The sequence below is a fragment of the Chlamydomonas reinhardtii genome, chromosome 14, assembly GCF_000002595.2.
Source record: "Chlamydomonas reinhardtii strain CC-503 cw92 mt+ chromosome 14, whole genome shotgun sequence".
NCBI lineage: Eukaryota > Viridiplantae > Chlorophyta > Chlorophyceae > Chlamydomonadales > Chlamydomonadaceae > Chlamydomonas > Chlamydomonas reinhardtii.
Window position 1 is genome coordinate 2,073,338 of NC_057017.1, and position 65,592 is coordinate 2,138,929.

At 64.9% G+C, this 65,592-nt stretch overlaps 5 protein-coding genes across 9 annotated transcripts in view; 3 read left to right on the top strand and 2 right to left on the bottom strand.

Annotated features, from left to right (window-relative positions):
• CHLRE_14g622075v5 (uncharacterized protein) overlaps nt 1-4,750 on the top strand; it is a 6,872-nt gene extending 2,122 nt beyond the window's left edge. Inside the window, exons 2-10 of the mRNA XM_043070203.1 lie at nt 1-130; nt 274-1,181; nt 1,355-1,826; nt 2,017-2,354; nt 2,667-3,144; nt 3,324-3,471; nt 3,599-3,670; nt 3,820-3,984; nt 4,091-4,750. The exon at nt 1-130 is cut by the window's left edge and continues 971 nt beyond it. Coding sequence (XP_042916876.1) covers nt 1-130; nt 274-1,181; nt 1,355-1,826; nt 2,017-2,354; nt 2,667-3,144; nt 3,324-3,471; nt 3,599-3,623 — 2,499 coding nt within the window. The 3' untranslated portion in view covers nt 3,624-3,670; nt 3,820-3,984; nt 4,091-4,750. The remainder of the gene's footprint in view (nt 131-273; nt 1,182-1,354; nt 1,827-2,016; nt 2,355-2,666; nt 3,145-3,323; nt 3,472-3,598; nt 3,671-3,819; nt 3,985-4,090) is intronic.
• An 11,588-nt stretch (nt 4,751-16,338) lies between these two features.
• CHLRE_14g622100v5 (uncharacterized protein) lies at nt 16,339-21,716 on the top strand. Of its 3 annotated transcripts, none has more exons than XM_043070204.1 (8): nt 16,339-17,138; nt 17,272-17,634; nt 17,819-18,112; nt 18,390-18,724; nt 18,878-19,125; nt 19,294-19,514; nt 19,837-19,893; nt 20,016-21,716. In XM_043070204.1, the coding sequence occupies exons 2-8, from the start codon at nt 17,346-17,348 to the stop codon at nt 20,039-20,041; spliced, it is 1,470 nt and encodes a 489-aa protein (XP_042916878.1). In that variant the 5' UTR covers nt 16,339-17,138; nt 17,272-17,345; the 3' UTR covers nt 20,042-21,716. The 3 variants fall into 3 exon arrangements, with proteins under 3 accessions (XP_042916878.1, XP_042916877.1, XP_042916879.1); XM_043070206.1 differs by having other exon boundaries at nt 16,514-17,220; XM_043070205.1 differs by lacking the exon at nt 19,837-19,893 and having other exon boundaries at nt 20,016-21,714.
• A 26-nt stretch (nt 21,717-21,742) lies between these two features.
• CHLRE_14g622150v5 (uncharacterized protein) lies at nt 21,743-26,228 on the bottom strand. 2 transcript variants are annotated; one of them, XM_043070207.1, is made up of 6 exons: nt 25,991-26,228; nt 25,249-25,459; nt 24,895-25,113; nt 24,253-24,752; nt 23,822-24,092; nt 21,743-23,602 (listed from the first exon to the last, which is right to left on the bottom strand). In XM_043070207.1, exons 1-6 carry the CDS (start codon nt 26,116-26,118, stop codon nt 23,120-23,122), a joined length of 1,812 nt encoding a protein of 603 aa, XP_042916880.1. In that variant the 5' UTR covers nt 26,119-26,228; the 3' UTR covers nt 21,743-23,119. The 2 variants fall into 2 exon arrangements, with proteins under 2 accessions (XP_042916880.1, XP_042916881.1); XM_043070208.1 differs by having other exon boundaries at nt 23,006-23,602.
• A 160-nt stretch (nt 26,229-26,388) lies between these two features.
• CHLRE_14g622200v5 (uncharacterized protein) lies at nt 26,389-29,383 on the top strand. 2 transcript variants are annotated; one of them, XM_043070209.1, is made up of 6 exons: nt 26,389-27,210; nt 27,397-27,470; nt 27,611-27,849; nt 27,983-28,165; nt 28,346-28,417; nt 28,614-29,383. In XM_043070209.1, exons 1-6 carry the CDS (start codon nt 26,603-26,605, stop codon nt 28,752-28,754), a joined length of 1,317 nt encoding a protein of 438 aa, XP_042916882.1. In that variant the 5' UTR covers nt 26,389-26,602; the 3' UTR covers nt 28,755-29,383. The 2 variants fall into 2 exon arrangements, with proteins under 2 accessions (XP_042916882.1, XP_042916883.1); XM_043070210.1 differs by lacking the exon at nt 26,389-27,210 and having other exon boundaries at nt 27,360-27,470.
• Nucleotides 29,384-36,791: 7,408 nt separating this feature from the next.
• Nucleotides 36,792-39,728, bottom strand: CHLRE_14g622270v5 (uncharacterized protein). The gene is made up of 4 exons (XM_043070211.1): nt 38,307-39,728; nt 37,829-38,196; nt 37,470-37,563; nt 36,792-37,328 (listed from the first exon to the last, which is right to left on the bottom strand). Exons 1-4 carry the CDS (start codon nt 39,661-39,663, stop codon nt 37,249-37,251), a joined length of 1,899 nt encoding a protein of 632 aa, XP_042916884.1. The 5' UTR covers nt 39,664-39,728; the 3' UTR covers nt 36,792-37,248.
• Between the last annotated feature and the right edge of the window lie 25,864 nt (nt 39,729-65,592).

Here is a 65,592-nt window from a genome sequence, read left to right on the forward strand (position 1 = left end):
GGATCCCCCGTGCTCGTGGGTTGCAGCAGCGGACGGCTTCAGCTGCTGCTGCCGACGGTGTGGCGGTCCGTGGGCGACATGCGGGCTGCTGCCTGTGGTGCGGAGGAGTGCTGCTCAGCTTCGCTGCCAGGTGCGCGGTAGATCAATAGGGTGTGATGTACGGTATGCGGGTACACTCCGCGGCCCCAGGACATACAAGACAATTAGCCTTTGTCCCGGGTCAAAGCCTGCTGAACAACATGGTGCTCATGTGCTATTTGCTGGTGCGGGCAGGAGCCGTGGAGTCTCTCACGCCGCTGCCTTCCGTGGCGGCCTCCAGCGGCCTCAGCGCCGCCACCTGTGAGCGCTGCCACTCGCCAGCAGCCACAGCAGCCGCAACAGCCGGCGGTGCGCCAGTGGCGGTGTTGGTGGGCGCCATGGTCCACCAACACCAGCCGCAGCAGCAGCAGCAGGGCCATGCTGGCAAGGGCGGCGACGGCCCTGGCTGCCCTGGCGGGCGGACGCTGGAACTCCTGCTGCTGCGCGAGACGCAGCATGAGCGCAGCCAGCGGCTGCATGGCCGGGACGGCGGCAACAGCAAAAGCTGGGAGCTGCAGCGGCTGTGGGCGATTTCAGACACCCTCCTGCTACTGCCCGTGCATCATCCCTACGCCTTCTGTGCAGCCCTGGTGCCCTCGTCAACACCAGCAGCTGCGGGCACTGTGTCCACTGCACCCGTAGGTTCAGCCCAGGGGTGCACCAGCGACTGCAGCCAGGAGGCGGCGCCGCCGCCGCAGCCGCAGCAGCAGCAGCGCCACCAGACGGCGCTGCTGGCAACTGTGGGCGCAGTGGTGGTGCTCGGCCCCAGCAGTGTGTGCAGGAGCACCCACGGCACGCGGGCCCAGCAGCAGCGGCCGACCAGCGGCGCTTACTCGGTGGGCGGCGGGGGCATGGACTGGCACCGGCCACAGCAAGACGTTGATGACCCGTGCCAGGCGCCATATGGGTATGGCGTAGGGGAGGGTGAGGATGAGGACGCGGTAGCGTATGGCCGTAGCGGCGGTCAGCCGAGCTTGCCGGCACCACCTGATGGCTGCATGCCGGTGACAGCGGCGGCGGCGCCTGAGGTGGAGGCGTTGGGTCCGGTGCAGCTGCCCTGGGGGCCCTGGGGCGTGCGGCCAGCAGTCCTGCTACCATCATCGGTGAGCGATAGAACAGGTCTGGGCACACGTCAACATCATGGCGGCCGGGGATGCCGGCTGACAGATATGCTTGGTGGGGAAGTCACGCTGCTGGTAATTGCATGGTGCCCATCCCCTCACCGCCAGGGGCCTTCCCACGGTGCCGTCCCTTCCCTGTCCCTGCCTTGCAGCAGGTGGGTCCACTGCCGCCTCACCTCCTGCTGCACCTGGAGGCCCCGGGGCCACTTACGGCCACAGCGGCGCCAGGGGCACCAGGGGCCGGCGGGCTGCGCAGCGACAGCGAGCTGCCGCATGCGCGTGGCGGCGACCCAGGAGGACTGCATGCCTGCTGGGCGCTGCCGGCGGCGGCGGATTGCCGCGGAGCTCTCAGTGGCGTCTGGCGTGTGGCCGCTGGCGACTGCCGATGGCGACTGCATCCGCAGCATGGTGGGTCCGAGGCCATTGAGGTTGATGAGGAGTTGGAGGAGGAGGTGCAGGACACGCCACACCAGCAGGCGGCGCGGCGGCAGGCCAGCAGGCACCCGGCGCAGGGGGCAGCAGCAGGAGGGGCAGCGGGAGAGGAGGGCCACGGTAAGGAGCAGGAGCGGGAGCACGCCCGGGGGCTGGAGAAAGTGCTGGCGCACATGGCCCGGCGCTGGGACACAGGTGGGTAGGAGGTGGCGTGCTGGCTGCATGGGGTGTACGTGTGGGTGTAGTGTTGGGCGAGCGGGCGGGGCTCACGTGCAAAGACATCAGCTCGCAAACGTGCGCACAGGTGCCTGTTGGTGTCCGTGCTTCACTCCCTACTCCTACGCCACTGCACTCCATTGCTACGGTTACATGTCTGCGCCTGCAGGCGTGTGGCATGCGATGGAGCGGCGTGCGGCGCTCCAGCGCATGATGGCGCTGACGCGGCAAGCGGAGCGCCAGCTCAGCGACCTGGCTGCTCTTGGTGGGGCAGGGAGTGGGGGCGGGGCAGGCAGCTGGCTGGGAGCGACCACGCCAGCGATGGCCCTACCGTCGCCAGGTGCGCTGTGCCCGCCGCTGGGACCCCTCCCCGTGTCAGCCTTGCCAGCAACCGCTGTGCCGCCAGGCATCCATGGCTGTTCAGGGCAGCTGCCGCAGCCACAGTCGCTAGATGTGGATGTGAAGTCCGCCGCTCAGTGGGTGGAGGGCGAACACTGGCACGCCAAGGTTGGTCATCATGTGCGTGGTGTTGCTATGATAGGCATAGAGAGTGGGACCAGGCCCAGCGCGCCTAGGCACGCTGCCAGCCTCCCCACTCTCCTTGGGGGACAGGGGCCCAGTGGCGGAGACCACTAATGTGGTGGTCTCTCATGCCCTCATGCCCCTACCTCCTCAGAGTACCATTATTTTTACTACTATGATAGGCATGGACAGCTGGCGAGCCTAGCCTACACTTGATGCCGCACATGTCCTCTTGGCCAGGCATGCGCTTGTGATCCCGCGCTGGCCCCAATACCTACCTTCCTGCACATGCATCAGGTCGTGGCTCAGCTGCGACGGCGGAGCCGCACTTGCACACAGGGCGTGCCTGCGAACACTGGCGGATTTCAATCTACGCACCCGCCTGTAGACAGCAGCAGCAGCAGTAGCAGCGCCCACCTCGGGGTACAGATGCAGGATGTGGTGCTGCTGCTGTTCCAGGACAGCAAGGACATGAGCGATGGGACTGGCATCAAGGCTGTAGCAGCAGCCGTTGGTATGCCAGGGGCGCGGGTGGTCGTGCCGGGCGTGCACAGCAGCTGGTCATGTGGACCGGCACCTGCACCAGCATCTGCACCCGCGCCGCATTTTTACAGAAAGCCGCAGCTGGGACCACTGGCGAGCGACATGGCAGGCGGGGAGGCCGGGGCTCGCGGTGGCTTGAGCACTAGCCCTAGCAGTAGCAGCAGCAGTAGCCTCACGGTCATGGTCAAGGCCACCGTGCCCCTTACTGTCCTGACTGGCAGGACGGCTCCAGGTACACGACACAGCGCATTGGCTTACAGAGTGTGAAATCCTGCCACTTGCTGCGGGCTGTTCTTTGTATGCACCGGTATGGATGGGTAGCGTTACGCCATGCATGAGGTGTGCTCGTCTTGACACCCTTGCTGTAATGCCCAAGTCAAGAACAAATATGGAACCGCACCTCCCACACAGGGCTTTTGAAGGATGCTGCCTCCTGCACCTCCACGGTTGCACCGGGTGGCGACATTTGCCGCGCCCTGGGGCTGCTGCCGGACCTCCTGGTTCCCAACATGCACCGCCATAATAGCCACGACGAACAGCAGGAGGAGCAGGAGCACTGGCGGGGCCCGCAATCCAGCAGCCATCCCGCAATGCTGCACTCGGCACCAGGGCCTCCACATGGCAGCGATGCACCCGCACAACCGCACTGCAGGGGCCTGCATGCCCTCTTGCGGCTCCATGGCCAGGACACATGGAGCGGCCTGCCCCTGAGTGCGCTGGTGCCTGTCGAGGCCTTTGACATGGTGTGCGTCCCCGAGGTACGTTTTCATTTGTTTAATGGCAAAGGGCTTACACTTTTGCGATAGACAGTCGGCCACGGGGTATTCTTTCTGGTAGGCCTCCCCAATGTGCATGCCCTTACAGGCTGCCCCCAAGTGTGTGGACCCCATCTTAATTGGGCTGACAGGATGTGGATGTGGGAGCTGTGACTAGCCAGCATCAGGCTACAGATCTGACTGCAGTGGATGTTGCCACCAGCGCTCTGGAGCACTCCATTAAGGCAACACTGGAGTCCTTTGAGGCTGCCCTTCTGCACCAGCATTCCGGGACGCTGAAAACGCCAACTAGCCTGGTACGATGTGTGGCCATGTTTGCTTGTATGGCTAGCATGCAGAACTCTTTGTGCTCCTGTCTCTGTCACTTCACTGCGCTTGGAACCCCTGCCTTCATCTTTACAGGTTAATGCCCTTCAGCACGCCACAAGCATTCACCATGTGATGGCCATCCTTTGATGGAATTCTGTCTTCTCAATGCTTATCCAGTGTGGCAAGATTTGTGTCTTGGGTCTGTCAAGTTGGTCAACGTACTCTTGCATGACGCTTTCTGCTGGTTTCCACACGAATGAGCGATGTCTCCCCTTGCATGGGGACGTTGTGTAGCGTGCGCTTGTGCAGGGTTATCTGTGCGGTGCGGCTGCTTGACAGGCAGCCAAACAGAAGTCTGTTTGGAGTACCGTATGCCAGCTGGGAGTAGGGCGGGGGCAGTCATGTGGGTGGCTGAACCGGGGCTCAGCCACACTGCACCAGCCGACATCTGTACTGTAATCATACGGTATCATGCAACCAGTAATAAAGCGCAAGCAGCCATAAATGTCTAGGTAGCGGTCCGCGGTGGGGTTGGCAGGGCATGCGTAGCGGCAAGTAGTGCGGCTGTTGACAACTGCGCTGTGTCTGGCTGTGGTCGGCCCTGCTGAGGCATCGCAATTGCTAGGCACCGGGTTTGGCTATGTGCCTGAGGAAACTGACTCCGGCTACGTCCGGGCAATGAGGTTGTGCGGCCTCAGACTGTGGAGGGGCTCAGCCCCTTTTCCCGTGATCGGGGTACACTTGTCTCCTGTCACTCCCCGCTCCAGAACTGTCCCCTTGCCACCCCTGCCCCTTGCCCACTCCCTCTCCCCCAAAATCTCCCCCAACTGTCCTGCCCCGCCCCCACTTTCAAAGTCGAAAGGTACACACCGCATGCCCCTCGTTAGGCGGGGGGCACTGTTGGCCTCCCGGGCACTGATGGCCTCCCGTATGAGCTGTACAAGGTGTTCTGGCGACAGTTGGGCGGCCCTCTCCTTGAGGCGTTTTTTTAAAAAGTCATCCTTAACAAGGTTGCGGTGGTAGACGCACTACCACCGTACTGCCAAGGCAGCCTGGATCATATCACAGAACCTGGATAGGGCCAGAGGTCAGAGAAGAGAAGTTTGAACCACCACACACCTACTGGAGACCTCAACAGCTAGGTGACACCACACACCTACTGGATTTCTCAACAGGTAGATGACAACTACATCCACTGCCTTGACCACACAGATCATCTAGAGCTTTTTTTCCGGAATCATCCTTACAGGATTGAACGGAAGCAGACGCGCTGCCCCCCAACTGCTGGGCATGAGGACCCGACGCAGCCTGGCCCCAGAGACCAGAACCCCGACAGGGCAAGAAGAAAAGAGAAGAGAAGAAAGCTGAAAAGAAACACCTCGAAAACCGCCACCAACTACCCCCATCCATCCCACCCCAGTCCACCCCGACCCGGCAGACAGAGCAGGAGGCTGGCCCCCCCGCCCCCCGGGAGGGGTTTCCTAAAAAGACCGTAATACCTAACCCGAGCACCAACCTACACCACAACCTAACCGCAAGAACCACCACCACCGCGCGCCAGAAATAATAATAATAATAATAATAGCTACGCACGGGCCAACGGCCCCGCGTGTCTTAAGGAAGAGTCCTTCTTAGAACCCTACCGTACCCTGTGGGACCCTGACTAGAGGCACCCCACGCATCACCCTCTACTCAGCTCATAGGATCCGAAGATCTGAGCTTATCGGCCTACCAACCCTCCGAATTCGGCCAGCGTAGAGTTTCCTCGTTGCACCAATGGGATCGATACAACGATTCTTCGGTGCCACGGACTCCATACCGGAACACCTACGGTGAGGGGGGTGGGATCCGAACCCACGACCTCAACCTTATCCGCCGGGAAACGGGCCGAATATGAGATTCGAACCCGGGTCCGCAGGGTGATAAGGAAGTGCTCTTACCTACTGAGCTACCCCCCCGCGCCAGAAAAGAAAACACCAGTACTACGCACTCGCCCCGCCCAAACCCACCCCACCCCCACAAGTCGGTTGCTTAAGCAACACCCCAGGAGAACCTGCTAAGGAAACACTAAACGGGCCAGATGTGGCGCTGACATAGCGGGGTCCAGCCCGCTGCAAGACAAAGAAGAAAGCTGCAAACAACGCGCTGTGCAGGAAGGCCCACAGCCGCCCAGGCGCTGCGACGCCAGCCAGAGCTAAAACACATGGGCACCAGATAAGCTGATGACGATAATACGCCACGCCAGCGCCTGGAAATAAACGCCGCCCAAGAGGAAATCTAGGGGGCCTGCACAGGTGATGCAGGCGTCAGCCGCAAGTTCAACTTTGGTGACCCACCCTGAACCTCCTCCACCTCACAAAATGCGCCACCCGCCGCCCAGATGGCCACAAAGTGCTCCAGCTTAGCCGCCTTGAGCTGTGCGGTGAGAAGCTGTGTGGGCAAGGCTGACAGGGTTTCAGGGGTTAGCGTGGCGGCAGTGAAACGCAGCGACATCACCCTACCTGCGCAGCTCGCTGACCACCTCCCGAACCACATGCTCCGACGTCTGCTTAGCAGGCTCGCGGGACCAGTACGCACACCAGACGGCGTACAAGAAGGTGGCCCGCAAAGTGCTCCACAGCAGCGCGCCCGCCCCCCGCGGGCCTGAGGCCCACATACCCATGCGGTCCCCCAGCATGAAGCCCGCGTCCGTCACTGGCGGCGCCGCTGCCTGGGGCGCAACGCTACGGGGGCTGTGTCCTACGTCCACTTCACGGGGCGGCTCTTGGAGCCTGGGCCTGGCGTGCTGCCCCCGGCGTTGGATGGGGCGTGGCAGCCTGCCTGTGTGCTGCAGCATCGCAAGCCGCGGCACCTGTGGACCTTTGAAGAGCGGGCGGCGTACGATGCAGCATCACCAGGGGAACGGGCGGGGGCGTGGCCTCGGGCGCCGTACTTCCTGGCGCCGGAGGCTGGGGTGGTGGTGCACCCGGAGCACTGCCGGATTGCGGGTGTAGCTGCTGCAGCCACGTCCTCGCCTGCGCATAAGCTGGACACTCCAGGAAGATGTGCGTCAGGCTGGCCCACGCCCGCGGGCCAGGTGGCCCGCAGGCGGGGTGAGGACAGTGCGCCCCCAACCCCCCGCACCCCGTGGTCACCCGTGGACGAATTCCCTTGCCCGCCCTGTACAGCCCGCAAGGCAGGTAAGCATGTTGCAGCCGGTACACCAGCACCTTTGCCCCCCGACTGGCGTGGCTGTCCCACAGCCTCCGCCACGTACCCCGCAGAAGGGACGCATCCGGGGGCGGCATGCGAGGGTCGCCCTCCACCGCCGCCGCTGCTGCCACCGCCGCCGTGGCAGGCCCCGTGCTAGGTCCCGCCCCGCCCGCCGCCTGCTCCTGCAGCCGCGCGGACCGCCGCGGCCCCTCACCCGACTGCTGGGACGGGGACGCATACGACTGCAGTTCTCTCGCCGGCGTGTTCTGCAGCCCGGCTTTTTTTGACCGGCTGCCGCAAAGGTGCGGTGGAGCCAGGGGTCCAGAGCCACCGGGTTATTGTGGAAATGCTGCGCCGCCGTGGTGGTCAGCTGCGCCGCTGCACGCTGCCACTCCGCCTCCCGCTCCGCCAGCCGCGACTGTGCCGCCGGCTGGGTCCCCGAACCCCCCGCCTGCTGTGCTGGCGCCGGGCACGGCATGGCTGCGGGGCGGGCCGGAGCCGGAGGTGCGGCCGGGTTAGCCGCGGTGATGGCCCGCCACACGTCCCGCACCGTGTAGTCCGCCAAGCTGACACCCGCAATCCGGCAGTGCTCCGGGTGCACCACCACCCCAGCCTCCGGCGCCAGGAAGTACAGCTTTTTTTTGAGGAATCATCCTTACAAGGTTGAACAGGGGCAGACGCGCTGCCCCCCTGCTGCCTTTGTTTTTTTTGAGGAATCATCCTTACAAGGTTGAACAGGGGCAGACGCGCTGCCCCCCTGCTGCCTTTGTTTTTTTTGAGGAATCATCCTTACAAGGTTGAACAGGGGCAGACGCGCTGCCCCCCTGCTGCCTGAAAGCAGCCTGGTCCCCGAGACCAGAACCAACAGGGCAAGAAGAGAAGAAAAGAGAAGAAAAACAGAAAGCAAACACCTCGAAAACTGCCACCAAACACCCCCATCCAACCCACCCCACCCAACCCCGACCCGGCAGACAGAGCAGGAGGCTGGCCCCCCCGCCCCCCGGGAGGGGTTGCACAAAAACACCGCCAGACCTAACCCAAGCACCAACCTATACCACAGCCTAACCACAAGAACCACCACCACCGCGCGCCAGAAAAGAAAACACCAGTGCTACGCACTCGCCCCGCCCAAACCCACCCACCCCCACAAGTCGGTGGCTTAAGCAAAACCCCAGGAGAACCGGCAGAGGAGACACAAGCAGAAAACTAAACGGGCCAGATGACGGGCTCCTGAACCACATGCTCCGACGTCTGCTTAGCAGGCTCGCGGGACCAGTACGCACACCAGACGGCGTACAAGAAGGTGGCCCGCAAAGTGCTCCACAGCAGCGCGCCCGCCCCCCGCGGGCCTGAGGCCCACATACCCATGCGGTCCCCCAGCATGAAGCCCGCGTCCGTCACTGGCGGCGCCGCTGCCTGGGGCGCAACGCAGGCCCACAGCTGCTGCAGCCACGTCCTCGCCTGCGCATAAGCTGGACACTCCAGGAAGATGTGCGTTAGGCTGGCCCACGCCGGCGGGCCAGGTGGCCCGCAGGCGGGGTGAGGACAGTGCGCCCCCAACCCCCCGCACCCCGTGGTCACCCGTGGACGAATTCCCTTGCCCGCCCTGTACAGCCCGCAAGGCAGGTAAGCATGTTGCAGCCGGTACACCAGCGAGTGTACCGGTGCGGGAGGCGGAGTGGCAGCGTGCAGCGGCGCAGCTGACCACCACGGCGGCGCAGCATTTCCACAAAAACCCGGTGGCTCTGGACCCCTGGCTCCACCGCACCTCTGCGGCTGCCGGGCAGCAGAACACGCCACAGGTGCCGGGGCAACCGGCGCCTGTGGCGCTCACGGGGCCGGGCACGCGCAACACTGTCTCCGCAGCCGCCGCAGCCATGTACAGCCGCCGCAGCCATGTACAGCAGGCCTGATCGAATGGATGCGCCTGGACGTGGGCGCGGACGGCACGCCACGGCAGGGTGGTGCGCTGTACTTCTTGGACATAGAAAAGGCGTATGACCGGGTGCACCGGCAGTGGCTGTATGCGTCCGCGGAGGGACTTGGGTTTGGGCCGCGCATGCTGCGCTGGATCCGCCTTTTTTTTTCCTGCTCACTGCCAACGGCTCTGCCCGCATGTGTGTGAACGGGATGCTCTCTGACGCCTGCCCAGTGCTGAACGGCTTGCCGCAGGGCAGCATCGCCTCACCACCCCTGTGGGTCATCCAGATGCAGCCACTGACGTCCTTTCTGCGGCGGCAGGTGGAGCAAGGGGCACTGCGCACGCCCCTGTTACCCAGCGGCGAGCAGGCGCCGCCTGCTTTTTTTTTTTTAGGAATCATCCTTACAAGGTTGACCAGGGGCAGACGCGCTGCCCCCCTGCTGCCTGAAAGCAGCCTGGTCCCCGAGACCAGAACCCTGACAGGGCAAGAAGAGAAGAAGAAAAGAGAAGAAAACAGAAAGCAAACACCTCGAAAACCGCCACCAACCACCCCCATCGATCCCACCCCACCCCACCGCGACCCGGCAGACAGAGCAGGAGGCTGGCCCCCCCGCCCCCCGGGAGGGGTTGCACAAAAACACCGCCAGACCTAACCCAAGCACCAACCTACACCACAGCCTAACCGCAAGAACCACCACCACCGCGCGCCAGCAAAGAAAACACCAGCGCTACGCACTCGCCCCGCCCAAACCCACCCCACCCCCACAAGTCGGTTGCTTAAGCAACACCCCAGTAGAACCGGCAGAGGAGACACAAGCAGAAAACTAAACGGGCCAGATGTGGCGCTGACTAAGCGGGCTCCAGTCCGCTGCAAGACGCGCTGTGCAGGAAGTCCCACAGCCGCCCAGGCGCTGCCACTCCAGCCAGAGCTAGTACTCATGGGCGCCAGACAAGCTGATGACGATAATACGCCACGCCAGCGCCTGGAAAGAAACGCCGCCCAGAAGGAAATCTAGGGGGCCTGCACAGGTGATGCAAGCGTCAGCCGCAAGTTCAACTTCGGTGACCCACCCTGAACCTCCTCCACTTCACAAAGCGCGCCACCCGCCGTCCAGATGGCAACAAAATGCTCCAGCTTAGCCGCCTTGAGCTGTGCGGTGAGAAGCTGAGTGGGCAGAGCCGACAGGGTTTCAGGTTTTTTTTTTTGAGGAAAATCATCCTTACAAGGTTGAACAGGGGCAGACGCGCTGCCCCCCTGCTGCCTGAAAGCAGCCTGGTCCCCGAGACCAGAACCCTGACAGGGCAAGAAGAGAAGAAAAGAGAAGAAAACAGGAAGCAAACACCTCGAAAACCGCCACCAAACACCCCCATCCATCCCACCACACCCAACCCCGACCCGGCAGACAGAGCAGGAGGCTGGCCCCCCCGCCCCCCGGGAGGGGTTGCACAAAAACACCGCCAGACCTAACCCAAGCACCAACCTACACCAAAGCCTAACCGCAAGAACCACCACCACCGCGCGCCAGAAAGGAAAACACCAGCGCTACGCACTCGCCCCGCCCAAACCCACCCCACCCCCACAAGTCGGTTGCTTAAGCAACACCCCAGGAGAACCGGCAGAGGAGACACAAGCAGAAAACTAAACGGGCCAGATGTGGCGCTGACTAAGCGGGCTCCAGCCCGCTGCAAGACGCGCTGCGCAGGAAGGCCCACAGCCGCCCAGGCGCTGCGACGCCAGCCAGAGCTAAAACACATGGGCGCCAGATAAGCTGATGATGATAATACGCCACACCAGCGCCTGGAAAGAACCGCCGCCCAAAAGGAAATCTAGGGGGCCTGCACAGGTGATGCAAGCGTCAGCCGCAAGTTCAACTTCGGTGACCCACCCTGAACCTCCTCCACTTCACAGAACGTGCCACCCGTCGTCCAGATGGCAACAAAGTGCTCCAGCTTAGCCGCCTTGAGCTGTGCGGTGAGAAGCTGTGTGGGCAGAGCCGACAGGGTTTCAGGGGTTAGCGTGGCGGCAGTGAAACGCAGCCGCATCACCCTGCGCAGCTCGCTGACCACCTCCCGAACCACATGCTCCGACGTCTGCTTAGCAGGCTCGCGGGACCAGTACGCACACCAGACGGCGTACAAGAAGGTGGCCCGCAAAGTGCTCCACAGCAGCGCGCCCGCCCCCCGCGGGCCTGAGGCCCACATACCCATGCGGTCCCCCAGCATGAAGCCCGCGTCCGTCACTGGCGGCGCCGCTGCCTGGGGCGCAACGCAGGCCCACAGCTGCTGCAGCCACGTCCTCGCCTGCGCATAAGCTGGACACTCCAGGAAGATGTGCGTCAGGCTGGCCCACGCCCGCGGGCCAGGTGGCCCGCAGGCGGGGTGAGGACAGTGCGCCCCCAACCCCCCGCACCCCGTGGTCACCCGTGGACGAATTCCCTTGCCCGCCCTGTACAGCCCGCAAGGCAGGTAAGCATGTTGCAGCCGGTACACAAGCACCTTTGCCCCCCGACTGGCGTGGCTGTCCCACAGCCTCCGCCACGTACCCCGCAGAAGGGACGCATCCGGGGGCGGCCTGCGAGGGTCGCCCTCCACTGCTGCTTTTTTTTTGAGGAATCATCCTTACAAGGTTGAACAGGGGCAGACGCGCTGCCCCCCTACTGCCCGAAAGCAGCCTGGTCCCCGAGACCAGAACCCTGACAGGGCAAGAAGAGAAGAAAAGAGAAGAAAAACAGAAAGCAAACACCTCGAAAACCGCCACCAACTACCCCCATCCATCCCACCACACCCCACCCCGACCCGGCAGACAGAGCAGAAGGCTGGCCCCCCCGCCCCCCGGGAGGGGTTGCACAAAAACACCGCCAGACCTAACCCAAGCACCAGCCTACACCACAGCCTAACCGCAAGAACCACCACCACCGCGCGCCAGAAGAGGAAACACCAGCGCTACGCACTCGCCCCGCCCAAACCCACCCCACCCCCACAAGTCGGTTGCTTAAGCAACACCCCAGGAGAACCGGCAGAGGAGACACAAGCAGAAAACTAAACGGGCCAGATGTGGCGCTGACTAGGCGGGCTCCAGCCCGCTGCAAGACGCGCTGCGCAGGAAGTCCCACAGCCGCCCAGGCGCTGCGACGCCAGCAAGAGCTAAAACACATGGGCGCCAGATAAGCTGATGACGATAAACGCCACGCCAGCGCCTGGAACGAAACGCCGCCCAAAAGGAAACCTAGGGGGCCTGCACAGGTGATGCAAGCGTCAGCCGCAAGTTCAACTTCGGTGACCCACCCTGAACCTCCTCCACTTCACAAAGCGCGCCACCCGCCGACCAGATGGCAACAAAGTGCTCCAGCTTAGCCGCCTTGAGCTGTGCGGTGAGAAGCTGAGTGGGCAGAGCCGACAGGGTTTCAGGGGTTAGCGTGGCGGCAGTGAAACGCAGCTGCATCACCCTGCGCAGCTCGCTGACCACCTCCCGAACCACATGCTCCGACGTCTGCTTAGCAGGCTCGCGGGACCAGTACGCACACCAGACGGCGTACAAGAAGGTGGCCCGCAAAGTGCTCCACAGCAGCGCGCCCGCCCCCCGCGGGCCTGAGGCCCACATACCCATGCGGTCCCCCAGCATGAAGCCCGCGTCCGTCACTGGCGGCGCCGCTGCCTGGGGCGCAACGCAGGCCCACAGCTGCTGCAGCCACGTCCTCGCCTGCGCATAAGCTGGACACTCCAGGAAGATGTGCGTCAGGCTGGCCCACGCCCGCGGGCCAGGTGGCCCGCAGGCGGGGTGAGGACAGTGCTGCTGCAGCCGCCGCGGCCGTGGCAGGCCCCGTGCTAGGCCCCGCCCCGCCCGCCGCCTGCTCCTGCAGCCGCGCGGAACGCCGCGGCCCCTCACCCGAGTGCTGGGACGGGGACGCATATGACTGCAGTTCTCTCGCCGGCGTGTTCTGCTGCCCGGCTGCCGCAGAGGTGCGGTGGAGCCAGGGGTCCAGAGCCACCGGGTTATTGTGGAAATGCTGCGCCGCCGTGGTGGTCAGCTGCGCCGCTGCACGCTGCCACTCCGCCTCCCGCTCCACCAGCCGCGACTGTGCCGCCGGCTGGGTCCCCGAACCCCCCGCCTGCTGTGCTGGCGCTGGGCACGGCATAGCTGCAGGGCGGGCCGGAGCCGGAGGTGCGGCCGGGTTAGCCGCGGTGATGGCCCGCCGCACGTCCCGCACCGTGTAGTCCGCCAAGCTGACACCCGCGATCCGGCAGTGCTCCGGGTTAGCGTGGCGGCAGTGAAACGCAGCCGCATACATCACCCTGCGCAGCTCGCTGACCACCTCCCGAACCACATGCTCCGACGTCTGCTTAGCAGGCTCGCGGGACCAGTACGCACACCAGACGGCGTACAAGAAGGTGGCCCGCAAAGTGCTCCACAGCAGCGCGCCCGCCCCCCGCGGGCCTGAGGCCCACATACCCATGCGGTCCCCCAGCATGAAGCCCGCGTCCGTCACTGGCGGCGCCGCTGCCTGGGGCGCAACACAGGCCCACAGCTGCTGCAGCCACGTCCTCGCCTGCGCATAAGCTGGACACTCCAGGAAGATGTGCGTCAGGCTGGCCCACGCCGGCGGGCCAGGTGGCCCGCAGGCGGGGTGAGGACAGTGCGCCCCCAACCCCCCGCACCCCGTGGTCACCCGTGGACGAATTCCCTTGCCCGCCCTGTACAGCCCGCAAGGCAGGTAAGCATGTTGCAGCCGGTACACAAGCACCTTTGCCCCCCGACTGGCGTGGCTGTCCCACAGCCTCCGCCACGTACCCCGCAGAAGGGACGCATCCGGGGGCGGCCTGCGAGGGTCGCCCTCCACTGCTGCTGCTGCAGCCGCCGCGGCCGTGGCAGGCCCCGTGCTAGGCCCCGCCCCGCCCGCCGCCTGCTCCTGCAGCCGCGCGGAACGCCGCGGCCCCTCACCCGAGTGCTGGGACGGGGACGCATATGACTGCAGTTCTCTCGCCGGCGTGTTCTGCTGCCCGGCTGCCGCAGAGGTGCGGTGGAGCCAGGGGTCCAGAGCCACCGGGTTATTGTGGAAATGCTGCGCCGCCGTGGTGGTCAGCTGCGCCGCTGCACGCTGCCACTCCGCCTCCCGCTCCACCAGCCGCGACTGTGCCGCCGGCTGGGTCCCCGACCCCCCCGCCTGCTGTGCTGGCGCTGGGCACGGCATAGCTGCAGGGCGGGCCGGAGCCGGAGGTGCGGCCGGGTTTTTTTTTTTTTGAGGAATCATCCTTACAAGGTTGAACAGGGGCAGACGCGCTGCCCCCCTACTGCCCGAAAGCAGCCTGGTCCCCGAGACCAGAACCCTGACAGGGCAAGAAGAGAAGAAAAGAGAAGAAAAACAGAAAGCAAACACCTCGAAAACCGCCACCAACTACCCCCATCCATCCCACCACACCCCACCCCGACCCGGCAGACAGAGCAGAAGGCTGGCCCCCCCGCCCCCCGGGAGGGGTTGCACAAAAACACCGCCAGACCTTACCCAAGCACCAACCTACACCACAGCCTAACCGCAAGAACCACCACCACCGCGCGCCAGAAAGGAAAACACCAGTGCTACCAACACTCGACCCGCCGTAACCCACCCCACCCCCACAAGTCGGTTGCTTGAGCAACACCCCAGGAGAACTGGCAGAGGAGACACAAGCAGAAAACTAAACGGGCCAGATGTGGCGCTGACTAAGCGGGCTCCAGCCCGCTGCAAGACGCGCTGTGCAGGAAGGCCCACAGCCGCCCAGGCGCTGCGACGCCAGCCAGAGCTAAAACACATGGGCGCCAGATAAGCTGATGATGATAATACGCCACACCAGCGCCTGGAAAGAACCGCCGCCCAAAAGGAAACCTAGGGGGCCTGCACAGGTGATGCAAGCGTCAGCCGCAAGTTCAACTTCGGTGACCCACCCTGAACCTCCTCCACTTCACAGAACGTGCCACCCGCCGACCAGATGGCAACAAAGTGCTCCAGCTTAGCCGCCTTGAGCTGTGCGGTGAGAAGCTGAGTGGGCAGAGCCGACAGGGTTTCAGGGGTTAGCGTGGCGGCAGTGAAACGCAGCCGCATCACCCTGCGCAGCTCGCTGACCACCTCCCGAACCACATGCTCCGACGTCTGCTTAGCAGGCTCGCGGGACCAGTACGCACACCAGACGGCGTACAAGAAGGTGGCCCGCAAAGTGCTCCACAGCAGCGCGCCCGCCCCCCGCGGGCCTGAGGCCCACATACCCATGCGGTCCCCCAGCATGAAGCCCGCGTCCGTCACTGGCGGCGCCGCTGCCTGGGGCGCAACGCAGGCCCACAGCTGCTGCAGCCACGTCCTCGCCTGCGCATAAGCTGGACACTCCAGGAAGATGTGCGTCAGGCTGGCCCACGCCCGCGGGCCAGGTGGCCCGCAGGCGGGGTGAGGACAGTGCGCCCCCAACCCCCCGCACCCCGTGGTCACCCGTGGACGAATTCCCTTGCCCGCCCTGTACAGCCCGCAAGGCAGGTAAGCATGTTGCAGCCGGTACACAAGCACCTTTGCCCCCCGACTGGCGTGGCTGTCCCACAGCCTCCGCCACGTACCCCGCAGAAGGGACGCATCCGGGGGCGGCCTGCGAGGGTCGCCCTCCACTGCTGCTTATTTTTGAGGAATCATCCTTACAAGGTTGAACAGGGGCAGACGCGCTGCCCCCCTACTGCCCGAAAGCAGCCTGGTCCCCGAGACCAGAACCCTGACAGGGCAAGAAGAGAAGAAAAGAGAAGAAAAACAGAAAGCAAACACCTCGAAAACCGCCACCAACTACCCCCATCCATCCCACCACACCCCACCCCGACCCGGCAGACAGAGCAGACACTGTAACGACGGGAAACTCGCGTCTCGGCGCGTCTCAGCGCGTCCGAGCGCGTCAGGATGCGTCAGGGGGCGTCTGGCCGCGTATCGTGACGCGAGTGCTGAGACGCGAACAGTGACGCGAACTACTTTGAAGGGGACCCATACCGTGGTGCGCACGGTGTTTTACACTAGCCTATACTGCTATTGCGACAAATGTAGCCTTGCCCGGCAGTATGTGGGCTGTCATGGGCAGATTGGCCCCTGCACCTGCGCCTGCTGCCGCAAGCCCCTGCACCCCTGGCCCTGCACCCGGGCGGGCTGGCCAGCCCCGCCTCTGCCCCGTCGCCCCAACCAACCTTTAGGCGCAGTTCAGCCAGCCTGCGCCAGCCAGCCGATATGTGCCGATACTGCTTGCAACAAGCCTATAAGCCTAGATACAGTAAGCAAAGGCATTGGCACAGGCGAGCATCGGTGACACCGGTGCAATCGGTCGCCCACCACCAAGTATTTGCCCCTTGCCTCGTTTGACCGCTATTCTCTTGAAAACATAAACATGACTGACGAACTCATGAATCACTCATGATACGTCTGCCAACGGGCCTTGTTCCGTTGGTGGCGGCCTGGGGCCTTCAGAGCGCGCTTCACAGCGGGCTTGTATGGCTCCAGGCCGACCAACCCACCTCAGCGCTTACTGCGCACGTAGTGCTGTCAATGTTAACATTAGTGTTAGTGCTGGCGGCTCTGGCAACGGTTCACCTGAGCTTTGCTCCTCGCGCTATCAGCCAAAGTTCACAAACGGAAGAGCTACAAATCTTCATTAGGCTTCCTTCAGGGCAACTCGTCACGTTCGTGGGACCTGTCGATGCCACTGTGGGCTCTGTCTTCGACTTTATCGCTTCCACGACCCTCTTCCATCTAGATAACAGCCGGATATGGCGCTTGGTCGCGCGCGGCAGCGACACGCTGCTGGAGCGTTCGACCGTGCTGGCACGTCGTGGCCTGGCGTCCGGTTCCGAGCTGCAAGTGCTCGCACGGCTAATGGGTGGCACTCCAAAGAGAAGGCCATCAGCACCCTCAGGTATAGTTGTTGGGAGTCAAGAGGCTTGGCACGGCAAAGGACTTACAACCACACCGTGTGCACGCAGACAACTGGCTCAGCCTCCACCGCTTCACCCGCTTCCGAAACCACTTCGGAGACCCCGTCTACACGTGCACCAACCCTGGATGCCGTTCGCCAACACAGTTCAAGGATAGAGCGGCTTGCTCTCGCCACGAAAAATGCTGTGAGGGTGCACCTCGGGACCTCCCTCTCCCTGCCGGTACCGGTGGCGAAGGCGGCCTAGGAGACGCTGACTTTCCTGAGGGAGGGAGGGATTCGCCTGCGGGTTCTGTTAGTGAGAGCGACAGCATGGACACTAACGGTAGCGGCACCGGCAGCGGTAGCGGCACCGGCAGAGGTAGCGGCACCGGCAGCGGTAGCGGCACCGGCAGCGGTAGCGGCACCGGCAGCGGTAGCGGCACCGGCAGCGGTAGTGGCACCGGCAGCGGTAGCGGCACTGACGGCGGCGGCGGCGGGAATGTTGGCAATGGCAGTGACAGGAGTGGTGGTGGCTACAGTAATAGCGGCAGCGCCCGGGTGGACAGCGACTACCTATACTCCGATGAGGAAGAGGAAGATGCTGCTGACGCTGAACCGGGTAAGTTGCAGGTTGCGGTCCTCCTTTGCGCGCCGCAAGCCCGGGTCTGGGTGCTGGGTCATGCCTCTGTCCTGGGGTTCTCGCTTCCGGACATGGCTTATGTTCAGATCGTTGAGGAGCGACATCTAACTTTGCATTACCCTGATGTCCCGCCCAACCCTGCCCCCCCACCCCCAATCCACAGGTCATTTCCTGGCGGCAGCTCTACACCGCGTTGTGGCTTCTCTCGACCAGGACGACCCTGCCAACATCAACACCATTGAGCTGCTGAATGCTATTCTGCAGCAATTCGGGCACCTGGCGCCTGTTGACGGCGACGGTGATGCTGATGACCAAGCCGGTGCGGTTGCCAACGACCTTGCGGCGCAGGGTATGGTCATGCAACCCACCAACATCTCCGAACTACAGCATGGTGCGCGGTCTGTGCAGCACTTCAAGGGCATCATGTCAGAGCCGCTGTGGAGAACAGGCACTCAATGTAAGTCGGGATGTGGGTCGGGTCGGGTCGGGCGGGGTTGGGACAGCGGGATTTCGACAGGCTTTGACAAGGGAGCTCTGGGGTATGGCGTGGTGGGCGCAGCAGCAGGCGCGGGCAACACTGGAATGGAATGGGTATTCGAACTGCCACTGCAACGCCACGGAATTCTGTGTATGTAACGGCGCACTTGATTGACGCGATGCACCTCCCTTTCCGTGGCTTTCACCCTCTCCGCTGGCACACTACTGCAATTCCGGTACGACACCTATCTGCGCAGCTGCACCTATCACTGTGGGGCAGTTTGCTTACGCTTGGATGAAGGAGAAGATTGATGGGCGCGTACGGGATAATGTTGCGGACCGTCAGCTGCGTTTCCTTCGTGACGTGTGCTTTCCACCTGGCAATAACTTGCCCCCGTCGCTGTACATAATGAAGAAGATGTTGGACATTCCAGACGCACGTGACTTTGAGAAGCACGTTTGTTTGAGCGACAAGTGCTTGTTCCCTGATTTCCCTCGAGATGAGTGGCACCAGCACCTGCAAGATGAGTGCGGCTGCGGCCATCGACGGTTTAAGCCTGCCCGGCCAGGACACCAACCAGTTCCGAACAAGGTACGTTGCATGCTTTACTTGTTGCCCATGCGGAGCCTCCCCATAGCAATAAGTCTCCCCAGGTCTCCCAATCCTGCATGCCCTTGTTCCGTCAACCCTTCTTGACTTCAGTGCCCTTTGCCATGACCGCGTGCACGTGCTGTCTTCCCACAGAGGTTCTACGACTTCGGTGTCGAGAATGTCGTGCGCGGCATGTTCATGGACCCACGGTTCTGCACGTTTCGCGGCACAGGGCGCGACAACAACCCTGACGACTTCTACGGCTCGCGGTACGCGCAAGACATCAATGCCAAGACTTCCGGCGAGTTCTTCGAGCCCGACAGCTCGGCTTACGACCTGGGCTTTGACTTCGGCGAGGTCTTCTCATTCAAGAAGTACAGCTGCGGGATGCTGTTCATTCGGTGCGTGTGACGGACCTCAGCCTGTTGTATAGTATGGGCAATTGCTTTCCTGTGCACCTACAGTGTCTCCGTGTGCATTTGATGTAATGGGCATCGTTAGGTATGTGCCTATGCTGTAATCATCACCCACCAGACCTTATTGCTCCCCTCTTTAACTGCTGTCTTCAGGTGCGCGGACCTGCCAGTGACTCAACGCAGCAAGCGCCGCCACTGCTTCCCCCTGATCATCACGCCCGGACCTTCGGAGCCTGACTCAATGGAAGTCTACTTGCGCCCAACACTGACAGCATTCAAGGCCTTCGGGCCTGGCACCGAGGGTATGACCGTGGTGGACGCTGCTTCGGGCCGGACCTTTGGGCACAAGATGTTTCTGGGCGGTATCTTTGCTGGTGAGTGGGCTTTTAGTCCGTGCTGGGGCGGGAGCGTTTGGGGACGGTAGTGGTGGGGCGGGGGCAGGAGTGCTCAGGCGTGGGCGGGAATGCTAGGGTGGTGTGGGAGAGCTGGGGCAGGGGTGGGAGTGCAGGGGCGGGGCGCGGGGCAGGTGTGCTGGGGTGGGGTGGGAGTGCTGGGGTGAGGGCAGGAGTGCTGTGGCTTAGGTGGGCATGATGGGGCGGGGTTGGGCTGGTGGTGGTGGTTCTGGGGTGGGGGTAGGAGGACTGGGGGCGGGAGTGCTTGGGTCCGTATGTTGACCTCTGCTTGGTCTGCACGCAGATACGCCTGCAAACCGGACGTTGAGTCTTTGGCTCTCCCATGCGGCCAAGAACGCATGTGGGCACTGCATGCTGCTGGGAGAGACTGGCCCTAACGGCCATGGTACATACTTTCTGGGGTACAACAAGCCGGCGGACATCAACACAGCGCTGAACGTCCTGTTGCCACCTGACTGTCAGATGCCAGAGACTGCACTATGCGGTGACAGCAGGATCCGGATCTCTCATGCGCACCACATGGATCGGGCACAGGTTGTGGAAAGTAATCATGACTTGGCATCGGCGCTGGGTTGCCATGGCATTTCCTGCATAGCGAAGGAGCTGTCGTACATAGACATGAATAACGTGTGGGTTGTGCCCATAGCGCATGCAGCTCTGTTCGGTGTCATCAAGAAGTTCTGGCACTTTGTGCTGGGCGAGTCCGTCAAGAAGGCTGAGAGTGACTTTGTGTTAAGTGTAGAGGCTCGTCGCAGAATGACTGCACGTGCATCCCATTTCATCATTACTAATGACTTTAACCGACCCTACCGTGACATTGTCCCCTGCTCGTACTGGACCATGGAAGAATGGCTACACTGGACGGACTGCTTCTCCCTATACGTCCTGCACTCGCACGGAGGGGATCCTAATAAAGTTGTGATGCCGGTAGTTACACGGAAAGATGATGCAGGGCTGGATCGTGAGTTTGACCTGGGGAGAATGTGGGAGATGTTGCGCACGGCCATGCTGCATTATCTGCGGTATGACCAATTCTCGGAGGCTGCGTGTGACAGTGCAGCAGTAACCTTCAAACAGTTCTGCTGTGACTCGGAGCTCGTGTTTGGCATGAAGTTTGCTACCTACAACATGCATCTACTGGCATGTAGGCTACGCGAGCAGGAGCGTGCACGTGGGCACGTGGCGTTTGCAACTGAGTTCTGGGTCGAGCGCGGTGTGCAGCAGGTCAAAAGTGGGGTCAAGTTCCGCACAACCAGGTGTCCAGAGCAAATTATTGTGAGTGGGTTCCTTGCAAGTGCCCGGCTCGCTGAGATGCGAGCTGAGCGTGGCAGGGGAGGTGGCACCGCGGATGGTGGTGCAACCGGGCCAGCCGGGGTAGAGGCCGGCCATGCACTGGCTGCGGGTGGGAGCCAGTACAAGTCATTTGATGAGTGGGTGCCAGATTACCGTGCAGCACACGTCACATTGACGGGGGATGTTTGCGCGGATGTAGAGGATGGTGAGGGTTCCCAGCTGCTTGGGCGCGGATATGTGGCGGGTCCGACCGAGCGGACAGTTGTCTTCGAAGCATTCATGAAGGCTTTTAGTAAAGAGGACTTTGCGACACGTTCAGGTGTGGTGGAGGGTGACTTGCAGAACGCAAGTGTTATTATATTCAAACGTGCACTTGTACGACGTGACCAGGTTTTACTATCTACAAAGTATAACTTGACCACTGCACGTGAGTCATTTTATGTGAAGACTAAGTATGCGCCATCCCTTGACACCCCAGAGGACGATCAGGACGTGTCTGTGTATGTTGGAGAGGTTGCATTCTATGCTCGTGTGCAAACCGTGCGTGGGGTTGTATGCCGTGTGGCGATTTGCGAATTGCATAAGGTGGAGGTGGTACGGCCGCAGTCGTTGTACTATGCTGCAGACTTTAGTCGCCGCAAGGCAACCCCCAACCAAGAACGCCAGCAGACGTTCCTGAACTCGTTCCCCGTGCTATTGCAAGCCATTGACTCGAAGGTGATGCGCTGCAAGCTCGACGAGAATAAAAGTTACTTCATTACGTACCACTTGTTTTCTCAGTTGCCAACCAATGATGGTGATTGGCAAGGAGCAGTGCAAGTTGGGTAGCCGCTCACGCGGCTGATGCAGTCTGTAACATGATGATGTCTTCTGGGCTTGTGTCTTCCGGGGCCGCCAACCGTTCCAGTAAAGAAAACTTCCCGGCTGCCGACAGCGCACGCAGCCCTGCACCGGTGCCGTATGACGATGCAGCCCCAGTCCCCTTCCCGCCGTTCCACTAAAGAAATCTTCCCGGCTGCCGACAGCGCACGCAGCCCTGCACCGGTGCCGTATGACGATGCAACCCCAGCCCCCTTCCCGCCTTTCCACTAAAGAAAACTTCCCGGCTGCCGACAGCGCACGCAGCCCTGCACCGGTGCCGTATGACGATGTAGCCCCAGCCCCCTTCCCGCCGTTCCACTAAAGAAATCTTCCCGGCTGCCGACAGCGCACGCAGCCCTGCACCGGTGCCGTATGACGATGCAACCCCAGCCCCCTTCCCGCCTTTCCACTAAAGAAAACTTCCCGGCTGCCGACAGCACACGCAGCCCTGCACCGGTGCCGTATGACGATGCAGCCCCAGCCCCCTTCCCGCCGTTCCACTAAAGAAAACTTCCCGGCTGCCGACAGCGCACGCAGCCCTGCACCGGTGCCGTATGACGATGTAGCCCCAGCCCCCTTCCCGCCGTTCCACTAAAGAAATCTTCCCGGCTGCCGACAGCGCACGCAGCCCTGCACCGGTGCCGTATGACGATGCAGCCTCAGCCCCCTTCCCGCCTTTCCAGTAAAGAAAACTTCCCGGCTGCCGGCAGCGCACGCAGCCCTGCACCGGTGCCGTATGTCAATGCAGCCCCAGCCCCCTTCCCGCCGTTCCACTAAAGAAAACTTCCCGGCTGCCGACAGCGCACGCAGCCCTGCACCGGTGCCGTATGACGATGTAGCCCCAGTCCCCTTCCCGCCGTTCCACTAAAGAAATCTTCCCGGCTGCCGACAGCGCACGCAGCCCTGCACCGGTGCCGTATGACGATGCAACCCCAGCCCCCTTCCCGCCTTTCCACTAAAGAAAACTTCCCGGCTGCCGACAGCACACGCAGCCCTGCACCGGTGCCGTATGACGATGCAGCCCCAGCCCCCTTCCCGCCGTTCCACTAAAGAAAACTTCCCGGCTGCCGACAGCGCACGCAGCCCTGCACCGGTGCCGTATGACGATGCAGCCCCAGCCCCCTTCCCGCCGTTCCACTAAAGAAAACTTCCCGGCTGCCGACAGCGCACGCAGCCCTGCACCGGTGCCGTATGACGATGTAGCCCCAGCCCCCTTCCCGCCGTTCCACTAAAGAAATCTTCCCGGCTGCCGACAGCGCACGCAGCCCTGCACCGGAAGCTTCCCAGCATCTGAGACACAAGTTTCCCATCAGTACAGTATTGATCTTCCGGCCTCTTGTTTGTTTACCTATGGAACTCATAACAACAACGATACATGCTTGCGACCAGCCGTGCATGGCTGATCCGCCCGCTCAGCACTTCCCACCACTGCCCTGCGCCCGGCGGCCCTTTATAGCTGACTGCGGCAGGGCCGCACCCGCAGCCCGCTTCTGGGATGGCGGATGACATCCAGCCTCGGCCTCACACCCCGCGCTTGCGGCCATGCGCAGGATCTCCGCCTCAAACTCCTCACCGCGCTTGCACATGACATGCAGAGATGCGGTCTTGCCCTCCGCCGCCAACTCCAACCGCCCACGTGCCTCGGCCCTCCCCACTTTCACATCAGACTGGCGTGACACAACGCCAGAGCCCACCGTCACGCCGCACGGCATGCCCGCCTCATCGAATTTAGCGTTAAGTGGCACACGCAAGTCAGCACCGTGCACCACCTGCCGCGCGTCGAACACCAGCAGGTCGCTGTCCTGGGTGCGGGTGTAGGCGCTGACCCCACCAAATGTGAACAGGTTGCGGCTGACATGCGCCGCACGCTCCACATCGTCCAGGAAGTCCTTGCACTGCATGGCGATGAGGGGTGAGCTGTCATACAGCAGGCCAGGGCCATACCCATAAGCGCGCCAGCGAGCCCACGCCCAAATTGTCAAGCACCGGCTTTGGTCAGGGCAATGCTCCCTGGCTGGCATTTGCATCCTTCCTCCACCCGGCCACAAAAACGTTCCGCCGGGTCCCTTCTCCACCCCACCAGCTCGTCCAACCCTTGACGCCTGGCAGCTCACCCGGCGCCCTGTTGCCGACTTCCACAGAGCCAGGAACACGACAGTTGGCGTTGCGTCGTCCGGGTCCAGATGCGGGTGTGTGAAGTAGTCCAGCCCAACCGGAACCAGGCCCCATGGCGCCCCTGTCGCCAGGATTGCAGGCGTACCCGCGACGGTCTCCTTCGCGCTCGTCACGAGGTAGTCCCACATCGCCAGCAGCAGCATGGCGATGCACAGGCCGAACGCACCAATGACCACCCGCGCTTCGTGGCTCCTCGATGTGTGCGCATACCTGTCAAGGAATCAGGCCGTGCACCTTGCATCTGTTGCCAAGCCATCCCGAACGCCGCCCAAAGCCCTCGCCTCCCTGGATTTCCCCTCAGGTTCCGCTCCACCACCGCTACGCACGCCCCTCCCTCCCTGCCATCGCTTGCCAGTCCCATACCACTCACATGGTCACGCGGCTCGCCTTGTTGGTCTGCACATGCCGGTAGCCTGCCATGTGAGTTTCGCCGCCACACTCTTTCAGCCGACCACGGGGGACCTTCTTCAGCGTCTGCGCCTCCATCAGGCGCCGCTGCATGTTGCGCGCCGCTCGCACCAACACCGGGTACTTGCTCTGCATCACCGGCCCCGGCACATACAGGACCAGGAGGACTGGGTTGAACACGCCGTCAGTCCCCGTCATGTCAATCCAGAACAGGCATGCCCTGCCCGTCATGTCCCAGTACACGGTCAGCGCTAGCTCCGCTGATGTGCGGGGTCTCCCCGCAGATTGCGCCTCCAGGTCCAACGCCGCACGAGCTTTGGCGCGCGCATTGCACGCGTCGAGCACGTTCGGCCGCAGTTGCCGCACGTTGCCTCGCAGTAGGTCGCGGAGGGCATCGGGGACTCGCAGGGCGATGTACAGCTCCCTCAGCAAGGTGCCATCGGTTAGCTCTCCAGCAGCAACCTGGTGCGGACACACGGTCACAAATGGCATTCAAGACATCCAACACACAATTGCAGTGCTCAGGACCCCTGCACCGCGGCCTGTTGGGGGGCCTGGGGTAATGGCGGTCCCACACCACAGATACCCAAAGTTCCCCCCTCACCCCGGGCTCCGGCAGGTCTGTCACAACATCAGTGCCAGAGCGGGCAGCACCAGCACCACTGCTTGCTGCTTCCACATCAGCCATTCCCTCCTTTGGCGTCACCACATTCAATGGTGGTGCAGCCACCGCAGTGCCCTCCACCGCGGCTGCTGCCGTAGTCGATGAAGCTGGCCGCCCATCCTCCACGCCACCGGACTCCCCCTCCTCCAGGCACGCGCCCTGTGCAGGCATTCGTGCATGAGGGCGTACGCATGCCGACCAGGCCCGCCTGCCATCGAGGCCACATCACGTGCATGCATGCATGTCCACATTACGTGCACCCTATGGCCTTGCCGCCCCATCCCGGCTGCGCACCTTCAGCTCCAGGATCGCGGACAGGGACACGATCTCGTTGTCCTCCACCATGCCCATGATGCTCTCCTCCACGTCCGGCGCCACATCCCCCACCTCATCGCCCATTGCCTGGGGCCTGGCCATGGGTGGCAGCTCCAGCCGTACCAGCTTATCCGCAATGCCGGCGAAAAGCGTCAACTTGTCCCCCCGTTCCCTGGCCCTTCTTAGCTCCCTGCGAGAGCCGGCGGATTGTGTGGGATTTCAGTCAGCGCGCCCAGCCCCTCGCGCCGAGGCCTGAGCCCCCACATCCGTGCTCCGGGCAGCCCCTTCCAATTCGGGTTAGCCCGGTCGGCCCCGGACGCCCCCGCTCCCCCCTGCCATGCCCCATCTGAGGCCTCCGCCCAATCCAGGCCCGCCTCCGGCGATGTGACGTACCCCGGCCACCACAGCCCATCCATCCAAGCCCTCCCAACCATGGCCTGTACCTCCCCCCAGCCTCACCTTCCCGGCCGTGACGCCTCCACTTCTCGCCCAGCGCCAACAGGAACCTTGGGGGGCACCCGCGGTGGGCGGCCTTGGAAGGATCCCTCCTCCACCGCTGCTCCTCCTCGACTCGTGCCGCGAGGCATGAGGCTTTAGGCATGCCCGGCATGTCCAGCCGCACAACGCCGCCGGCCCTCGCAAGTGCCGCCCTGCACATGCAGCCCGCATGTGATTTTGCGGAAGTCCCGCGAGTGTCCCCCTTCCCCTCCTCAAATCTCACCTTACTATTACGGCCTCATCAGATGACAGCGACAGCGTCCCCTTCTTCAAAACCGTCTCAGTTATGTCCAAATCCTTGCGGGCCTCGCCCTGCTCCAGGCCAACCTCTTCCGAGCTAGACGGCTCCATTCCTATTAGGTGCTTCTTCCAAATCAAGAGGCACCGGGCCCGCGAACGCCGTTCAACGCGACGTTGCCACCCGGAGCCCTGGGTGGCAAAGTCGGCGCGCCTGTAACTCCGTGGCAGTCAGTGCTGCTACTATGTACTCTTGCTTATATTGTTTATGCCCCACCATTTGCCGAGCCCAAACGCGTGTCTCTGGCTATCGCCCACCACCGGCCCGCCCCCGCCCCATGCGCAAAACCCTACCCCTACCAGTCCCTCCCTTTACAAACGATACGTAGCAGTTTTGCAGGTGTTGAAATTGAAGGTGTTCAAAAACACCAAGAAGGTGATGATGCCCAGGGACTCGAGGGGACCCTTTGGATTCACCCGTTTGAATTGGCCTCCGACCTGAGTCAAACGGGGATGGGAGATGGAATCCATCGTTTGAATGCGCTTTAAATTGCAAGAGAGGGCTTTCGTGCACTACCCTACCTCACAACCATCCAACATGGTCCCCCGTGTCTGCAAGCTCCTTATCAAGGATCCCAACCATCCCAACAAAGTCTACCATCAGTGGGCGACAACGATTTCGCCTGGAACTAAGCCTGAAACGTTCAGAGGGGATCTTCTCCCCGAGACGGACTCCACCGTCAATTACAAGCTCTCTGTGGACCCCGAGGACCCCGAGGACCCCGTGGAGTATTATTCGCCGGAGCAGGTTCTGGCGTTTGCTCTCGAGTACCTGGCCAGCGGCTCTGACGGGCCCGCCTGCCCCCTTCCCTGCGCCTCGTGGGATGCGGAGAAGCAGAGGCTGACCCTCACCATTGTGCGCGAGTCCAAGCAGGACCCCATCAAGAAGCCCAAGAAGAGCAACGCGAAAGAGCCCATCACTCGCGTGCGAACGCCAGACTCCGCGCTGTTCATGGAGGCCGTCCGTCGCTTCTACCCCTTCGCCAAGCGCGGCCCTGGCGAAGGCCCCCGCCTGCTCAACACCAGACTGGCCGCCAATGGCGAGTTGAAAAAGTATTGGCAAGACAAGATGGCCGCGGCCTACGCCTGGAGCCTGAAGCGAGGCATCACATTGTCGCGCGAAGACTTCCAGGCCGACTGGACAAAGTGAGTTTTTGTTCTTCTGTATTGGCATGGGAAGGACGCTAGAATGCGGAGGAATGTCAGTAGCATGAGCGATGAGGAATAGGGGGATGAGAGTGGACTTGACCGCGTTGACTTGTTGAACTGACCGTAGTTAATTCTTTATACATAATGTTGCTTCATCCTACTACTCTTTCACAACATATCCAGGAAGGCAACCGACTTCAACACCAAGCGCACCACTTACGAGAAGACGACCGCAGCCGCCCGCGCTGTCAAGGACAGTGAGTCTGCTTTCTAATTGTATATACTGTATAAGCACCTTGCAATGAGTGCGTTGAGAGACATGCGCGAGAGGCAGACTTTGCGTCAGTTTGACCTGGACCTTCTGCTCCATCCTCCATCCTCCACCGCGTGCTTGCAGAGAACCAGCCCAAGAATGAGCGTGGCTGGTACAAGAACGCATGGCGCAGCCAGTGGGGCAAGATGTGGGACGGCTACAAGCGCGACCCTGTGCGCTTCACGGCTGGCGAGAAGCAGACGCTGACGGAAGAGGAGGTCGGTCTTTGCAAGGAGCTTGAGTCTTTGCTGCCAAGCCGGGCTTCCGCGAGCGTCAAGGACGCCAAGGTGTCCTACGGTGCCATCGACGCCGGGGGCCTTCTGGTGGGTTACTTTCTTACATAGCCAGACTGTCAGTGCGTGCTTCGCTTACGAGCGCATCCTTACTGCTGATATGACCAGGCGCGGTTGTTGGTGAATGTCTGTTGCGCTTACACAACTCTGCTGCTTCTTGCAGGGACCGCTGGCCAAGGCCTTGAGCGGCCTCTCTTCAAAGACCAAGCGCTCCTCTCTGGGGTCCACAGGCGCCGTCGACGTCGCCGCCGCACCCCAGCCCAGCCCGCCCATGCCCCCGCCCATGCCCCAGTCCAGCCCAGGCGCCATCGACAAGCTGGCCGCGGCGGGTGCCGAGCGCGTGAAGGTAAGACCACTGTGATCATGTTCTCTGCACGCGTCGTCTAATATGGCTCGCTGCGTAAGTCGTTTACTTCTGCACTGGAGATGGTCCCTTGCGGCATAGGTGCCAGGCACCACTGCGGACGGACCGTCCCGTCGTGCAAGTTCGCTTTCACAGCATTGCGGCACACTTGCTGTCATGCAGGCGCTGGGCGACAAGAAGCGGACGGATGCGAAGAAGCGCAAGGATGAGAGGACGGCCGAGGCGCCAGCTAAGGTGAATGGGGGATCGAGCTTCCGTCGTCTGGTTCAGGGTGTGTGTGGCAGCATTGTTGGTGCTCTCGGGTGGGGTTCAGCAGAATGCATTCTTAATGCATGTGGTTCTTGGTCTACGCCAGTGTACTCTTGCGTGTTTTCTTTCACCAATTTATGATGGCGAATCATTGTTGCGCCTACACCCCCATCCCATGCAGAAGCACAAGGGCGATGAGGTGGTAGCCCCGGCTGCCAAGGCCAAGACCGATGCCAAGACTGCCGCTGAGGGCAAGGCTGCCAAGGTTCCGGCCGCGAAGGCTGGCAAGGCCGCCAGGGGCAAGGCCGCCAGGGGCAAGTAGACTGCCGATGCTGGTGCTACATGGATTGTACAATGTTCGGACTAGGCCTAGTACGGCTTATTCTGGACTTAGCTACCGAGCATTAGGATGTTTGGACCCTGTGTAGACCACCTAGCGGTAGTATGTTTGGACCCTGTGTAGACATCCACTCCAGCATGAGCGAGTGGCATTTGAGGACTGCTGTGCTGCATGTGCATGACAGTGAGACTGTGATGGGCGACAGAGCGCCTTTGACTGTGATGCACTTACTGTCAGATCGTAGTTGCGTGGAAAGCGAGTGAGATGGTCGGTTCAGGTAATCCTGAAACATGTGTGCAGCCAGGGTCCGCCGCAGATGTGGGATAGAGGCAGTGTAACGTGCTCTGGAATGAAGAGTTTCATGTGTTTCTCCGTGGATTGTACGGTTCCCCCGTGTTTCTGTTTTCGAATCGCGTCTCAAGACGCAGTGCGTCTCGTGCATCGCGTGTGTGTGAGACGCGGCGCGTCTAGGGTATCAGGCTAGCGTCTGGTGTGACGCATCGCGTTAGCTAAGACGCGCTCTCCATGCAATTGTACCGCGTCACGACTCGCGTTCCATTGCGTCTCGCAGACGCAGTGAAACGCGCTATCTGCAATGGTGCCCCGCTTCACTGTTTCTGGTTGCGTCCCCATCGCGTCTCTCCCGCGTCTCCCCCGCGTTTCCCCCTTAACGCGCAGCGTCTCAGCGCGTCTGACACCGCGTCTCACAGGTCAGACGCGGCCCAGACGCGCCCAGACGCGGTTTCCCGTTGTTATAGTGGAAGGCTGGCCCCCCCGCCCCCCGGGAGGGGTTGCACAAAAACACCGCCAGACCTAACCCAAGCACCAGCCTACACCACAGCCTAACCGCAAGAACCACCACCACCGCGCGCCAGAAGAGGAAACACCAGCGCTACGCACTCGCCCCGCCCAAACCCACCCCACCCCCACAAGTCGGTTGCTTAAGCAACACCCCAGGAGAACCGGCAGAGGAGACACAAGCAGAAAACTAAACGGGCCAGATGTGGCGCTGACTAGGCGGGCTCCAGCCCGCTGCAAGACGCGCTGCGCAGGAAGTCCCACAGCCGCCCAGGCGCTGCGACGCCAGCCAGAGCTAAAACACATGGGCGCCAGATAAGCTGATGACGATAAACGCCACGCCAGCGCCTGGAACGAAACGCCGCCCAAAAGGAAACCTAGGGGGCCTGCACAGGTGATGCAAGCGTCAGCCGCAAGTTCAACTTCGGTGACCCACCCTGAACCTCCTCCACTTCACAAAGCGCGCCACCCGCCGACCAGATGGCAACAAAGTGCTCCAGCTTAGCCGCCTTGAGCTGTGCGGTGAGAAGCTGAGTGGGCAGAGCCGACAGGGTTTCAGGGGTTAGCGTGGCGGCAGTGAAACGCAGCTGCATCACCCTGCGCAGCTCGCTGACCACCTCCCGAACCACATGCTCCGACGTCTGCTTAGCAGGCTCGCGGGACCAGTACGCACACCAGACGGCGTACAAGAAGGTGGCCCGCAAAGTGCTCCACAGCAGCGCGCCCGCCCCCCGCGGGCCTGAGGCCCACATACCCATGCGGTCCCCCAGCATGAAGCCCGCGTCCGTCACTGGCGGCGCCGCTGCCTGGGGCGCAACACAGGCCCACAGCTGCTGCAGCCACGTCCTCGCCTGCGCATAAGCTGGACACTCCAGGAAGATGTGCGTCAGGCTGGCCCACGCCCGCGGGCCAGGTGGCCCGCAGGCGGGGTGAGGACAGTGCGCCCCCAACCCCCCGCACCCCGTGGTCACCCGTGGACGAATTCCCTTGCCCGCCCTGTACAGCCCGCAAGGCAGGTAAGCATGTTGCAGCCGGTACACAAGTACCCTTGCCCCCCGACTGGCGTGGCTGTCCCACAGCCTCCGCCACGTACCCCGCAGAAGGGACGCATCCGGGGGCGGCATGCGAGGGTCGCCCTCCACCGCCGCCGCTGCTGCCGCCGCCGCCGTGGCAGGCCCCGTGCTAGGCCCCGCCCCGCCCGCCGCCTGCTCCTGCAGCCGCGCGGACCGCCGCGGCCCCTCACCCGACTGCTGGGACGGGGACGCATACGACTGCAGTTCTCTCGCTGGCGTGTTCTGCAGCCCGGCTGCCGCGGAGGTGCGGTGGAGCCAGGGGTCCAGAGCCACCGGGTTATTGTGGAAATGCTGCGCCGCCGTGGTGGTCAGCTGCGCCGCTGCACGCTGCCACTCCGCCTCCCGTTCCGCCAGCCGCGACTGTGCCGCCGGCTGGGTCCCCGAACCCCCCGCCTGCTGTGCTGGCGCTGGGCACGGCATGGCTGCAGGGCGGGCTGGAGCCGGTGGTGCGGCCGGGTTAGCCGCGGTGATGGCCCGCCGCACGTCCCGCACCGTGTAGTCCGCCAAGCTGACACCCGCAATCCGGCAGTGCTCCGGGTGCACCACCACCCCAGCCTCCGGCGCCAGGAAGTACGGCGCCCGAGGCCACGCCCCCGCCCGTTCCCCTGGTGATGCTGCATCGTACGCCGCCCGCTCTTCAAAGGTCCACAGGTGCCGCGGCTTGCGATGCTGCAGCACACAGGCAGGCTGCCACGCATCATCCACCGCCGGGGGCAGCACGCCAGGCCCAGGCTCCAAGAGCCCCCCCGTGTAGTGGACGTAGGACACAGCCCCCGCAGCGTTAGCCACCCACAGCTGGTCCAGGCTAACCCGCCACTGTGGCGGCGCCGCTGGCGGCTGAGTGGCTGGCTGCGGCGGATGCTGTTCCACACCCGCGCTCCGCACGTGGCCGACCGCGGCCGCCAGCCGGGCAGGCAGCCCCGCTGGCGCCGGCGCGTCGCTGTACACCCACGCCCACGTGGTGGCGGAGTCCGGGCGCACATGAGTAAGCAGCGCCCGGGTGAGCATCTTCCAGGGTTGCCGGCCTGGCTGGGCAAGGAGGGCGAAGGTCTTAGCTTGCAGGGCAGACAGGAACGCAGGCAGGTCGACGTGGTTGACACCCCCATTCTTGTACGTCAGACAGGCCATTTCCCGCTTTGGCAGCAGGAGCGGGTTCCCGTGCGACACCAGGCTGGCGTCCTCAGCGTGCATGGAGCGCGCAGCAAAGTGGTCCACCAGGTCGGTGAGTTCCTTCAGCTGCGCAGGCGACGGGTTGAGGAAGCTGAAGTGGTAGGCCAGCTTCGCCGCCAGCACCTGCTTCGCAATGTGCACACGGCCAACCAGAGTCAGAGACAGGGCAGCCCACAGACGCGCCACAAACGCCATGCCGCGAGCCCGCCGGGTGTACAGGTCAGCTGCAGCTGCAACAGAGTCCCACGACAGAGGCATACCCAGGTGCGTCACGGCGCCAGTGGTAAACGGCACCCCCGTGTGTGGGCAAGGGCCCGTCAGGTGCGCAAACCTGCCAAGGCCCATGGCCTTGCTCTTGTCCGGATGGACACGGGCGTTGGACGCGCGGCAGAACAGCTGTACTGCCGCCATCAGGACCGGCCCGTCCAACGCCGGGTCGCGCGCCGTGAGGGTCGTGTCGTCAGCGTGGTGGGCAGCAGGCGGCGCCGGCTCGCCGCTGGGTAACAGGGGCGTGCGCAGTGCCCCTTGCTCCACCTGCCGCCGCAGAAAGGACGTCAGTGGCTGCATCTGGATGACCCACAGGGGTGGTGAGGCGGTGCTGCCCTGCGGCAAGCCGTTCAGCACTGGGAAGGCGTCAGAGAGCATCCCGTTCACACACACGCGGGCAGAGCCGTTGGCAGTGAGCAGGCGGATCCAGCGCAGCATGCGCGGCCCAAACCCAAGTCCCTCCGCGGACGCATACAGCCACTGCCGGTGCACCCGGTCATACGCCTTTTCTATGTCCAAGAAGTACAGCGCACCACCCTGCCGTGGCGTGCCGTCCGCGCCCACGTCCAGGCGCATCCATTCGATCAGGCCTTGGAGGTACAGCGCGTTGTCTCCAATCCAGCGGCCGGTGATGAACGCGGTCTGCAGCTCATCCACAACTGCATCCAGGGCGGGCTGCAGGCGGGCGCTGACGGCCTTGGACACCATCTTGAAGTCGCAGTTGAGCAGCGTGATGGGCCGGTAGGACGCCAGCTCGGCGCGGTCCAGGCTTTTGCCCTTGTAGATGAGGGTGATGATTTTTTTTTTTTTGAGGAATCATCCTGATGATGGCCTCCCGCCAGGAGGCGGGCAGCGCCGCCGCCATTTCACCGCCATCGTGGGCGTCTGCAGCGGCAGCAAAGGCAGCGGCAGCAGCAGCACACAAGCGCGGACCCAGCAGCGCCCAAAAAACCTTGTACACCTCGTACGGGACCCCGTCCGACCCAGGCGCTTTACCATTGGCGGAGCCAGCCAGCGCTGCCATCAGCTCTGCATCACTGAGGGCGCCGTCACCGGACCCCTCTACGGCGGCCTGCAGATCCGCCGGAACCTTGCGGTCAATGGCCGCCAGAAGCTGCTGCTGCGACGCCGTACAGACCGGCTGCACGCGGAACAGGCCGGTGGGGCTGGTGCTGCTGTACATGGCTGCAGCGGCTGCGGAGACAGTGTTGCGCGTGCCTGGCCCCGTGAGCGCCACAGGCGCCGGTTGCCCCGGCACCTTCAAGTGCGTGATGGGCTCCTGCGCGCCGGCTGCTGGCTCGTCAGCCTGCCGATGGAACCAGCGAGTGCCCCGCTCCCCATGCTCCTCCATCAGTGCAGCGCGGGCATTGTGGCTGGCAGCCATGCCGTGCCCGGCGCCAGCTCAGCAGGCGGGGGGTTCGGGGACCCAGCCGGCGGCACAGTCGCGGCTGGCGGAGCGGGAGGCGGAGTGGCAGCGTGCAGCGGCGCAACTTTTTTTTTTTGAGGAATCATCCTTACAAGGTTGACCAGGGGCAGACGCGCTGCCCCCCTGCTGCCTGAAAGCAGCCTGGTCCCCGAGACCAGAACCCTGGCTTGGGCGTGGCCGGATGCGTGTAGCCCTTGGCGCCGCCACGCTTGCTCGCCCAAGGGTCCACCAGACTGAACTGGGCGAGGAGGCTGGCAAGTTGCGGGGCACCTGCAGCACGTGATGGGCTAGGGGCCGCCTCCTGACTGGCATCGGTGACACAGTTCCAGTCCCCACCGACAACAAGCACCCTGTCCGAGGCCAGGTGGGTATGCAGCCCACTTGTGGGGGTGGGGTGGGTTTGGGCGGGGCGAGTGCGTAGCGCTGGTGTTTTCTTTTCTGGCGCGTGGTGGTGGTGGTTCTTGCGGTTAGGCTGTGGTGTAGGTTGGTGCTTGGGTTAGGTCCGGCGGTGTTTTTGTGCAACCCCTCCCGGGGGGCGGGGGGGCCAGCCTCCTGCTCTGTCTGCCGGGTCGGGGTGGGGTGTGGTGGGATGGATGGGGGTGGTTGGTGGCGGTTTTCGAGGTGTTTGCTTTCTGTTTTCTTCTCTTTTCTTCTCTTCTTGCCCTGTCAGGGTTCTGGTCTCGGGACCAGGCTGCTTTCAGGCAGCAGGGGGGCAGCGCGTCTGCCCCTGTTCAACCTTGTAAGGATGATTCCTCAAAAAATAGCCCGGCAAAGAAAGCAGGCTTGTCCGCCACGGCCGTGGGCGCATACACACACACGAAGCGCAGGCGCAGGTGACCCACGTCCCAATCCCAACATACCACACGGCCCGCCGCATCCGTTGACGGCGGCTGCAGTACGCAGCCTGGAAGGGACAGCCGACTCCGCGCCAGGATAGCCGTCCCACAGGAGTGGGGCGACGCTGCCGGGCTGGCAGCGAGGCAGTGGCGCCACGGAAGGCACGCCCCCTGCGCGGCACGAAGGCAAGACTCCAGCACCGTCGTGTCAGTAGCGTGGGTCTCCTGCACCATCGCCACATCCGCCCCAACTTGCTGTAGGTGCGAGACCAGCGCCCGCGCCTTGAACGGCGAGCCCAGGCCGTTGACATTCACTGTCAGCAGCCGAAGGTTCGCCGCTCCCACTGGTGGCCGCATTATGAGCCCCCGCCGGCCACGGCAGCGCCGTGGCGGGTGCGGTTGCTGTTGCTGCTGTGGCGTTTGCCGCGGCGGTCGCCACCCTGGCTGGGGGGCGCGCCGCCGCTGCTGGTGCTCATGCTAGCGGCACCTGAGCTGGCGCCGCCGGGGTGCAATGGAGCGCTGCCCAGGCTCATGAGGCTGGAGGTACTGCGGCTGCGGTGCTGGCGTTGCCGGCGGCTGGGCCCGCTGGCCCCGCCGGGGTCCGCCAGCCCACGCTTAGCGGACCGCAGGGTGCGGGCGTCTAGGAGCACGTAGTCCATGTAGGCCGTCTGCACCTGCTGCGCGGCGTCATCCAGCTGCTCCGTCACATCGGAAGGCAGGGGCGTGTCTGCAGGCTGGGCTGAGTATAGGCGCCACCAGCCAGTGAACTCGTCGTGCAGCTGTGCCAGGACGGCGGTACGGCCGGCCGGCACGCGGCAGACGGCCCAGTCCGGTACGGTGGCGCCCTGGTCACGGAGGTAGGCGAGGAGGCGGCCACCAAGCGTGTCGTGGCCCAGCTGCGCCCACTCAAACCCCTGCACATCTGCACAGCGGTTCTGGTGCGTCACGAGGTCAGAGCCGATGGCAACACACGTGTCCCGGGTCAGGCAGACGGCCCCGTACTCTGCCTCACTGCCCGCACCCCCACCAGCGCGCCCAGCCGTGTCGGCCGAACCCCCAGCCGGCGCGCCCAGGCCCCTGTCCCTGCCCTTACCACCACCCGCCGGTTGTGAAGTTTGCAGTGGCGGCCGTGCCTGGGGTAGCGGCTGGGGCACTGCCCGCCCCACTCCTCCACCCTGGCGCCCCAACCCGCTGCCCCCACCAGCCTGCTTTCCCCCGGCCGGCCGCCCAGTGGGCACGCGCGGCGGCGAGCTAGCACCGTCCTGCGGGGGAGGCAGCCCGCCGCCCAAGCGCCCTGCCCTCTGCTGCGGGAGCTGGGCGGGGCCACAGCGCCCTTTGGGGCGGGGCTGGTGCCGCAGCGGTGGCGGCGGTGCGTGCGCGGCTGGTTGCACCCGTCGCCCACGCCCGGGCGCCGCCGTGGCAGCGCCATCACCCGCCCCGTCCTGTCCCCCCAGCGTGGCCAGGACCTCAAACCGGGAGCCGGTCCGGGGCCTGGGCGGCTGCACCTGGCGCTGCTGCTCCTGCTGCTGCTGTTGCTGTACCCGCCGTTGCTGCTGGAGATGGAGGTCCGCCATGTAGGCCAAGTACCGCTGCATCACAGCGGTCTGCTCCTGAGCCTGCCTGGCGGCCGCCCGCTGATCAAAGGGCGGCTGTGGCACGGGAGCCCCACTGGGCTGCTGCTGCGCGCCAGCCGACCCAGCACAGGCAGTACGACGCCTGACCGCCGGTGGCCCCCCCATGCCTGCAGACGGCTGCCCCCCGCTAAGCCCTCCCGCTGCCACCCGCTGCTGTGAAGAGGGCTGCTGCTGTCGCTCGGCCCTTAGGGGAGCCGCAGCAGCACGGGTGCTTCCCCCCGCCACCAGATTTTTTTTGAGGAATCATCCTTACAAGGTTGAACAGGGGCAGACGCGCTGCCCCCCTGCTGCCTGAAAACAGCCTGGTCCCCGAGACCAGAACCCTGACAGGGCAAGAAGAGAAGAAAAGAGAAGAAGACAGATAGCAAACACCTCGAAACCGCCACCAACCACCCCCATCCATCCCACCCCACCCCACCCCACCCCGACCCGGCAGACAGAGCAGGAGGCTGGCCCCCCCGCCCCCCGGGAGGGGTTGCAACAAAACACCGCCAGACCTAACCCAAGCACCAACCTACACCACAGCCTAGCCGCAAGAACCACCACCACCGCGCGCCAGCAAAGAAAACACCAGCGCTACGCACTCGCCCCGCCCAAACCCACCCCACCCCCACAAGTCGGTTGCTTAAGCAACACCCCAGTAGAACCGGCAGAGGAGACACAAGCAGAAGACTAAACGGGCCAGATGTGGCGCTGAGTAAGCGGGCTCCAGCCCGCTGCAAGACGCGCTGTGCAGGAAGGCCCACAGCCGCCCAGGCGCTGTGACGCCAGCCAGAGCTAAAACACATGGGCGCCAGATAAGTTTTTTTTTTTTTGAGGAATCATCCTTACAAGGTTGAACAGGGGCAGACGCGCTGCCCCCCTACTGCCCGAAAGCAGCCTGGTCCCCGAGACCAGAACCCTGACAGGGCAAGAAGAGAAGAAAAGAGAAGAAAAACAGAAAGCAAACACCTCGAGAACCGCCACCAAACACCCCCATCCATCCCACCACACCCCACCCCGACCCGGCAGACAGAGCAGAAGGCTGGCCCCCCCGCCCCCCGGGAGGGGTTGCACAAAAACACCGCCAGACCTAACCCAAGCACCAGCCTACACCACAGCCTAACCGCAAGCACCACCACCACCGCGCGCCAGAAGAGGAAACACCAGCGCTACGCACTCGCCCCGCCCAAACCCACCCCACCCCCACAAGTCGGTTGCTTAAGCAACACCCCAGGAGAACCGGCAGAGGAGACACAAGCAGAAAACTAAACGGGCCAGATGTGGCGCTGACTAGGCGGGCTCCAGCCCGCTGCAAGACGCGCTGTGCAGGAAGTCCCACAGCCGCCCAGGCGCTGCGACGCCAGCCAGAGCTAAAACACATGGGCGCCAGATAAGCTGATGACGATAAACGCCACGCCAGCGCCTGGAACGAAACGCCGCCCAAAAGGAAACCTAGGGGGCCTGCACAGGTGATGCAAGCGTCAGCCGCAAGTTCAACTTCGGTGACCCACCCTGAACCTCCTCCACTTCACAAAGCGCGCCACCCGCCGACCAGATGGCAACAAAGTGCTCCAGCTTAGCCGCCTTGAGCTGTGCGGTGAGAAGCTGAGTGGGCAGAGCCGACAGGGTTTCAGGGGTTAGCGTGGCGGCAGTGAAACGCAGCTGCATCACCCTGCGCAGCTCGCTGACCACCTCCCGAACCACATGCTCCGACGTCTGTTTAGCAGGCTCGCGGGACCAGTATGCACACCAGACGGCGTACAAGAAGGTGGCCCGCAAAGTGCTCCACAGCAGCGCGCCCGCCCCCCGCGGGCCTGAGGCCCACATACCCATGCGGTCCCCCAGCATGAAGCCCGCGTCCGTCACTCACCAGATGTGGCAGCGAGGGTGAGGCCACGGCGGGTGGTCCGCTGGCGCCACCAGCGGCAGCCCCTGCGTCACCCACACCCGCCGCCTCCTGCATCTGCACGTCCCCCACGTGGTCAACTATGTCAACACGTTGCCCACGCCGTGACGCCGCCACGCCAGGGCCACCGCCCGCCCCGTCCTGCCCCCCGAGCGTGGCCAGGACCACAACCTGGGAGCCGGTCCGGGGCCTGGGCGACTGCCCCTGGCGCTGCAGCTGCTGCTGCTGCTGTTGCTGTTGCTGTAACCGCCGTTGCCGCTGGAGAGGTCCGCCAGCTCGGCCAAGTATCGCTGCATCACAGCGGTCTGCTCCTGATCCTGCCCAGCGGCTGCCTGCTGATCCAAGGGCGGCCGTGGCGCGGGAGCGCCACTGTGCTGCTGCTGCACGCCAGTCGGCCCAGCACCGGCAGGGCGAGGCCTGGCCGCCGGCGGCCCCCCCACGCCTGCCGCCGGCTGGACCCTGCTAAGCCCTCCCGCTGTCACCCGCTGCTGTGAAGAGGGCTGCTGCTGCAGCGCGGCCCGCAGGGCAGCCGCAGCAGAACGGTTGCTTCCCCCCGCCACCAGAACTGGCAGCGGGGGCGGGGCCCCGCTGTGTGGCCCGCTGGCGCCACCAGCTGCAGCCGCCACGTCACCCAAACCCGCCGCCTCCTGCATCTGCACGTCCCCCACGTGGTCAACGATGTCCGCTGCGGTCGCCATGGCAGCCGCAGGCCTCGCCACACCCAAGGTGTTGCCACCCAGGTCGGCGACCCTGGCTGCAGCCGGAGCAGGGCTGCCTGCCGCAGCTGTCGTGGCCGCCCCAGCCGCCTGGGGGGCGCCACGGACCTCCACCTGCATGGGCTCCTCACCGGGCATCTCAAACTTGGCACAGTGCAGGTGAGAGAGCTGCGGGTCCCAGACTGGGCCCCGCACACAGGCAAAGATGTGGTTGGTGATGCCCTGGCCTGCGGGGGCCTGGGGCTCCCCCTTGGGGCCCACCGATTTGGCGCACTGCTCTGAGACCACAAAAGCACACGCCAGGTTAGAGGTGTCTGAGGTGGTGGGATAGCCACCTGCCTGCAGCACCAAATCGGTGCGACCGCGGAAAGCCCCCCCCCACACAGGGCCCCCTACCATCTTGACCGTGACGGTGTAGGTGCCCGGAATGATGGGCCGGGTGTCCACTGGCACGTGAACCGTGAGGACAGCCTGACCGCGCTGGAGCGGTACCGCCAGCGGCGACTTGCGCAGGAGCTCCGCTGTGAAGGCTGCTTTGCTGGCGCTGGTCGCGCGCCGGCTGAAGGCCAGCCCCGCAAACGTGCGGGAGGGGTGGCCTGTGCTGTGCAGAGAGTGGCCCTGCAAGAGCTGCGGCTGGGTGCCCTGCCGGCACATGGTGTCCAGCACTGACAGGGCAGCACTGGTCACTTCCCGGACGCCGGCTGAGGACAGCTGCTCGCCCTCTGGGAGCCCCGTGGTGGCACCCACCAGAAGGACTGGGTAAGTAGGCAGGCTGGGGCCCTGAGGCTGCGTCGTCAGGTCCTGCACGCCGTGCGCCAGGCTATGCGTGGACAGGGCAAGGTGGAGCTGCAGCCCGGGGCTGAAGAACGGGCTGGCAGTGTTGCCCCCACCTGCAGGGGTGCGGTCCGCTGCCAAGTCTGGCAGTGGGCGGTGATGCCCAAACGCAGGCCCCCCACACGGCACGGCATGTGCTGCTGTGGCCGCGCCGTGTGCGGGTGTGCTGTATGGCTGGTGTTGGCCCCTGGTGGCTTGGCTGCGCTGAGACACCAGGCGGAACCGACCAGGATAACCCAGCAACTGCATAGCTGCCCAAGATCAGCACTCACAGGGCATCACAGCAGGGAGGGCGCCAGGCAGCCAGGCACCAGGCAACAAGGGCACGAAGACGAGCCTGACCCCAAAAAAAAAGGGCAACTGACCACCACGGCGGCGCAGCACTTCCACAATAACCCGGTGGCTCTGGACCCCTGGCTCCACCGCACCTCTGCGGCAGCCGGGCTGCAGAACACGCCAGCGAGAGAACTGCAGTCGTATGCGTCCCCGTCCCGGCAGTCAGGTGAGGGGCCGCGGCGGTCCGCGCGGCTGCAGGAGCAGGCGGCGGGCGGGGCGGGGCCTAGCACGGGGCCTGCCACGGCGGCGGCGGCAGCAGCGGCGGCAGTGGAGGGCGACCCTCGCATGCCGCCCCCTGATGCGTCCCTTCTGCGGGGTACGCGGCGGAGGCTGTGGGACAGCCACGCCAGTCGGGGGGCAAAGGTACTTGTGTACCGGCTGCAACATGCTTACCTGCCTTGCGGGCTGTACAGGGCGGGCAAGGGAATTCGTCCACGGGTGACCACGGGGTGCGGGGGGTTGGGGGCGCACTGTCCTCACCCCGCCTGCGGGCCACCTGGCCCGCGGGCGTGGGCCAGCCTGACGCACATCTTCCTGGAGTGTCCAGCTTATGCGCAGGCGAGGACGTGGCTGCAGCAGCTGTGGGCCTGTGTTGCGCCCCAGGCAGCGGCGCCGCCAGTGACGGACGCGGGCTTCATGCTGGGGGACCGCATGGGTATGTGGGCCTCAGGCCCGCGGGGGGCGGGCGCACTGCTGTGGAGCACTTTGCGGGCCACCTTCTTGTACGCCGTCTGGTGTGCGTACTGGTCCCGCGAGCCTGCTAAGCAGACGTCGGAGCATGTGGTTCGGGAGGTGGTCAGCGAGCTGCGCAGGGTGATGCGGCTGCGTTTCACTGCCGCCACGCTAACCCCTGAAACCCTGTCGGCTCTGCCCACTCAGCTTCTCACCGCACAGCTCAAGGCGGCTAAGCTGGAGCATTTTGTTGCCATCTGGACGGCGGGTGGCGCGCTTTGTGAAGTGGAGGAGGTTCAGGGTGGGTCACCGAAGTTGAACTTGCGGCTGACGCTTGCATCACCTGTGCAGGCCCCCTAGATCTCCTTCTGGGCGGCATTTCTTTCCAGGCGCTGGCGTGGCGTATTATCGTCATCAGCTTGTCTGGCGCCCATGAGTACTAGCTCTGGCTGGCGTCACAGCGCCTGGGCGGCTGTGGGACTTCCTGCACAGCGCGTCTTGCAGCGGACTGGAGCCCGCTTAGTCAGCGCCACATCTGGCCCGTTTAGTTTTCTGCTTGTGTCTCCTCTGCCGGTTCTCCTGGGGTGTTGCTTAAGCAACCGACTTGTGGGGGTGGGGTGGGTTTGGGCGGGGCGAGTGCGTAGCGCTGGTGTTTTCTTTGCTGGCGCGCGGTGGTGGTGGTTCTTGCGGTTAGGCTGTGGTGTAGTTTGGTGCTTGGGTTAGGTCTGGCGGTGTTTTTGTGCAACCCCTCCCGGGGGGCGGGGGGGCCAGCCTCCTGCTCTGTCTGCCGGGTCGGGGTGGGGTGGGGTGGGATGGATGGGGGTGGTTGGTGGCGGTTTTCGAGGTGTTTGCTTTCTGTTTTCTTCTCTTTTCTTCTCTTCTTGCCCTGTCAGGGTTCTGGTCTCGGGGACCAGGCTGCTTTCAGGCAGCAGGGGGGCAGCGCGTCTGCCCCTGTTCAACCTTGTAAGGATGATTCCTCAAAAAAAAAACTTTGTTGCCATCTGGTCGGCAGGTGGCGCGCTTTGTGAAGTGGAGGAGGTTCAGGGTGGGTCACCGAAGTTGAACTTACGGCTGACGCTTGCATCACCTGTGCAGGCCCCCTAGGTTTCCTTTTGGGCGGCGCTTCTTTCCAGGCGCTGGCGTGGCGTATTATCGTCATCAGCTGATCAGGCGCCCATGTGTTTTAGCTCTGGCTGGTGTCGCAGCGCCTGGGCGGCTGTGGGCCTTCCTGCACAGCGCGTCTTGCAGCGGGCTGGAGCCCGCTTGGTCAGCGCCACATCTGGCCCGTTTAGTTTTCTGCTTGTGTCTCCTCTGCCGGTTCTCATGGGGTGTTGCTTAAGCAACCGACTTGTGGGGGTGGGGTGGGTTTGGGCGGCGCGAGTGCGTGGCGCTGGTGTTTTCTTTTCTGGCACGCGGTGGTGGTGGTTCTTGCGGTTAGGCTGTGGTGTAGTTTGGTGCTTGGGTTAGGTCTGGCGGTGTTTTTGTGCAACCCCTCCCGGGGGGCGGGGGGGCCAGCCTCCTGCTCTGTCTGCCGGGTCGGGGTGGACTGGGGTGGGATGGATGGGGGTGTTTGGTGGCGGTTTTCGAGGTGTTTGCTTTCTGTTTTCTTCTCTTTTCTTCTTTTCTTGCCCTGTCAGGGTTCTGGTCTCAGGGACCAGGCTGCTTTCAGGCAGCAGGGGGGCAGCGCGTCTGCCCCTGGTCAACCTTGTAAGGATGATTCCTCAAAAAAACAAAAAACACCCGTCCTCCGCACGTGGCCGACCGCGGCCGCCAGCCGGGCAGGCAGCCCCGCTGGCGCCGGCGCGTCGCTGTACACCCACGCCCACGTGGTGGCGGAGTCTGATCGCACATGGGTAAGCAGCGCCCGGGTGAGCATCTTCCAGGGTTGCAGGCCTGGCTGGGCAAGGAGGGCGAAAGTCTTAGCTTGCAGGGCAGACAGGAACGCAGGCAGGTCGACGTGGTTGACACCCCCGTCCTTGTATGGCAGACATGCCGTTTCCCGCTTTGGCAGCAGGAGCGGGTTCCCGTGCGACACCAGGCTGGCGTCCTCAGCGTGCATGGAGCGCGCAGCAAAGTGGTCCACCAGGTCGGTGAGTTCCTTCAGCTGCGCAGGTGACGGGTTGAGGAAGCTGAAGTGGTAGGCCAGCTTCGCCGCCAGCACCTGCTTCGCAATGTGCACACGGCCAACCAGAGTCAGAGACAGGGCAGCCCACAGACGCGCCACAAACGCCATGCCGCGAGCCCGCCGGGTGTACAAGTCAGCCGCGCACCCGGTTCTTCTCACCGCACAGCTCAAGGCGGCCAAGCTGGAGCACTTTGTTGCCATCTGGACGACGGGTGGCACGTTCTGTGAAGTGGAGGAGGTTCAGGGTGGGTCACCGAAGTTGAACTTGCGGCTGACGCTTGCATCACCTGTGCAGGCCCCCTAGATTTCCTTTTGGGCGGCGGTTTCTTTCCAGGCGCTGGCGTGGCGGTTTATCGTCATCAGCTTGTCTGGCGCCCATGAGTACTATGTGCTCTGGCTGGAGTGGCAGCGCCTGGGCGGCTGTGGGCCTTCCTGCACAGCGCGTCTTGCAGCGGGCTGGAGCCCGCTTAGTCAGCGCCACATCTGGCCCGTTTAGTTTTCTGCTTGTGTCTCCTCTGCCGGTTCTCCTGAGGTGTTGCTTAAGCAACCGACTTGTGGGGGTGGGGTGGGTTTGGGCGGGGCGAGTGCGTAGCGCTGGTGTTTTCTTTTCTGGCGCGTGGTGGTGGTGGTTCTTGCGGTTAGGCTGTGGTGTAGGTGGGTGCTTGGGTTAGGTCTGGCGGTGTTTTTGTGCAACCCCTCCCGGGGGGCGGGGGGGCCAGCCTCCTGCTCTGTCTGCCGGGTCGGGGTGGGGTGTGGTGGGATGGATGGGGGTGGTTGGGTGGCGGTTTTCGAGGTGTTTGCTTTCTGTTCTCTTCTCTTTTCTTCTCTTCTTGCCCTGTCAGGGTTCTGGTCTCGGGGACCAGGCTGCTTTCAGGCAGCAGGGGGGCAGCGCGTCTGCCCCTGTTCAACCTTGTAAGGATGATTCCTCAAAAAAAGCTGCAGCCGCATCCGAGTCCCACGACAGGGGCACACCCAGGTGCGTCACGGCGCCAGTGGTAAACGGCACCCCCGTGTGTGGGCAAGGGCCCGTCAGGTGCGCAAACCTGCCAAGGCCCATGGCCTTGCTCTTGTCCGGATGGACACGGGCGTTGGACGCGCGGCAGAACAGCTGTACTGCCGCCATCAGGACCGGCCCGTCCACCGCCGGGTCGCGCGCCGTGAGGGTCGTGTCGTCAGCGTGGTGGGCAGCAGGCGGCGCCTGCTCGCCGCTGGGTAACAGGGGCGTGCGCAGTGCCCCTTGCTCCACCTGCCGCCGCAGAAAGGACGTCAGTGGCTGCATCTGGATGACCCACAGGGGTGGTGAGGCAGTGCTGCCCTGCGGCAAGCCGTTCAGCACTGGGAAGGCGTCAGAGAGCATCCCGTTCACACACACGCGGGCAGAGCCGTTGGCAGTGAGCAGGCGGATCCAGCGCAGCATGCGCGGCCCAAACCCAAGTCCCTCCGCGGACGCATACAGCCACTGCCGGTGCACCCGGTCATACGCCTTTTCAATGTCCAAGAAGTACAGCGCTCCACCCTGCCGTGGCGTGCCGTCCGCGCCCACGTCCAGGCGCATCCATTCGATCAGGCCTTGGAGGTACAGCGCGTTGTCTCCAATCCAGCGGCCGGTGATGAACGCGGTCTGCAGCTCATCCACAACTGCATCCAGGGCGGGCTGCAGGCGGGCGCTGACGGCCTTGGACACCATCTTGAAGTCGCAGTTGAGCAGCGTGATGGGCCGGTAGGACGCCAGCTCGGCGCGGTCCAGGCTTTTGCCCTTGTAGATGAGGGTGATGATGCCCTCCCGCCAGGAGGCGGGCAGCGCCGCCGCCATTTCACCGCCATCGTGGGCGTCTGCAGCGGCAGCAAAGGCAGCGGCAGCAGCAGCACACAAGCGCGAACCCAGCAGCGCCCAAAAAACCTTGTACACCTCGTACGGGACCCCGTCCGACCCAGGCGCTTTACCATTGGCGGAGCCAGCCAGCGCTGCCATCAGCTCGGCATCACTGAGGGCGCCGTCACCGGACCCCTCTGCGGCGGCCTGCAGATCCGCCGGAACCTTGCGGTCAATGGCCGCCAGAAGCTGTTGCTGCGACGCCGTACAGACCGGCTGCACGCGGAACAGGCCGGTGGGGCTGGTGCTGCTGTACATGGCTGCAGCGGCTGCGGAGACAGTGTTGCGCGTGCCCGGCCCCGTGAGCGCCACAGGCGCCGGTTGCCCCGGCACCTTCAAGTGCGTGATGGGCTCCTGCGCGCCGGCTGCTGGCTCGTCAACCTGCCGATGGAACCAGCGAGTGCCCCGCTCCCCATGCTCCTTCATCAGTGCAGCGCGGGCATTGTGGCTGGCCGCTGCGGCAGCTGCCCGCTCCTCCCGCACCGCCAAGTTGGCCATGGCCGCAGCCTGACGCTGCGCGGCGCTGGCTCCCGGCCGGTCGGCCAGGGCAGCGGCCGCGTCTGCGGCCAGCACCACGCCATGCAGCCCGTCCCGGGTCTGGCGTGCATGCCGACGGTGGATGCTGGTGGCGGCCTCCCGCAAGAAGAACTTGTCCGCCTCCCATTGCGTGCAAGCGCCGTCACCTGTACTGGTCACAGGATTTGCGGCAACGTGCGCCTCCAAGCGCTGCTCGAGCTCCAGACGCAGCGAGGGGTGAAACAGCAGGTATGTGGGGAAGCGCCACTGCTCCCGGTGCGCATGTGGCAGGTCGGGCAAGGACAGGGTGAGCAGCACACCGTTGTGGTCCCCAGGCGCCCCATACGTGCGTGCGACATCCAGCACCCACGGCGCCGCGGTGGAACTGACATACCACCGATCCAGGCGTGCGGGAGAGGCCGGCTTGGGCGTGGCCGGATGCGTGTAGCCCTTGGCGCCGCCACGCTTGCTCGCCCAAGGGTCCACCAGACTGAACTGGGCGAGGAGGCTGGCAAGTTGCGGGGCACCTGCAGCACGTGATGGGCTAGGGGCCGCCTCCTGACTGGCATCGGTGACACAGTTCCAGTCCCCACCGACAACAAGCACCCTGTCCGAGGCCAGGTGGGTATGCAGCCCGGCAAAGAAAGCAGGCTTTTTTTGAGGAATCATCCTTACAAGGTTGAACAGGGGCAGACGCGCTGCCCCCCTGCTGCCTGAAAACAGCCTGGTCCCCGAGACCAGAACCCTGACAGGGCAAGAAGAGAAGAAAAGAGAAGAAAACAGAAAGCAAACACCTCGAAAACCGCCACCAACCACCCCCAACCATCCCACCCCACCCCACCCCGACCCGGCAGACAGAGCAGGAGGCTGGCCCCCCCGCCCCCCGGGAGGGGTTGCACAAAAACACCGCCAGACCTAACCCAAGCACCAAACTACACCACAGCCTAACCGCAAGAACCACCACCACCGCGCGCCAGAAAAAGAAACACCAGCACTACGCACTCGCCCCGCCCAAACCCACCCCACCCCCACAAGTCGGTTGCTTAAGCAACACCCCAGGAGAACCGGCAGAGGAGACACAAGCAGAAAACTAAACGGGCCAGATGTGGCGCTGACTAAGCGGGCTCCAGCCCGCTGCAAGACGCGCTGAGCAGGAAGGCCCACAGCCGCCCAGGCGCTGCGACGCCAGCCAGAGCTAAAACACATGGGCGCCAGATAAGCTGATGACGATAATACGCCACGCCAGCGCCTGGAAAGAAACGCCGCCCAAAAGGAAACCTAGGGGGCCTGCACAGGTGATGCAAGCGTCAGCCGCAAGTTCAACTTCGGTGACCCACCCTGAACCTCCTCCACTTCACAAAGCGCGCCACCCGCCGACCAGATGGCAACAAAGTGCTCCAGCTTAGCCGCCTTGAGCTGTGCGGTGAGAAGCTGAGTGGGCAGAGCCGACAGGGTTTCAGGGGTTAGCGTGGCGGCAGTGAAACGCAGCTGCATCACCCTGCGCAGCTCGCTGACCACCTCCCGAACCACATGCTCCGACGTCTGCTTAGCAGGCTCGCGGGACCAGTACGCACACCAGACGGCGTACAAGAAGGTGGCCCGCAAAGTGCTCCACAGCAGCGCGCCCGCCCCCCGCGGGCCTGAGGCCCACATACCCATGCGGTCCCCCAGCATGAAGCCCACGTCCGTCACTGGCGGCGCCGCTGCCTGGGGCGCAACGCAGGCCCACAGCTGCTGCAGCCACGTCCTCGCCTGCGCATAAGCTGGACACTCCAGGAAGATGTGCGTTAGGCTGGCCCACGCCCGCGGGCCAGGTGGCCCGCAGGCGGGGTGAGGACAGTGCGCCCCCAACCCCCCGCACCCCGTGGTCACCCGTGGCCGAATGCCCTTGCCCGCCCTGTACAGCCCGCAAGGCAGGTAAGCATGTTGCAGCCGGTACACCAGCACCTTTGCCCCCCGACTGGCGTGGCTGTCCCACAGCCTCCGCCACGTACCCCGCAGAAGGGACGCATCCGGGGGCGGCATGCGAGGGTCGCCCTCCACCGCCGCCGCTGCTGCCGCCGCCGCCGTGGCAGGCCCAGTGCTAGGTCCCGCCCCTCCCGCCGCCTGCTCCTGCAGCCGCGCGGACCGCCGCGGCCCCTCACCCGACTGCTGGGACGGGGACGCATACGACTGCAGTTCTCTCGCCGGCGTGTTCTGCAGCCCGGCTGCCGCAGAGGTGCGGTGAAGCCAGGGGTCCAGAGCCACCGGGTTATTGTGGAAATGCTGCGCCGCCGTGGTGGTCAGCTGCGCCGCTGCACGCTGCCACTCCGCCTCCCGCTCCGCCAGCCGCGACTGTGCCGCCGGCTGGGGCCCCGAATCCCCCGCCTGCTGTGTTGGCGCCGGGCACGGCATGGCTGCGGGGCGGGCCGGAGCCGGAGGTGCGGCCGGGTTGGCCGCGGTGATGGCCCGCCGCACGTCCCGCACCGTGTAGTCCGCCAAGCTGACACCCGCAATCCGGCAGTGCTCCGGGTGCACCACCACCCCAGCCTCCGGCGCCAGGAAGTACGGCGCCCGAGGCCACGCCCCCGCCCGGTCCCCTGGTGATGCGGCATCGTACGCCGCCCGCTCTTCAAAGGTCCACAGGTGCCGCGGCTTGCGATGCTGCAGCACACAGGCAGGCTGCCACGCCCCATCCACCGCCGGGGGCAGCACGCCAGGCCCAGGCTCCAAGAGCCGCCCCGTGTAGTGGACGTAGGACACAGCCCCCGCAGCGTTAGCCACCCACAGCTGGTCCAGGCTAACCCGCCACTGTGGCGGCGCCGCTGGCGGCTGAGTGGCTGGCTGCGGCGGATGCTGTTCCACGCCCGCGCTCCGCACGTGGCCGACCGCGGCCGCCAGCCGGGCAGGCAGCCCCGCTGGCGTCGGCGCGTCGCTGTACACCCACGCCCACGTGGTGGCGGAGTCCGGGCGCACATGAGTAAGCAGCGCCCGGGTGAGCGTCTTCCAGGGTTGCCGGCCTGGCTGGGCAAGCAGGGCGAAGGTCTTAGCTTGCAGGGCAGACAGGAACGCAGGCAGGTCGACGTGGTTGACACCCCCATCCTTGTACGGCAGACAGGCCGTTTCCCGCTTTGGCAGCAGGAGCGGGTTCCCGTGCGACACCAGGCTGGCGTCCTCAGCGTGCATGGAGCGCGCAGCAAAGTGTTCCACCAGGTCGGTGAGTTCCTTCAGCTGCGCAGGCGACGGGTTGAGGAAGCTGAAGTGGTAGGCCAGCTTCGCCGCCAGCACCTGCTTCGCAATGTGCACACGGCCAACCAGAGTCAGAGACAGGGCAGCCCACAGACGCGCCACAAACGCCATGCCGCGAGCCCGCCGGGTGTACAAGTCAGCTGCAGCCGCGTCCGAGTCCCACGACAGGGGCACACCCAGGTGCGTCACGGCGCCAGTGGTAAACGGCACCCCCGTGTGTGGGCAAGGGCCCGTCAGGTGCGCAAACCTGCCAAGGCCCATGGCCTTGCTCTTGTCCGGATGGACACGGGCGTTGGACGCGCGGCAGAACAGCTGTACCGCCGCCATCAGGACCGGCCCGTCCACCGCCGGGTCGCGCGCCGTGAGGGTCGTGTCGTCAGCGTGGTGGGCAGCCGGTGGCGCCTGCTCGCCGCTGGGTAACAGGGGCGTGCGCAGTGCCCCTTGCTCCACCTGCCGCCGCAGATAGGACGTCAGTGGCTGCATCTGGATGACCCACAGGGGTGGTGAGGCGGTGCTGCCCTGCGGCAAGCCGTTCAGCACTGGGAAGGCGTCAGAGAGCATCCCGTTCACACACACGCGGGCAGAGCCGTTGGCAGTGATCAGGCGGATCCAGCGCAGCATGCGCGGCCCAAACCCCGCTTGTCCGCCACGGCCGTGGGCGCATACACACACACGAAACGCAGGCGCAGGTGACCCACATCCCAATCCCAACATACCACACGGCCCGCCGCATCCGTTGACGGCGGCTGCAGTACGCAGCCTGGAAGGGACAGCCGACTCCGCGCCAGGATAGCCGTCCCACAGGAGCGGGGCGACGCTGCCGGGCTGGCAGCAAGGCAGTGGCGCCACGGAAGGCATGCCCCCTGCGCGGCACGAAGGCAAGACTCCAGCACCGTCGTGTCAGTAGCGTGGGTCTCCTGCACCATCGCCACTTCCGCCCCAACTTGCTGTAGGTGCGAGACCAGCGCCCGCGCCTTGAACGGCGAGCCCAGGCCGTTGACATTCACTGTCAGCAGCCGAAGGTTCGCCGCTCCCACTGGTGGCCGCATTATGAGCCCCCGCCGGCCACGGCAGCGCCGTGGAGGGTGCGGGTGCTGTTGCTGCTGTGGCGTTTGCCGCGGCGGCCGCCACCCTGGCTGGGGGGCGCGCCGCCGCTGCTGGTGCTCATGCTAGCGGCACCTGAGCTGGCGCCGCCGGGGTGCAATGGAGCGCTGCCCAGGCTCATGAGGCTGGAGGTACTGCGGCTGCGGTGCTGGCGTTGCCGGCGGCTGGGCCCGCTGGCCCCGCCGGGGTCCGCCGGCCCACGCTTAGCGGACCGCAGGGTGCGGGCGTCTAGGAGCACGTTGCGCCCCAGGCAGCGGCGCCGCCAGTGACGGACGCGGGCTTCATGCTGGGGGACCGCATGGGTATGTGGGCCTCAGGCCCGCGGGGGGCGGGAGCACTGCTGTGGAGCACTTTGCGGGCCACCTTCTTGTACGCCGTCTGGTGTGCGTACTGGTCCCGCGAGCCTGCTAAGCAGACGTCGGAGCATGTGGTTCGGGAGGTGGTCAGCGAGCTGCGCAGGGTGATGCGCCTGCGTTTCACTGCCGCCACGCTAACCCCTGAAACCCTGTCGGCTCTGCCCACTCAGCTTCTCACCGCACAGCTCAAGGCGGCTAAACTGGAGCATTTTGTTGCCATCTGGACGGCAGGTGGCGCGCTTTGTGAAGTGGAGGAGGTTCAGGGTGGGTCACCGAAGTTGAACTTGCGGCTGACGCTTGCATCACCTGTGCAGGCCCCCTAGATTTCCTTCTGGGCAGCATTTCTTTCCAGGCGCTGGCGTGGCGTATTATCGTCATCAGCTTGTCTGGCGCCCATGAGTACTAGCTCTGGCTGGAGTGGCAGCGCCTGGGCGGCTGTGGGCCTTCCTGCACAGCGCGTCTTGCAGCGGGCTGGAGCCCGATTAGTCAGCGCCACATCTGGCCCGTTTAGTTTTCTGCTTGTGTCTCCTTTGCCGGGTTCTACTGGGGTGTTGCTTACGCAACCGACTTGTGGGGGTGGGGTGGGTTTGGGCGGGGCGAGTGCGTAGCGCTGGTGTTTTCTTTGCTGGCGCGCGGTGGTGGTGGTTCTTGCGGTTAGGCTGTGGTGTAGGTTGGTGCTTGGGTTAGGTCTGGCGGTGTTTTTGTGCAACCCCTCCCGGGGGGCGGGGGGGCCAGCCTCCTGCTCTGTCTGCCGGGTCGGGGTGGGGTGGGGTGGGATGGATGGGGGTGGTTGGTGGCGGTTTTCGAGGTGTTTGCTTCCTTTTTTTTGAGGGATCATCCTTACATTCCTGTTTTCTTCTCTTTTCTTCTCTTCTTGCCCTGTCAGGGTTCTGGTCTCGGGGACCAGGCTGCTTTCAGGCAGCAGGGGGGCAGCGCGTCTGCCCCTGGTCAACCTTGTACGGATGATTCCTCAAAAAAAGAAACGTAGTCCATGTAGGCCGTCTGCACCTGCTGCGCGGCGTCATCCAGCTGCTCCGTCACGTCGGAAGGCAGGGGCGTGTCTGCAGGCTGGGCTGAGTATAGGCGCCACCAGCCAGTGAACTCGTCGTGCAGCTGTGCCAGGACGGCGATACGGCCGGCCGGCACGCGGCAGACGGCCCAGTCCGGTATGGTGGCGCCCTGGTCACGGAGGTAGGCGAGGAGGCGGCCACCAAGCGTGTCGTGGCCCAGCTGCGCCCACTCAAACCCCTGCACATCTGCACAGCGGTTCTGGTGCGTCACGAGGTCAGAGCCGATGGCAACACACGTGTCCCGGGTCAGGCAAACGGCCCCGTACTCTGCCTCACTGCCCGCACCCCCACCAGCGCGCCCAGCCGTGTCGGCCGAACCCCCAGCCGGCGCGCCCAGGCCCCTGTCCCTGCCCTTACCACCACCCGCCGGTTGTGAAGTTTGCAGTGGCGGCCGTGCCTGGGGTAGCGGCTGGGGCACTGCCCGCCCCACTCCTCCACCCTGGCGCCCCAACCCGCTGCCCCCACCAGCCTGCTTTCCCCCGGCCGGCCGCCCAGTGGGCACGCGCGGCGGCGAGCTAGCACCGTCCTGCGGGGGAGGCAGCCCGCCGCCCAAGCGCCCTGCCCTCTGCTGCGGGAGCTGGGCGGGGCCACAGCGCCCTTTGGGGCGGGGCTGGTGCTGCAGCGGTGGCGGCGGTGCGTGCGCGGCTGGTTGCACCCGTCGCCCACGCCCGGGCGCCGCCGTGGCAGCGCCATCGCCCGCCCCGTCCTGTCCCCCCAGCGTGGCCAGGACCTCAAACCGGGAGCCGGTCCGGGGCCTGGGCGGCTGCACCTGGCGCTGCTGCTCCTGCTGCTGCTGTTGCTGTACCCGCCGTTGCTGCTGGAGATGGAGGTCCGCCATGTAGGCCAAGTACCGCTGCATCACAGCGGTCTGCTCCTGAGCCTGCCTGGCGGCCGCCCGCTGATCAAAGGGCGGCTGTGGCACGGGAGCCCCACTGGGCTGCTGCTGCGCGCCAGCCGACCCAGCACAGGCAGTACGACGCCTGACCGCCGGTGGCCCCCCCATGCCTGCAGACGGCTGCCCCCCGCTAAGCCCTCCCGCTGCCACCCGCTGCTGTGAAGAGGGCTGCTGCTGTCGCTCGGCCCTTAGGGGAGCCGCAGCAGCACGGGTGCTTCCCCCCGCCACCAGATGTGGCAGCGAGGGTGAGGCCACGGCGGGTGGTCCGCTGGCCCCACCAGCGGCAGCCGCTGCTTCCCCCCGCCACCAGATTTTTGTTTGAGGAATCATCCTTACAAGGTTGAACAGGGGCAGACGCGCTGCCCCCCTGCTGCCTGAAAACAGCCTGGTCCCCGAGACCAGAACCCTGACAGGGCAAGAAGAGAAGAAAAGAGAAGAAGACAGAAAGCAAACACCTCGAAAGCGCCACCAACCACCCCCATCCATCCCACCCCACCCCACCCCACCCCGACCCGGCAGACAGAGCAGGAGGCTGGCCCCCCCGCCCCCCGGGAGGGGTTGCAACAAAACACCGCCAGACCTAACCCAAGCACCAACCTTTACCACAGCCTAGCCGCAAGAACCACCACCACCGCGCGCAAGAAAAAGAAACACCAGCGCTACGCACTCGCCCCGCCCAAACCCACCCCACCCCCACAAGTCGGTTGCTTAAGCAACACCCCAGTAGAACCGGCAGAGGAGACACAAGCAGAAGACTAAACGGGCCAGATGTGGCGCTGAGTAAGCGGGCTCCAGCCCGCTGCAAGACGCGCTGTGCAGGAAGGCCCACAGCCGCCCAGGCGCTGTGACGCCAGCCAGAGCTAAAACACATGGGCGCCAGATAAGCTGATGATGATAGTACACCACGCCAGCGCCTGGAAAGAAACGCCGCCCAAAAGGAAACCTAGGGGGCCTGCACAGGTGATGCAAGCGTCAGCCGCAAGTTCAACTTCGGTGACCCACCCTGAACCGCCTCCACTTCACAAAGCGCGCCACCCGCCGTCCAGATGGCAACAAAGTGCTCCAGCTTAGCCGCCTTGAGCTGCGCGGTGAGAAGCTGTGTGGGCAGAGCCGACAGGGTTTCAGGGGTTAGCGTGGCGGCAGTGAAACGCAGCTGCATCACCCTGCGCAGCTCGCTGACCACCTCCCGAACCACATGCTCCGATGTCTGCTTAGCAGGCTCGCGGGACCAGTATGCACACCAGACGGCGTACAAGAAGGTGGCCCGCAAAGTGCTCCACAGCAGCGCGCCCGCCCCCCGCGAGCCTGAGGCCCACATACCCATGCGGTCCCCCAGCATGAAACCCGCGTCCGTCACTCACCAGATGTGGCAGCGAGGGTGAGGCCACGGCGGGTGGTCCGCTGGCGCCACCAGCGGCAGCCCCTGCGTCACCCACACCCGCCGCCTCCTGCATCTGCACGTCCCCCACGTGGTCAACTATGTCAACACGTTGCCCACGCCGTGACGCCGCCACGCCAGGGCCACCGCCCGCCCCGTCCTGCCCCCCGAGCGTGGCCAGGACCACAACCTGGGAGCCGGTCCGGGGCCTGGGCGACTGCCCCTGGCGCTGCAGCTGCTGCTGCTGCTGCTGTTGCTGTTGCTGTAACCGCCGTTGCCGCTGGAGAGGTCCGCCAGCTCGGCCAAGTATCGCTGCATCACAGCGGTCTGCTCCTGATCCTGCCCAGCGGCTGCCTGCTGATCCAAGGGCGGCCGTGGCGCGGGAGCGCCACTGTGCTGCTGCTGCACGCCAGTCGGCCCAGCACCGGCAGGGCGAGGCCTGGCCGCCGGCGGCCCCCCCACGCCTGCCGCCGGCTGGACCCTGCTAAGCCCTCCCGCTGTCACCCGCTGCTGTGAAGAGGGCTGCTGCTGCAGCGCGGCCCGCAGGGCAGCCGCAGCAGAACGGTTGCTTCCCCCCGCCACCAGAACTGGCAGCGGGGGCGGGGCCCCGCTGTGTGGCCCGCTGGCGCCACCAGCTGCAGCCGCCACGTCACCCAAACCCGCCGCCTCCTGCATCTGCACGTCCCCCACGTGGTCAACGATGTCCGCTGCGGTCGCCATGGCAGCCGCAGGCCTCGCCACACCCAAGGTGTTGCCACCCAGGTCGGCGACCCTGGCTGCAGCCGGAGCAGGGCTGCCTGCCGCAGCTGTCGTGGCCGCCCCAGCCGCCTGGGGGGCGCCACGGACCTCCACCTGCATGGGCTCCTCACCGGGCATCTCAAACTTGGCACAGTGCAGGTGAGAGAGCTGCGGGTCCCAGACTGGGCCCCGCACAAAAAAGGCAAAGATGTGGTTGGTGATGCCCTGGCCTGCGGGGGCCTGGGGCTCCCCCTTGGGGCCCACCGATTTGGCGCACTGCTCTGAGACCACAAAAGCACACGCCAGGTTAGAGGGGTCTGAGGTGGTGGGATAGCCACCTGCCTGCAGCACCAAATCGGTGCGACCGCGGAAAGCCCCCCCCCCACACAGGGCCCCCTACCATCTTGACCGTGACGGTGTAGGTTTTTTTTTTGAGGAATCATCCTTACAAGGTTGAACAGGGGCAGACGCGCTGCCCCCCTGCTGCCTGAAAGCAGCCTGGTCCCCGAGACCAGAACCCTGACAGGGCAAGAAGAGAAGAAAAGAGAAGAAAAACAGAAAACAAACACCTCGAAAAACCGCCACCAACCACCCATCCATCCCACCCCACCCCACCCCGACCCGGCAGACAGAGCAGGAGGCTGGCCCCCCCGCCCCCCGGGAGGGGTTGCACAAAAACACCGCCAGACCTAACCCAAGCACCAACCGACACCACAGCCTAACCGCAAGAACCACCACCACCGCGCGCCAGAAAGGAAAACACCAGTGCTACCAACACTCGACCCGCCGTAACCCACCCCACCCCCACAAGTCGGTTGCTTGAGCAACACCCCAGGAGAACTGGCAGAGGAGACACAAGCAGAAAACTAAACGGGCCAGATGTGGCGCTGACTAATCGGGCTCCAGCCCGCTGCAAGACGCGCTGTGCAGGAAGGCCCACAGCCGCCCAGGCGCTGCGACGCCAGCCAGAGCTATGACACATGGGGCGCCAGATAAGCTGATGACGATAATACGCCACGCCAGCGCCTGGAAAGAAACGCCGCCCAAAAGGAAACCTAGGGGGCCTGCACAGGGGATGCAAGCGTCAGCCGCAAGTGCAACTTCGGTGACCCACCCTGAACCTCCTCCACTTCACAAAGCGCGCCACCCGCCGTCCAGATGGCAACAAAGTGCTCCAGCTTAGCCGCCTTGAGCTGTGCGGTGAGAAGCTGAGTGGGCAGAGCCGACAGGGTTTCAGGGGTTAGCGTGGCGGCAGTGAAACGCAGCTGCATCACCCTGCGCAGCTCGCTGACCACCTCCCGAACCACATGCTCCGACGTCTGCTTAGCAGGCTCGCGGGACCAGTACGCACACCAGACGGCGTACAAGAAGGTGGCCCGCAAAGTGCTCCACAGCAGCGCGCCCGCCCCCCGCGGGCCTGAGGCCCACATACCCATGCGGTCCCCCAGCATGAAGCCCGCGTCCGTCACTGGCGGCGCCGCTGCCTGGGGCGCAACGCAGGCCCACAGCTGCTGCAGCCACGTCCTCGCCTGCGCATAAGCTGGACACTCCAGGAAGATGTGCGTCAGGCTGGCCCACGCCCGCGGGCCAGGTGGCCCGCAGGCGGGGCGAGGACAGTGCGCCCCCAATCCCCCGCACCCCGTGGTCACCCGTGGACGAATGCCCTTGCCCGCCCTGTACAGCCCACAAGGCAGGTAAGCATGTTGCAGCCGGTACACCAGCACCTTTGCCCCCCGACAAGCGTGGCTGTCCCACAGCCTCCGCCACGTACCCCGCAGAAGGGACGCATCCGGGGGCGGCATGCGAGGGTCGCCCTCCACCGCCGCCGCTGCTGCCGCCGCCGCCGTGGCAGGCCCCGTGCTAGGCCCCGCCCCGCCCGCCGCCTGCTCCTGCAGCCGCGCGGAACGCCGCGGCCCCTCACCCGACTGCTGGGACGGGGACGCATACGACTGCAGTGTTCTCGCCGGCGTGTTCTGCTGCCCGGCTGCCGCGGAGGTGCGGTGGAGCCAGGGGTCCAGAGCCACCGGGTTATTGTGGAAGTGCTGCGCCGCCGTGGTGGTCAGCTGCGCCGCTGCACGCTGCCACTCCGCCTCCCGCTCCGCCAGCCGCGACTGTGCCGCCGGCTGGGTCCCCGAACCCCCCGCCTGCTGTGCTGGCGCCGGGCACGGCATGGCTGCGGGGCGGGCCGGAGCCAGAGGGGCGGCCGGGTTGGCCGCGGTGATGGCCCGCCGCACGTCCCGCACCGTGTAGTCCGCCAAGCTGACACCCGCAATCCGGCAGTGCTCCGGGTGCACCACCACCCCAGCCTCCGGCGCCAGGAAGTACGGCGCCCGAGGCCACGCCCCTGCCCGTTCCCCTGGTGATGCTGCATCGTACGCCGCCCGCTCTTCAAAGGTCCACAGGTGCCGCGGCTTGCGGTGCTGCAGCACACAGGCAGGCTGCCACGCCCCATCCACTGCCGGGGGCAGCACGCCAGGCCCAGGCTCCAAGAGCCGCCCCGTGTAGTGGACGTAGGACACAGCCCCCGCAGCGTTAGCCACCCACAGCTGGTCCAGGCTAACCCGCCACTGTGGCGGCGCCGCTGGCGGCTGAGTGGCTGGCTGCGGCGGATGCTGTTCCACGCCCGCGCTCCGCACGTGGCCGACCGCGGCCGCCAGCCGGGCAGGCAGCCCCGCTGGCGCCGGCGCGTCGCTGTACACCCACGCCCACGTGGTGGCGGAGTCCGGGCGCACATGAGTAAGCAGCGCCCGGGTGAGCGTCTTCCAGGGTTGCCGGCCTGGCTGGGCAAGCAGGGCGAAAGTCTTAGCTTGCAGGGCAGACAGGAACGCAGGCAGGTCGACATGGTTGACACCCCCATCCTTGTACGGCAGACAGGCCGTCTCCCGCTTTGGCAGCAGGAGCGGGTTCCCGTGCGACACCAGGCTGGCATCCTCAGCGTGCACGGAGCGCGCAGCAAAGTGGTCCACCAGGTCGGTGAGTTCCTTCAGCTGCGCAGGCGATGGGTTGAGGAAGCTGAAGTGGTAGGCCAGCTTCGCCGCCAGCACCTGCTTCGCAATGTGCACACGGCCAACCAGGGTCAGAGACAGGGCAGCCCACAGACGCGCCACAAACGCCATGCCGCGAGCCCGCCGGGTGTACAGGTCAGCTGCAGCCGCATCAGAGTCCCACGACAGAGGCACACCCAGGTGCGTCACGGCGCCAGTGGTAAACGGCACCCCCGTGTGTGGGCAAGGGCCCGTCAGGTGCGCAAACCTGCCAAGGCCCATGGCCTTGCTCTTGTCCGGATGGACACGGGCGTTGGACGCGCGGCAGAACAGCTGTACTGCCGCCATCAGGACCGGCCCGTCCACCGCCGGGTCGCGCGCCGTGAGGGTCGTGTCGTCAGCGTGGTGGGCAGCAGGCGGCGCCTGCTCGCCGCTGGGTAACAGGGGCGTGCGCAGTGCCCCTTGCTCCACCTGCCGCCGCAGAAAGGACGTCAGTGGCTGCATCTGGATGACCCACAGGGGTGGTGAGGCGGTGCTGCCCTGCGGCAAGCCGTTCAGCACTGGGAAGGCGTCAGAGAGCATCCCGTTCACACACACGCGGGCAGAGCCGTTGGCAGTGATCAGGCGGATCCAGCGCAGCATGCGCGGCCCAAACCCCAGACCCTCCGCGGACGCATACAGCCACTGCCGGTGCACCCGGTCATACGCCTTTTCAATGTCCAAGAAGTACAGCGCACCACCCTGCCGTGGCGTGCCGTCCGCGCCCACGTCCAGGCGCATCCATTCGACCAGGCCTTGGAGGTACAGCGCGTTGTCTCCAATCCAGCGGCCGGTGATGAACGCGGTCTGCAGCTCATCCACAACTGCATCCAGGGCAGGCTGCAGGCGGGCGCTGACGGCCTTGGACACCATCTTGAAGTCGCAGTTGAGCAGCGTGATGGGCCGGTACGACGCCAGCTCGGCGCGGTCCAGGCTTTTGCCCTTGTAGATGAGCGTGATGATGCCCTCCCGCCAGGAGGCAGGCAGCGCCGCCGCCATTTCGCCGCCATCGTGGGCGTCATTGGCGGAGCCCGGAATGATGGGCCGGGTGTCCACTGGCACGTGAACCGTGAGGACAGCCTGACCGCGCTGGAGCGGTACCGCCAGCGGCGACTTGCGCAGGAGCTCCGCTGTGAAGGCTGCTTTGCTGGCGCTGGTCGCGCGCCGGCTGAAGGCCAGCCCCGCAAACGTGCGGGAGGGGTGGCCTGTGCTGTGCAGAGAGTGGCCCTGCAAGAGCTGCGGCTGGGTGCCCTGCCGGCACATGGTGTCCAGCACTGACAGGGCAGCACTGGTCACTTCCCGGACGCCGGCTGAGGACAGCTGCTCGCCCTCTGGGAGCCCCGTGGTGGCACCCACCAGAAGGACTGGGTAAGTAGGCAGGCTGGGGCCCTGAGGCTGCGTCGTCAGGTCCTGCACGCCGTGCGCCAGGCTATGCGTGGACAGGGCAAGGTGGAGCTGCAGCCCGGGGCTGAAGAACGGGCTGGCAGTGTTGCCCCCACCTGCAGGGGTGCGGTCCGCTGCCAAGTCTGGCAGTGGGCGGTGATGCCCAAACGCAGGCCCCCCACACGGCACGGCATGTGCTGCTGTGGCCGCGCCGTGTGCGGGTGTGCTGTATGGCTGGTGTTGGCCCCTGGTGGCTTGGCTGCGCTGAGACACCAGGCGGAACCGTCAACGGATGCGGCGGGCCGTGTGGTATGTTGGGATTGGGACGTGGGTCACTTGCGCCTGCGCTTTGTGTGTGTGTATGCGCCCACGGCCGTGGCGGACAAGCCTGCTTTCTTTGCCGGGCTGCATCCCCACCTGGCCACGGACAGGGTGCTTGTTGTCGGTGGGGACTGGAACTGTGTCACCGATGCCAGTCAGGAGGCGGCCCCTAGCCCGTCACGTGCTGCAGGTGCCCCGCAACTTGCCAGCCTCCTCGCCCAGTTCAGTCTGGTGGACCCTTGGGCGAGCAAGCGTGGCGGCGCCAAGGGCTACACGCATCCGGCCACACCCAAGCCGGCCTCTCCCGCACGCCTGGATCGGTGGTATGTCAGTGCCACCGCGGTGCCGTGGGTGGTGGATGTCGCTCGCACGTATGGGGCGCCTGGGGACCACAACGGTGTGCTGCTCACCCTGTCCTTGCCCGACCTGCCGCATGCGCACCGGGAGCAGTGGCGCTTCCCCACGTACCTGCTGTTTCACCCCTCGCTGCGATTGGAGCTCGAGCAGCGCTTGGAGCGCACGTTGCCGCAAATCCCGTGGCCAGTACAGGTGACGGCGCTTGCACGCAATGGGAGGCGGACAAGTTCTTCTTGCGGGAGGCCGCCACCAGCATCCACCGTCGGCATGCACGCCAGACCCGGGATGGGCTGCATGGCGTGGTGCTGGCCGCAGACGCGGCCGCTGCCCTGGCCGACCGGCCGGGTGCCAGCGCCGCGCAGCGTCAGGCTGCGGCCATGGCCAACTTGGCGGTGCGGGAGGAGCGGGCAGCTGCCGCAGCGGCCAGCCACAATGCCCGCGCTGCACTGATGGAGGAGCATGGGGAGCGGGGCACTCGCTGGTTCCATCGGCAGGCTGACGAGCCAGCAGCCGGCGCGCAGGAGCCCATCACGCACTTGAAGGTGCCGGGGCAACCGGCGCCTGTGGCGCTCACGGGGCCGGGCACGCGCAACACTGTCTCCGCCGCCGCCGCAGCCATGTACAGCAGCACCAGCCCCACCGGCCTGTTCCGCGTGCAGCCAGTCTGTACGGCGTCGCAGCAACAGCTTCTGGCGGCCATTGACCGCAAGGTTCCGGCGGATCTGCAGGCCGCCGCAGAGGGGTCCGGTGACGGCGCCCTCAGTGATGCCGAGCTGATGGCAGCGCTGGCTGGCTCCGCCAATGGTAAAGCGCCTGGGTCGGACGGGGTCCCGTACGAGGTGTACAAGGTTTTTTGGGCGCTGCTGGGTCCGCGCTTGTGTGCTGCTGCTGCCGCTGCCTTTGCTGCCGCTGCAGACGCCCACGATGGTGGCGAAATGGCGGCGGCGCTGCCCGCCTCCTGGCGGGAGGGCATCATCACGCTCATCTACAAGGGCAAAAGCCTGGACCGCGCCGAGCTGGCGTCCTACCGGCCCATCACGCTGCTCAACTGCGACTTCAAGATGGTGTCCAAGGCCGTCAGCGCCCGCCTGCAGCCCGCCCTGGATGCAGTTGTGGATGAGCTGCAGACCGCGTTCATCACCGGCCGCTGGATTGGAGACAACGCGCTGTACCTCCAAGGCCTGATCGAATGGATGCGCCTGGACGTGGGCGCGGACGGCACGCCACGGCAGGGTGGTGAGCTGTACTTCTTGGACATTGAAAAGGAGTATGACCGGGTGCACCGGCAGTGGCTGTATGCGTCCGCGGAGGGTCTGGGGTTTGGGCCGCGCATGCTGCGCTGGATCCGCCTGATCACTGCCAACGGCTCTGCCCGCGTGTGTGTGAACGGGATGCTCTCTGACGCCTTCCCAGTGCTGAACGGCTTGCCGCAGGGCAGCACCGCCTCACCACCCCTGTGGGTCATCCAGATGCAGCCACTGACGTCCTTTCTGCGGCGGCAGGTGGAGCAAGGGGCACTGCGCACGCCCCTGTTACCCAGCGGCGAGCAGGCGCCGCCTGCTGCCCACCACGCTGACGACACGACCCTCACGGCGCGCGACCCGGCAGTGGACGGGCCGGTCCTGATGGCGGCAGTACAGCTGTTCTGCCGCGCGTCCAACGCCCGTGTCCATCCGGACAAGAGCAAGGCCATGGGCCTTGGCAGGTTTGCGCACCTGACGGGCCCTTGCCCACACACGGGGGTGCCGTTTACCACTGGCGCCGTGACGCACCTGGGTGTGCCCCTGTCGTGGGACTCTGATGCGGCTGCAGCTGACTTGTACACCCGGCGGGCTCGCGGCATGGCGTTTGTGGCGCGTCTGTGGGCTGCCCTGTCTCTGACTCTCGTTGGCCGTGTGCACATTGCAAAGCAGGTGCTGGCGGCAAAGCTGGCCTACCACTTCAGCTTCCTCAACCCGTCGCCTGCGCAGCTGAAGGAACTCACCGACCTGGTGGACCACTTTGCTGCGCGCTCCATGCACGCTGAGGACGCCAGCCTGGTGTCGCATGGGAACCCGCTCCTGCTGCCCAAGCGGGAAACGGCCTGTCTGCCGTACAAGGATGGGGGTGTCAACCACGTCGACCTGCCTGCGTTCCTGTCTGCCCTGCAAGCTAAGACTTTCGCCCTCCTTGCCCAGCCAGGCCGGCAACCCTGGAAGACGCTCACCCGGGCGCTGCTTACCCATGTGCGCCCGGACTCCGCCACCACGTGGGCGTGGGTGTACAGCGACGCGCCAGCGCCAGCGGGGCTGCCTGCCCGGCTGGCGGCCGCAGTCGACCACGTGCGGAGCGCGGGTGTGGAACAGCATCCACCGCAGCCAGCCACTCAGCCGCCAGCGGCGCCGCCACAGTGGCGGGTTAGCCTGGACCAGCTGTGGGTGGCTAATGCTGCGGGGGCTGTGTCCTACGTCCACTACACGGGGCGGCTCTTGGAGCCTGGGCCTGGCGTGCTGCCCCCGGCGGTGGATGGGGCGTGGCAGCCTGCCTGTGTGCTGCAGCATCGCAAGCCGCGGCACCTGTGGACCTTTGAAGAGCGGGCGGCGTACGATGCAGCATCACCAGGGGACCGGGCGGGGGCGTGGCCTCGGGCGCCGTACTTCCTGGCGCCGGAGGCTGGGGTGGTGGTGCACCCGGAGCACTGCCGGATTGCGGGTGTCAGCTTAGCGGACTACACGGTGCGGGACGTGCGGCGGGCCATCACCGCGGCTAACCCGGCCGCACCTCCGGCTCCGGCCCGCCCCGCAGCCATGCCGTGCCCGGCGCCAGCACAGCAGGCGGGGGGTTCGGGGACCCAGCCGGCGGCACAGTCGCGGCTGGCGGAGCGGGAGGCGGAGTGGCAGCGTGCAGCGGCGCAGCTGACCACCACGGCGGCGCAGCATTTCCACAATAACCCGGTGGCTCTGGACCCCTGGCTCCACCGCACCTCTGCGGCAGCCGGGCTGCAGAACACGCCGGCGAGAGACCTGCAGTCATATGCGTCCCCGTTCCAGCACTCGGGTGAGGGGCCGCGGCGGTCCGCGCGGCTGCAGGAGCAGGCGGCGGGCGGGGCGGGACCTAGCACGGGGCCTGCCACGGCGGCGGCGGCAGCAGCGGCGGCGGTGGAGGGCGACCCTCGCATGCCGCCCCCGGATGCGTCCCTTCTGCGGGGTACGTGGCGGAGGCTGTGGGACAGCCACGCTAGTCGGGGGGCAAAGGTGCTGGTGTACCGGCTGCATCATGCTTACCTGCCTTGCGGGCTGTACAGGGCGGGCAAGGGAATTCGTCCACGGGTGACCACGGGGTGCGGGGGGTTGGGGGCGCGCTGTCCTCACCCCGCCTGCGGGCCACCTGGCCCGCGGGCGTGGGCCAGCCTGACGCACATCTTCCTGGAGTGTCCAGCTTATGCGCAGGCGAGGACGTGGCTGCAGCAGCTGTGGGCCTGCGTTGCGCCCCAGGCAGCGGCGCCGCCAGTGACGGACGCGGGCTTCATGCTGGGGGACCGCATGGGTATGTGGGCCTCAGGCCCGCGGGGGGCGGGCGCGCTGCTGTGGAGCACTTTGCGGGCCACCTTCTTGTACGCCGTCTGGTGTGCGTACTGGTCCCGCGAGCCTGCTAACCAGACGTCGGAGCATGTGGTTCGGGAGGTGGTCAGCGAGCTGCGCAGGGTGATGCAGCTGCGTTTCACTGCCGCCACGCTAACCCCTGAAACCCTGTCGGCTCTGCCCACACAGCTTCTCACCGCGCAGCTCAAGGCGGCTAAGCTGGAGCACTTTGTTGCCATCTGGACGGCGGGTGGCGCGCTTTGTGAAGTGGAGGAGGTTCAGGGTGGGTCACCGAAGTTGAACTTGCGGCTGACGCTTGCATCACCTGTGCAGGCCCCCTAGGTTTCCTTTTGGGCGGCGTTTCTTTCCAAGCGCTGGCGTGGTGTACTATCGTCATCAGCTTGTCTGGCGCCCATGAGTACTAGCTCTGGCTGGAGTGGCAGCGCCTGGGCGGCTGTGGGCCTTCCTGCACAGCGCGTCTTGCAGCGGGCTGGAGCCCACTTAGTCAGCGCCACATCTGGCCCGTTTAGTCTTCTGCTTGTGTCTCCTCTGCCGGTTCTCCTGGGGTGTTGCTTAAGCAACCGACTTGTGGGGGTGGGGTGGGTTTGGGCGGGGCGAGTGCGTAGCGCTGGTGTTTCCTTTTCTGGCGCGCGGTGGTGGTGGTGGTTCTTGCGGTTAGGCTGTGGTGTAGGTTGGTGCTTGGGTAAGGTCTGGCGGTGTTTTTGTGCAACCCCTCCCGGGGGGCGGGGGGGCCAGCCTCCTGCGCTGTCTGCCGGGTCGGGGTGGGGTGGGGTGGGGTGGGATGGATGGGGGTGGTTGGTGACGGTTTCGAGGTGTTTGCTTTCTGCTTTCTTCTCTTTTCTTCTCTTCTTGCCCTGTCAGGGTTCTGGTCTCGGGGACCAGGCTGTCTTCAGGCAGCAGGGGGGCAGCGCGTCTGCCCCTGTTCAACCTTGTAAGGATGATCCCTCAAAAAAAAAAAAGGATCACCCAGCAACTGCATAGCTGCCCAAGATCAGCACTCACAGGGCATCACAGCAGGGCGGGCGCCAGGCAGCCAGGCACCAGGCAACAAGGGCACGAAGACGAGCCTGACCCCAAAAAAAAAGGGCAACTGACCACCACGGCGGCGCAGCATTTCCACAATAACCCGGTGGCTCTGGACCCCTGGCTCCACCGCACCTCTGCGGCAGCCGGGCTGCAGAACACGCCAGCGAGAGAACTGCAGTCGTATGCGTCCCCGTCCCGGCAGTCAGGTGAGGGGCCGCGGCGGTCCGCGCGGCTGCAGGAGCAGGCGGCGGGCGGGGCGGGGCCTAGCACGGGGCCTGCCACGGCGGCGGCGGCAGCAGCGGCGGCAGTGGAGGGCGACCCTCGCATGCCGCCCCCTGATGCGTCCCTTCTGCGGGGTACGCGGCGGAGGCTGTGGGACAGCCACGCCAGTCGGGGGGCAAAGGTACTTGTGTACCGGCTGCAACATGCTTACCTGCCTTGCGGGCTGTACAGGGCGGGCAAGGGAATTCGTCCACGGGTGACCACGGGGTGCGGGGGGTTGGGGGCGCACTGTCCTCACCCCGCCTGCGGGCCACCTGGCCCGCGGGCGTGGGCCAGCCTGACGCACATCTTCCTGGAGTGTCCAGCTTATGCGCAGGCGAGGACGTGGCTGCAGCAGCTGTGGGCCTGTGTTGCGCCCCAGGCAGCGGCGCCGCCAGTGACGGACGCGGGCTTCATGCTGGGGGACCGCATGGGTATGTGGGCCTCAGGCCCGCGGGGGGCGGGCGCGCTGCTGTGGAGCACTTTGCGGGCCACCTTCTTGTACGCCGTCTGGTGTGCGTACTGGTCCCGCGAGCCTGCTAAGCAGAAGTCGGAGCATGTGGTTCGGGAGGTGGTCAGCGAGCTGCGCAGGGTGATGCGGCTGCGTTTCACTGCCGCCACGCTAACCCCTGAAACCCTGTCGGCTCTGCCCACTCAGCTTCTCACCGCACAGCTCAAGGCGGCTAAGCTGGAGCATTTTGTTGCCATCTGGACGGCGGGTGGCGCGCTTTGTGAAGTGGAGGAGGTTCAGGGTGGGTCACCGAAGTTGAACTTGCGGCTGACGCTTGCATCACCTGTGCAGGCCCCCTAGATTTCCTTCTGGGTGGCATTTCTTTCCAGGCGCTGGCGTGGCGTATTATCGTCATCAGCTTGTCTGGCGCCCATGAGTACTAGCTCTGGCTGGAGTGGCAGCGCCTGGGCGGCTGTGGGCCTTCCTGCACAGCGCGTCTTGCAGCGGACTGGAGCCCGCTTAGTCAGCGCCACATCTGGCCCGTTTAGTTTTCTGCTTGTGTCTCCTCTGCCGGTTCTCCTGGGGTGTTGCTTAAGCAACCGACTTGTGGGGGTGGGGTGGGTTTGGGCGGGGCGAGTGCGTAGCGCTGGTGTTTTCTTTGCTGGCGCGCGGTGGTGGTGGTTCTTGCGGTTAGGCTGTGGTGTAGGTTGGTGCTTGGGTTAGGTCTGGCGGTGTTTTTGTGCAACCCCTCCCGGGGGGCGGGGGGGCCAGCCTCCTGCTCTGTCTGCCGGGTCGGGGTGGGGTGGGGTGGGATGGATGGGGGTGGTTGGTGGCGGTTTTCGAGGTGTTTGCTTTCTGTTTTCTTCTCTTTTCTTCTCTTCTTGCCCTGTCAGGGTTCTGGTCTCGGGGACCAGGCTGCTTTCAGGCAGCAGGGGGGCAGCGCGTCTGCCCCTGTTCAACCTTGTAAGGATGATTCCTCAAAAAAAAAAACTTTGTTGCCATCTGGTCGGCAGGTGGCGCGCTTTGTGAAGTGGAGGAGGTTCAGGGTGGGTCACCGAAGTTGAACTTGCGGCTGACGCTTGCATCACCTGTGCAGGCCCCCTAGGTTTCCTTTTGGGCGGCGCTTCTTTCCAGGCGCTGGCGTGGCGTATTATCGTCATCAGCTGATCAGGCGCCCATGTGTTTTAGCTCTGGCTGGTGTCGCAGCGCCTGGGCGGCTGTGGGCCTTCCTGCACAGCGCGTCTTGCAGCGGGCTGGAGCCCGCTTGGTCAGCGCCACATCTGGCCCGTTTAGTTTTCTGCTTGTGTCTCCTCTGCCGGTTCTCATGGGGTGTTGCTTAAGCAACCGACTTGTGGGGGTGGGGTGGGTTTGGGCGGCGCGAGTGCGTGGCGCTGGTGTTTTCTTTTCTGGCACGCGGTGGTGGTGGTTCTTGCGGTTAGGCTGTGGTGTAGGTTGGTGCTTGGGTTAGGTCTGGCGGTGTTTTT

Coding starts and splice junctions, on each gene's coding strand:
- CHLRE_14g622150v5 (XM_043070207.1), bottom strand. CDS start 26,118: ATGGAGCCGTCTAGCTCGGAAGAGGTTGGCCTGGAGCAGGGCGAGGCC. Junction 25,114..25,248: donor CCGCGATCCTGGAGCTGAAG/GTGCGCAGCCGG, acceptor ATGCCTGCACAG/GGCGCGTGCCTGGAGGAGGG. Junction 23,603..23,821: donor AGTCGGCAACAGGGCGCCGG/GTGAGCTGCCAG, acceptor ATCGCCATGCAG/TGCAAGGACTTCCTGGACGA.
- CHLRE_14g622200v5 (XM_043070209.1), top strand. CDS start 26,603: ATGGTCCCCCGTGTCTGCAAGCTCCTTATCAAGGATCCCAACCATCCC. Junction 27,471..27,610: donor CGCCCGCGCTGTCAAGGACA/GTGAGTCTGCTT, acceptor GCGTGCTTGCAG/AGAACCAGCCCAAGAATGAG. Junction 28,166..28,345: donor CGGGTGCCGAGCGCGTGAAG/GTAAGACCACTG, acceptor GCTGTCATGCAG/GCGCTGGGCGACAAGAAGCG.
- CHLRE_14g622100v5 (XM_043070204.1), top strand. CDS start 17,346: ATGGACACTAACGGTAGCGGCACCGGCAGCGGTAGCGGCACCGGCAGA. Junction 18,113..18,389: donor GTGGAGAACAGGCACTCAAT/GTAAGTCGGGAT, acceptor CTATCTGCGCAG/CTGCACCTATCACTGTGGGG. Junction 19,515..19,836: donor TCTGGGCGGTATCTTTGCTG/GTGAGTGGGCTT, acceptor GTCTGCACGCAG/ATACGCCTGCAAACCGGACG.
- CHLRE_14g622270v5 (XM_043070211.1), bottom strand. CDS start 39,663: ATGCAGTTGCTGGGTTATCCTGGTCGGTTCCGCCTGGTGTCTCAGCGC. Junction 37,564..37,828: donor CACCCTCGCTGCCACATCTG/GTGAGTGACGGA, acceptor CTGCCCACTCAG/CTTCTCACCGCACAGCTCAA. Junction 37,329..37,469: donor TGAAGTGGAGGAGGTTCAGG/GTGGGTCACCGA, acceptor CATGTGTTTTAG/CTCTGGCTGGCGTCGCAGCG.